This window comes from Gopherus evgoodei, chromosome 22 (genome assembly GCF_007399415.2).
Source record: "Gopherus evgoodei ecotype Sinaloan lineage chromosome 22, rGopEvg1_v1.p, whole genome shotgun sequence".
Classification (NCBI taxonomy): Eukaryota; Metazoa; Chordata; order Testudines; family Testudinidae; genus Gopherus; species Gopherus evgoodei.
In genome coordinates this window covers 3,146,736-3,215,306 of record NC_044343.1, presented here as the reverse complement: position 1 = coordinate 3,215,306, position 68,571 = coordinate 3,146,736, and the positions used below count along the sequence as shown (strand labels likewise).

General features: G+C 52.5%; 5 protein-coding genes across 9 annotated transcripts in view; 4 read left to right on the top strand and 1 right to left on the bottom strand.

Annotated features, from left to right (window-relative positions):
- Positions 1-3,542, top strand: part of BABAM1 (BRISC and BRCA1 A complex member 1) — a 7,428-nt gene extending 3,886 nt beyond the window's left edge. Inside the window, exons 6-10 of one of the 3 annotated variants that reach the window (XR_003997496.1) lie at positions 167-191; positions 868-997; positions 1,614-1,700; positions 2,421-2,576; positions 2,694-2,784. Coding sequence is in view for 2 of the 3 variants with exons in the window: in XM_030540537.1 (XP_030396397.1) it covers positions 167-191; positions 868-997; positions 1,614-1,700; positions 1,946-2,038; positions 2,694-2,894 (536 nt within the window). In the remaining variant the exon portion in view is untranslated. Of the gene's footprint in view, positions 1-166; positions 192-867; positions 998-1,613; positions 1,701-1,945; positions 2,039-2,420; positions 2,577-2,693 lie in introns of all 3 variants that reach the window. The other 2 variants (XM_030540537.1, XM_030540538.1) reach the window with 2 other exon arrangements.
- A 4,943-nt stretch (positions 3,543-8,485) lies between these two features.
- Positions 8,486-23,951, top strand: ANKLE1 (ankyrin repeat and LEM domain containing 1). Its single transcript, XM_030540570.1, has 9 exons — positions 8,486-8,550; positions 11,879-12,031; positions 13,641-13,746; positions 14,802-14,922; positions 15,894-19,175; positions 20,722-20,884; positions 21,348-21,507; positions 22,222-22,351; positions 23,074-23,951. The coding sequence occupies exons 1-9, from the start codon at positions 8,492-8,494 to the stop codon at positions 23,244-23,246; spliced, it is 4,347 nt and encodes a 1,448-aa protein (XP_030396430.1). The 5' UTR covers positions 8,486-8,491; the 3' UTR covers positions 23,247-23,951.
- Positions 23,952-24,414: 463 nt separating this feature from the next.
- On the bottom strand, positions 24,415-49,758 carry ABHD8 (abhydrolase domain containing 8). Its single transcript, XM_030540571.1, has 5 exons — positions 49,432-49,758; positions 32,439-33,186; positions 30,599-30,769; positions 29,844-30,060; positions 24,415-28,777 (listed from the first exon to the last, which is right to left on the bottom strand). Exons 2-5 carry the CDS (start codon positions 33,176-33,178, stop codon positions 28,625-28,627), a joined length of 1,281 nt encoding a protein of 426 aa, XP_030396431.1. The 5' UTR covers positions 33,179-33,186; positions 49,432-49,758; the 3' UTR covers positions 24,415-28,624.
- Positions 49,759-54,121: 4,363 nt separating this feature from the next.
- On the top strand, positions 54,122-57,443 carry MRPL34 (mitochondrial ribosomal protein L34). Its single transcript, XM_030540135.1, has 2 exons — positions 54,122-54,234; positions 56,800-57,443. Exons 1-2 carry the CDS (start codon positions 54,179-54,181, stop codon positions 57,110-57,112), a joined length of 369 nt encoding a protein of 122 aa, XP_030395995.1. The 5' UTR covers positions 54,122-54,178; the 3' UTR covers positions 57,113-57,443.
- A 3,901-nt stretch (positions 57,444-61,344) lies between these two features.
- The window catches only part of DDA1 (DET1 and DDB1 associated 1), a 15,650-nt gene continuing 8,423 nt past the window's right edge, over positions 61,345-68,571 (top strand). The window contains exons 1-4 of one of the 3 annotated variants that reach the window (XM_030540139.1): positions 61,345-61,525; positions 66,544-66,624; positions 67,103-67,154; positions 67,512-67,573. In XM_030540139.1, the coding sequence (XP_030395999.1) occupies positions 61,523-61,525; positions 66,544-66,624; positions 67,103-67,154; positions 67,512-67,573 (198 nt within the window). In that variant the 5' untranslated portion in view covers positions 61,345-61,522. The remainder of the gene's footprint in view (positions 61,526-66,543; positions 66,625-67,102; positions 67,155-67,511; positions 67,574-68,571) is intronic. The other 2 variants (XM_030540138.1, XM_030540136.1) reach the window with 2 other exon arrangements.

Here is a 68,571-nt window from a genome sequence, read left to right as displayed (position 1 = left end):
TCACAGTAGCTCCCAGAGGTCCCCCCAGCTCGGGCCCCATGCTGTGGGGTGCTGCACAAACCAAGTGCCACGCCAAGTGACCCCAACGAGCTCACCAGCTAAAAACACCTAATAGCAGGAAGGGCCGCATGTGTGTGAGGACCAGTCCTTATCTCTCGGACCCTAGATCTCGAAGGCCTCTTCAATCTCATGTAAGTTTGCTGCTCCGTGGAAGGCAGAGATTGCAAATATTGCTTTGATAGTTGCATTGCCCCTTTGGTCTGAGCGGTTTAGCCAATGTCCAAGGCCTTGTTTCCATTAGGATGAGAAATCAGTTATACAAATCAGGTCTCGTTCTTTGTGTTTTCTTGCTGATTTAAAAAAAAAAAGTCCTGTTTCCATGAACACAGTAGAAACAAACAGCAGCAGGCAGCTTCTTTGCTGAGAGATCCCAGGGTCTGCCACTCCAGCAAGCTCTGTGCCCAAGAATCTCTCTGCTTCCTCTCTCTGTCCTGCTCAGAACTCCTCCTGCTGGGCTTCTCCAGAACACACAGGCTGCAACGGATGTCCTAACCCTTGTATCTGCAACCAGGGAAACCCCTCAGACCATGGAGCTTAGCTCGGATTTGCTATGCGGCCCCATTATCTGCAGCTGTTTTTAGTGCATGTGGTTTGTTCTTCCTGTAGAACTGAAAGCAGGTGCTTGGCCCATTGGCTTTAACAGAGTCTGTGGTCATCTCTGGAGCCAAGATTCGCCTGCTGGCAGCCACTGGCCCCTTCCAGCATAACCGTAGCTGTGTAGGTGCTTATTTAGCAACCCAACCCAGCGGCTTCATGAGCGCATGTGCTGGTATTTCTGAACCACGTTCTTTCTCTTTAATGGCACAGACAGCAGAAGATTGACCTGCCGGTGACGGAGAACATCCAGACAATCCCACCTCCATATGTGGTCAGGACCATCCTGGTGTATAGCCGGCCGACCTGTCAGCCTCAGTTCTCCATGACAGAGCAGATGAAGGTAGGTGCTTCCTGGTTTTCCTACTCATTGGCCAGAAAGCAGCGTTCCAGTGCTGCTGGATTACTGTCCAGTGGAGGCTGGCTGTCAGCGGTGCTGGGCACCCGCAGTGGAATCAAGAACCTTTGTGAATCAGGCCAGAAACCCCTGCAGTTCTCAAGATCCAATGGTGCCTGCTGGGGCCTGACCCCAAAGCCAAGTCTTCTCACGTGCTTGCTATGGGGGGAGATGGGTGGGGCTGGATGGCTCAGGCCAGATAACAGGGAGTAGTTTGCATCCAGCCCAGGTCAGCAGTGATGGCCATACGACGGGCTGTTTGAACTGGCAATCGTGGCACACAAGGCACCGCTGCAGCCAGCACCAATCGGCCACGGAACCAAGGATTTAAGTGGACCAGGGACACCAGTCTTGTCCTGAGAGATGAAGGGGGTCTCATCAAGAGGGTGGGTGAGGCACAGGGCAGGTGCACTGCTCCTTGCTATACTGAAGGATCTCAAGCACCGCATAGGTCAGATTGGTACCTTTCCCCCCAGCTGTTTACCCTGGCATCCTGCTTTGCCATGGAACCTGCTAATCAGACTCTTGAGAAGGAATGTTCTTTTTTCCCCCTTCTCTACAGAAAATGCTTCAGTGCCCTTATTTCTTTTTTGACGTGGTTTATATCCACAATGGTGCAGAGGAGAAAGAGGACGAGACAAGCTGGAAGGTGAGAGCCCCGTGGGATCTGTAGCATGACCCACCCTCTCTTATCTGAATCCTCCCCACTCCATGAGACATCGCTTCAGGCACGAATGAGGCTCTGCTATCCCCGTCTGTCCTGGGCCGTTCCTCGCACGTCCTCTCAGCAGTTAAGATCCATCGATTTTTTTTTTATCCCCCCCCCCCCCCCCTCGCTGAGAGCTGGTTGATGGAGATGTTCTTTCAGTCGGCCCCTTTTGCGTGTTCCTCCAGCTGCCCAATGGCGATGCCTGTCATGGCAGACATGCTGGCTCCATTCTGAGCATGTGGCCCAGCGATCCCCAGAAAAGATGGCAAACATTCGAGGTAAAAGCTTAGGACATCAGCTGAGGACAGAGCCAGTATTTGGGTGTGTGTCTGGATCCACTCTCTATTTTAATAATTTCTAGGACTAGGACTGCAGCAGTTGAACAGTGTCTCAAGTCCAATGCTTATTATTAACCCCTCAACTGCTGCTGGGGCCCTGGTATTGCAATGGTCTAGGCCCGTGCACTGTTGCATATTTGTGCTGTAATATCTAGGCCCAGCGGGGTTCCATGTGCGGTTTAACCCTTTGTGCTCACTCTGATATTGACCTGTGGGATTGGTATTTCACTGGTAAACGGTCAGTTCAAATCCAGCCTCGGTTACTGCCATTCTTACTGAGCAAGTGTTTGCATCAGCTCGTGATCAGATTGTACATTTCTAGTGCCGTCTGCCTGAGGATCACATCCAGGTGCTAATGAGCTAATGCTAATGAATTAAACTCCATGGCATGCCAGAGGTCAGCCAGCATTAACGCCCATTTAACTGATAAAGCAACCAAGACCTGGCACAGAGTGACTTGCTTGGAGTCCCACAGCAGGTCAGTGGCAGAGCTGGGAATAAAACCCACGTCTCCTGACCCCAGCAGTGTGCTTTAGCCAGACCTCATCTTGTGCTCAATGCCTGATAGTAACTGAGCTGCTCTGTTCTTTGCCAGGAGATGTACACTTTTTTCAGCAACCTGGACACCAAAGGCACCAATTACAAATATGAAGTGTCTGTGACAGGCCCTGCCGTGGAGCTGCACAACTGCATGGCTAAGCTCCTAGCCCATCCCCTCCAGAGGCCCTTCCAGACCCACGCCTCCTACAGCCTGCTCGAGGAAGAAGAGCCAGCAGAAATCGAAGCCACGGTGTAATAAATGATCCCTCAAGTGCCCAGTTCTACCTACCAGTGTCACATAATTCAGGAGGCCTCTTCTCGCTGCAAGGTGTCTTGTGCACTGGGTACTGATGAGCCAAAGTCTTGTAACAGTTTTTTTAGTTTAACTGCCCATTGAATTGCTGCCTCTGTCTCTGGAAGGCAGATCTCTAGGAAAACTGTTCATCCAATGAACTCTTCATAAAGCTGCCTGTATGAATTGCCTTTAATATTTTGTTGTTGCCAGTTAAAAGATCGGATCTTTGCACCACAAGATAAAGCTTGTGACAGTGGCTTTAACTGGCTGGACGACTTTCTGCCTCTCGTGTCCAAGGGTTTCACTGTCCAGACGTATTGTGTTTGAAATAGTTGCAAGGAACACAAATGGGATTTTCTGTGTTACAGGTGTGTGTTTACTGGGTTGGCAAGTTCTCGCCTATGTTAATTTCCACACCTTGGCACGGCCTGAGCTTTTGATTGGCTGCCCCTATCAGGACCAAGGGCCAGGCTGGTGGTTTTATTGGGCATCCTAAGGGGTGGGCCGGTCAAGGGAACTGATGGTTTAAACAAAAAACTTTGCAAAAATCTGCTTTGAAGCCAAATCAGGTGAATAAAAGGCTGGAAGGAAACTTTCAGTGCCAGGGTTTCTGGCTCGTTGTCTTGTTTTGAGCCCAGGTCTCCCCCGTCCCCTGCTGCAGCCTAGGGCTTAGAACAGCTCATCCCTGGGAACCCCCCAGCAGCGCGCGTGAGCCCCGGTCCCCCCCATCCCCTGCTGCAGCCCAGGGCTTAGAACAGCTCATCACTGGGAATCCCCCAGCAGCGCGCGCGAGCCCCAGTCCCCCCCATCCCCTGCTGCAGCCCAGGGCTTAGAACAGCTCATCCCTGGGATCCCCCCAGCAGTGCACGTGAGCCCAGGTCCCCTGCTGCAGCCCAGGGCTTAGAACAGTTCATCCCTGGGAACCCCCCAGCAGCGCACGCGAGCCCCGGGCACAGCTCATCCCTGGGAACCCCCCAGCAGCGCGCACGAGCCCCGGGCTTAGAACAGTTCATCCCTGGGAACCCCCCAGCAGTGCACGCGAGCCCCGGGCACAGCTCATCCCTGGGAACCCCCCAGCAGCGCGCGCGAGCCCCAGGCTCAGAACAGCTCATCCCTGGGAACCCCCCAGCAGCGCGCGCGAGCCCCAGGCACAGCTCATCCCTGGGAACCCCCTAGCAGCGCGCGCGAGCCCCGGGCTTAGAACAGTTCATCCCTGGGAACCCCCCAGCAGTGCACGCGAGCCCCGGGCACAGCTCATCCCTGGGAACCCCCCAGCAGCGCGTGCGAGCCCCGGGCACCGCTCATCCCTGGGAACACCCCAGCAGCGCGCGCGCGAGACCCGGGCACAGCTCATCCCTGGGAACCCCCCAGCAGCGCGCGCGAGACCCGGGCTTAGAACAGCTCATCCCTGGGAACCCCCCAGCAGCGCGCGTGAGCCCCGGGCACAGCTCATCCCTGGGAACCCCCCAGCAGCGCGCGCGAGCAAGCCCCGGGCACAGCTCATCCCTGGGAACCCCCCCAGCAGTGCACGCGAGCCCCGGGCTTAGAACAGCTCATCCCTGGGAACCCCCCAGCAGCGCGCGCGAGCCCCGGGCACAGCTCATCCCTGGGAACCCCCCAGCAGCGCGCGCGAGCCCCGGGCTTAGAACAGCTCATCCCTGGGAACCCCCCACCAGCGCGCGCGAGCCCCGGGCACAGCTCATCCCTGGGAACCCCCCAGCAGCGCGCGCGAGCCCCGGGCTTAGAACAGCTCATCCCTGGGAACCCCCCCAGCAGCGCGCGAGCCCCGGGCACAGCTCATCCCTGGGAACCCCCCAGCAGCGCGCGCGAGCCCCGGGCACAGCTCATCCCTGGGAACCCCCCAGCAGCGCGGGCGAGCCCCGGGCACAGCTCATCCCTGGGAACCCCCCAGCAGCGCGCGCGAGCCCCGGGCTTAGAACAGCTCATCCCTGGGAACCCCCCAGCAGCGCGCGCGAGCCCCGGGCTTAGAACAGCTCATCCCTGGGAACCCCCCCAGCAGTGCATGCGAGCCCCGGGCACAGCTCATCCCTGGGAACCCCCCCAGCAGCGCGTGCGAGCCCCGGGCACTGCTCATCCCTGGGAACCCCCCAGCAGCGCGCGCGAGCCCCGGGCACAGCTCATCCCTGGGAACCCCCCAGCAGCGCGCGCGAGCCCCGGGCACAGCTCATCCCTGGGAACCCCCCAGCAGCGCGCGCGAGCCCCGGGCTTAGAACAGCTCATCCCTGGGAACCCCCCAGCAGCGCGAGCAAGCCCCGGGCACAGCTCATCCCTGGGAACCCCCCAGCAGCGCGCGCGAGCCCCGGGCTTAGAACAGCTCATCCCTGGGAACCCCCCCAGCAGTGCACGCGAGCCCCGGGCACAGCTCATCCCTGGGAACCCCCCCCCAGCAGCGCGCGCGAGCCCCGGGCACTGCTCATCCCTGGGAACCCCCCAGCAGCGCGCAGGAGCCCCAGTCCCCCCCATCCCCTGCTGCAGCCCAGGGCTTAGAACAGCTCATCCCTGGGATCCCCCCAGCAGTGCACGTGAGCCCAGGTCCCCTGCTGCAGCCCAGGGCTTAGAACAGTTCATCCCTGGGAACCCCCCCAGCAGCGCACGCGAGCCCCGGGCACAGCTCATCCCTGGGAACCCCCCAGCAGCGCGCACGAGCCCCGGGCTTAGAACAGTTCATCTCTGGGAACCCCCCAGCAGCGCGCGCGAGCCCCGGGCACAGCTCATCCCTGGGAACCCCCCAGCAGCGCGCAGGAGCCCCAGTCCCCCCCATCCCCTGCTGCAGCCCAGGGCTTAGAACAGCTCATCCCTGGGATCCCCCCAGCAGCGCGCGAGCCCCGGGTTTAGAATAGCTCATCCCTGGGAACCCCCCCAGCAGTGCACGCGAGCCCTGGGCACAGCTCATCCCTGGGAACCCCCCCCAGCAGCGCGCGCGAGCCCCGGGCACTGCTCATCCCTGGGAACCCCCCAGCAGCGCGCAGGAGCCCCAGTCCCCCCCATCCCCTGCTGCAGCCCAGGGCTTAGAACAGTTCATCCCTGGGAACCCCCCAGCAGCGCACGCGAGCCCCGGGCACAGCTCATCCTTGGGAACCCCCCAGCAGCGCGCACGAGCCCCGGGCTTAGAACAGTTCATCCCTGGGAACCCCCCAGCAGCGCGCGCGAGCCCCGGGCACAGCTCATCCCTGGGAACCCCCCCAGCAGTGCACGCGAGCCCCGGGCTTAGAACAGCTCATCCCTGGGAACCCCCCAGCAGCGCGCGCGAGCCCCGGGCACAGCTCATCCCTGGGAACCCCCCAGCAGCGCGCGTGAGCCCCGGGCTTAGAACAGCTCATCCCTGGGAACCCCCCAGCAGCGCGCGCGAGCCCCGGGCACAGCTCATCCCTGGGAACCCCCCAGCAGCGCGCGCGAGCCCCGGGCTTAGAACAGCTCATCCCTGGGAACCCCCCCAGCAGCGCGCGAGCCCCGGGCACAGCTCATCCCTGGGAACCCCCCAGCAGCGCGCGCGAGCCCCGGGCACAGCTCATCCCTGGGAACCCCCCAGCAGCGCGGGCGAGCCCCGGGCACAGCTCATCCCTGGGAACCCCCCAGCAGCGCGCGCGAGCCCCGGGCTTAGAACAGCTCATCCCTGGGAACCCCCCAGCAGCGCGCGCGAGCCCCGGGCTTAGAACAGCTCATCCCTGGGAACCCCCCCAGCAGTGCATGCGAGCCCCGGGCACAGCTCATCCCTGGGAACCCCCCCAGCAGCGCGTGCGAGCCCCGGGCACTGCTCATCCCTGGGAACCCCCCAGCAGCGCGCGCGAGCCCCGGGCACAGCTCATCCCTGGGAACCCCCCAGCAGCGCGCGCGAGCCCCGGGCACAGCTCATCCCTGGGAACCCCCCAGCAGCGCGCGCGAGCCCCGGGCTTAGAACAGCTCATCCCTGGGAACCCCCCAGCAGCGCGAGCAAGCCCCGGGCACAGCTCATCCCTGGGAACCCCCCAGCAGCGCGCGCGAGCCCCGGGCTTAGAACAGCTCATCCCTGGGAACCCCCCCAGCAGTGCACGCGAGCCCCGGGCACAGCTCATCCCTGGGAACCCCCCCCCAGCAGCGCGCGCGAGCCCCGGGCACTGCTCATCCCTGGGAACCCCCCAGCAGCGCGCAGGAGCCCCAGTCCCCCCCATCCCCTGCTGCAGCCCAGGGCTTAGAACAGCTCATCCCTGGGATCCCCCCAGCAGTGCACGTGAGCCCAGGTCCCCTGCTGCAGCCCAGGGCTTAGAACAGTTCATCCCTGGGAACCCCCCCAGCAGCGCACGCGAGCCCCGGGCACAGCTCATCCCTGGGAACCCCCCAGCAGCGCGCACGAGCCCCGGGCTTAGAACAGTTCATCTCTGGGAACCCCCCAGCAGCGCGCGCGAGCCCCGGGCACAGCTCATCCCTGGGAACCCCCCAGCAGCGCGCAGGAGCCCCAGTCCCCCCCATCCCCTGCTGCAGCCCAGGGCTTAGAACAGCTCATCCCTGGGATCCCCCCAGCAGCGCGCGAGCCCCGGGTTTAGAATAGCTCATCCCTGGGAACCCCCCCAGCAGTGCACGCGAGCCCTGGGCACAGCTCATCCCTGGGAACCCCCCCCAGCAGCGCGCGCGAGCCCCGGGCACTGCTCATCCCTGGGAACCCCCCAGCAGCGCGCAGGAGCCCCAGTCCCCCCCATCCCCTGCTGCAGCCCAGGGCTTAGAACAGTTCATCCCTGGGAACCCCCCAGCAGCGCACGCGAGCCCCGGGCACAGCTCATCCTTGGGAACCCCCCAGCAGCGCGCACGAGCCCCGGGCTTAGAACAGTTCATCCCTGGGAACCCCCCAGCAGCGCGCGCGAGCCCCGGGCACAGCTCATCCCTGGGAACCCCCCAGCAGCGCGCAGGAGCCCCAGTCCCCCCCATCCCCTGCTGCAGCCCAGGGCTTAGAACAGCTCATCCCTGGGATCCCCCCAGCAGTGCGCAGGAGCCCCAGTCCCCCCCATCCCCTGCTGCAGCCCAGGGCTTAGAACAGCTCATCCCTGGGAACCCCCCAGCAGCGCGCGTGAGCCCCGGGCACAGCTCATCCCTGGGAACCCCCCAGCAGTGCGCACGAGCCCCGGGCTTAGAACAGCTCATCCCTGGGAACCCCCCAGCAGTGCACGCGAGCCCCGGGCAAGCTCATCCCTGGGAACCCCCCAGCAGTGCACGCGAGCCCCGGGCACAGCTCATCCCTGGGAACCCCCCAGCAGCGCGCGCGAGCCCCGGGCGCGCTCTGGCCGCGCCTCCGCCCATTGGCTGGCAGGGAAGAGCCGGGGCGACCAATGAGGAGCGGGCGCGCACGCGCAGTCGGGGCGGGAGGGCGATTCGAAGCGGGCGGCCGGACGCTGCCCGGGGCTGAGGCGAGATGGCGCCGCCGTGAGCGGGAGGCTCCCGGGGCGGCTCCGGACCCTGCCTGCGGGCGGAGGAGCGGCGGCGGCTCCGCCCTCCGCGAGATGGGAGGGGGCGGGGATCGGCCCTGTGCGCGCATGCGCTGAGGGGAGCGGGTCCCCCACGGAGCCGGCATGAGCCGCGCGGGACTGGCCGCCCGCCTGTGCGAGGCGCTGCGCGGCGAGGAGGCGCCGTAAGCGGGGGAGGGGCGCGCTGCGGGGGAGGGGCGTCACTGCACGCATTGCACGGGGGGGTGACACTGCTCGGGGGGGGTCACACTGCTCGGGGGGGTCAATCTATAGGTAGCAGTGGGGGTGTCACTGCATTCATTGCGTGGGGGGGTGACACTGCTCTGGGGGGGTCACTGCATTCATTGCGCGGGGGGGTGACACTGCTCTGGGGGGTCACTGCATTCATTGCGCGGGGGGGTGACACTGCTCTGGGGGTCAATCTATAGGTAGCAGTGGGGGTGTCACTGCATTCATTGCGCGGGGGGTGACACTGCTCTGGGGGTCACTGCATTCATTGCGTGGGGGGGTGACACTGCTCTGGGGGTCAATCTATAGGTAGCAGTGGGGGTGTCACTGTATTCATTGCGTGGGGGGGTGACACTGCTCTGGGGGGTCACTGCATTCATTGCGCGGGGGGGTGACACTGCTCTGGGGGGTCACTGCATTCATTGCGCGGGGGGTGACACTGCTCTGGGGGGTCACTGCATTCATTGCGCGGGGGCGTGACACTGCTCTGGGGGGGTCACTGCATTCATTGCACGGGCGGTGACACTGCTCTGGGGGGGTCAGTCTATAGGTAGCAGTGGGGATGTCACTGCATTCATTGCGTGGGGGGTAACACTGCTCTGGGGGGGTCAATCTATAGGTAGCAGTGGGGATGTCTGCACACATTGCACTTGGGGAGGGGTGTTAATCCATAGGTAGCAGTGGGGGTGTCACTGCATTCATTGCGTGGGGGGGTGACACTGCTCTGGGGGGTCACTGCATTCATTGCGCGGGGGGAGTAACACTGCTCTGGGGGGTCAATCTATAGGTAGCAGTGGGGATGTCTGCACACATTGCACTCGAGGAGGGGTGTTAATCCATAGGCAGCAGTGGGGGTGTCACTGCATTCATTGCACTGGGGGGGTCAATCCATAGATAGCACTGGGGGTCACTGCACACACTGCACTCGGGGAGGGGTGTTAATCCATAGGTAGTGGGGGTTTCACTGCACTGGGGGGGTCAATCTATAGGTAGCAGTGGTGGTCACTGCATGCACTGGGGGAGTTAATCTATAGGTAGCAGTTGGGGTGTCACTACACTGCATTTAGAATGGGTCAGCAGACAGGCTTAGTGTGCAGTGGGGGTTGCTGCACTGGGGGGAGGGCATCTTGCTGCTATGGGGCTACTGGGGACACACTGCACTGGTGACAGGAGTTATCTCTGTGCACTGGAGGAATGGCTGCTCACCATGCACATTGCATTGCTGGGAGACTCCTCCCACTGGGGGAAGGGAAAGGGATGTGCAGCACTGGGGAGGGAAGGGCTCCCTGTACTAACTACCTAGCAAGTTTGTCCCCTGCTGCTGACTCTAATGCTGTTACTCCCTGGTTTCTACTCAACCCCTATGGAGACACAGCCAAATAATACGGGCCTATGGTGCTTGTGTGGGTGTGCGTCTGCCAGCTGCTCTGCCCATCCTTCTGTCACAAAGCAGCACTAATAAAACATGGTGGAGCAGTAGCCAGGCATTGAGGAGCCTTCACTGCTTGGTGGCTTGCTTCTGGTCACATTGCCTGAGCTTGTGTCATCTGGGTAGACTAACCTTCTTGGGCAGAGCCTGTGTCTTTGTATGTTTCCAAGTACCTAAGATGCTTCAGAGGGTATATAAATAAGCAGTAGTAACCTTGCACTCATTGCAGCTCTGAGCCTCCCTGCTGGTATGAGCCAAAGCATACAATAGAGTGTAGCCGAATGCTCTTTACATGATACTTTGCTTGAACATGTGCAAAAATATCTGATACCTTTTTGCAAATTATACCTAATAGTCATTGCAATTCCAGTGTAAAGCAATTAATTATACTTGTATTATGCTTATCAAGAAAGGAACAGGTTGTATCGTGGTAATTCGTGGTTATTTCGCACCTTGGTGTGTTTTAAGAGGTGGTGGTAATGCTTTTCATCAGTAGATCACAAAGCAGATCTGTATCATTATTTCCATTTTATAGATGGAGAAACTGAGGCACAGAGAGAGGAAGTTGTTCTTGCCTAGGGGGATTAAGTCTCTCTAAAGTGTGGGGAGCAAAAGACTGCTCTGATGATTGTATGGTAGAAATGAGAGGATTCAAAAGCCCCTGTATCTTGCTGAAAACAACCAGCTAGCTAATCTCAGAATGCAAGAAAATATGTCTGCACTTGTTAGTAGAAGCCTGAGGTTTGTCTGACTATAACAAGGGGCGGAGCCTTTGCCTTCTCACTGAAAATAGGGCCTCCGGGTTAAACAAGTAATCAGGAGAAACGGAAGCATAAGTCTACAATGCAGAGGAAAGCTATCCGAAGGGGGGCACACCTCACCAGGTCTGCCTCTGGAAAGTCAGCAGCCAGAGGCAACAGGAAGCTTGTGACAAGTGAAGGCTACTGATAATGTAGTAGAAGTTCCTTGTGCCCATTGTTTTGAGAGTCAGGAGTTTGTTGCAAAACTTGCAACAATCTTGAATTACTTGTGAATTACAAGTATATTTTTCCCCACTCGAAGAGTGAGAAGAGAAGGTGTGCATCGGCAGGCGTTTTAGTGACAAACAAATTATTGTTATAAACTGCTGCCAAAACCTTCCTCTTCAAAAAGTGCATTTTACTGTAAGAATCACTTTCTACCCCTCTCCTCAAGGAAAAAACAATCCAAGGGAGAAAAACCTGACCCAAATCAATTAAAGAAAAACAAACAAGTAAATTTAATACAATTTAAAGTATGTTTAACGTGGTTCCGATGCAGAGTTTATCCTGAAATGGGAAATATGCATGAGATTCAATGAAGTCCAGTAGGGACTTTGCAATTGCTAACAGATTTTATGTGGCAGGTGCTCGGATACCATGGCTAGGGGCAGAAACCCAAAAAACCCTAAAAGAGATTTAAAAAAGTAAAAGATTGTTACAAAAATGACATTTGTCAGGTGATTACATCTTCTAGGGAACACCAGTCCCTAACCAGCATGTCTGTAGATTATTGGGAATAAGGAGAGATTCTTGCCAGCAGTGTAACCTCAGTTGAAAGATGCATCTTTCGACATTGAAGTTATGTATCTTCTGGCACACCCACTCACATCAGATGATAGACTTCCAATCAATTACAGGTCTACAGTATTGTTATCTGATACTCACATAGTGGAATGACTGTTGTAGAAACTTTAAAAGGATATTGTCCCTGCCCCGAAGAGCTGAGTCTCATGTTGAATGGTCCCTGACTAGTCATGCTGTGTGACTGTCTCACGTGGGTAGCGTGTAACTTGGTGTCCTGTTGTACATCTGAAGGGTTGTGGAAGCACTGCTGAAGCAGGGTGCAGATCCTAACCTGGTTCTGCCAGAGGGAATTGCAGCGATCCACCTGGCTGCTGGCAAAGAAAGGGAAAGCGGGGTTCGTTGTCTGAAGCTGATTCTCCAGTATGGTGGAAACCCAAATGCCAGGTAATCGGGAAGCTTTTTGATTTGGGGAGAAGGGGGGTGGGTTTTAGTTAGCCGATGAAGCCCATTTAATACTTTGTGCATTTCAGACATTAATGAATTATCCTTCTCCCTTTCCAGTGCAAAGCAACATCTTTGTTGTTCAGATAGAAAAACTGAGAGATGAAGTAACTTGCCCAGGGTCCCACACTAAACTATTGGCAAAGCTGAGGATAGAACCCAGGAGTCCTGACCCCTACTTTTGTGCTGTAATCGTTGGGAAATCTCCCCCAAACTGTGATCTGGAATAAGTTAACATCTGCCTTTCCTTGTGTATGCCTGAAAAAAACTTGGAAGCACAAAATGAAAGACTTTCTGTTTGGTGGATTATCACAGTGTGCTGATGTAGGAGAGACTCTTGCTCAAGGGTCTCTCTGGGAGTGTTGAAACTGACAAACTGGACACAGATGTGTTTAGTGTGAACTGTGTGGCTTTTTTTCTCACCTGCTGAAAAGGCAGGACAATCAGGGAGGTACGTAGTCTCTGCTCCAGCCCAGTGTGGAAAATGAGATCCAAGCATGCTGTGTCCTGTTGAATCACACTTGAACTGAAAGATGCTGGAATGACTTTTTGCCTTTTTTGCACAGCTGAAAAGATGAGATGCATGTGAAGTTTGATCAGAGAAGAATAGCTGTAAATTGTAAACTTGTGAGAAGTGTTACTATTTCAGCCAGGGGATTGTGAGCCAATGTTCAGAATTGCATTCAGTATGATAACATGTCTCCAGGATTTGCCTGCCACAGAATTGCCATTTAAATCACCCTCTTAAATTTTAAACGTTTGTCACTCTTTTAGAAGTTGCATATGCAAAGACAGACAAAATATGAAACTTGGGTCTCTTATAAAACAGTAATAAACTTCCCCTGAATTATGTGTTTCTTAGAAAGCTTGCAATAATACAAACTGCCACAAACCTTTTTATGGTCTATATCATGACAGGTTGTGCAAGTAGTATGTGTAACCCTTCTGCAAGATGGAATCAGCAGTAACAAAGTGCCAGGTTCAATATCCCGGGGCCCCTCTTAACAATATAACACAGAACCGGCTTGAGCCCCCACCTAGTAATCAGTGCTTTCTAACCCAACACCGACCAAAATTGATCACTTTGGCAATACAGCTCTGTCTGCTGGATACCTAGGCAGAGTAGGGGTGTTCATGTAAATACCATCTGGTCCTGAAGCCTTTTCCCCCTACCAGCTCATCACTAGCTGGCAGCAGAGAGCTCATTCAGACGTTGTTTACATATAAAAAGAAAAACATTTGTGTGTCTTGTCATGTTGACATACCAATATTGAGCGTGGTTGCAGTCCATCCCTCCACTAGAATCAATCATACATTTGACAAGACAGTACTAAATGAAATGTCTCTTCCTTTGTCAAATAAGATTGGAAGTAGTTGCAAAATGGTATGTACCAAAATATACACCAATCAGTGGGTGTTCCTCACTATACTGTATCATCATCTCCTGTTTCCTTTGTTGCGTTTTAATAGACACGCAATGGCATTTAAAGATTTTTTTTCCTTAAGGCACATAAAGGTATTGGAATGTAAACCTGGGTACTGTGTATTTCAGGTCAGTAGAGGAACTCACGCCATTGCATGTAGCAGCTTCTTGGGGATGTTACAAATGCTTGAAGCTCCTACTGCGGAATGGAGGGGACCCAAATCTCGAAGACCAGGTTCGTATAATTATGATTTCAGTGTTGTCATCCCCAAGGTCTTGCTAACTAACTTAGGGACAGGCATTTCTTAGGGGTATGATGGATTCTCTCATTTTATCCAGTCTTCTAGACTGGCTCTTTCTAACTGATACACTTTAGCTCAACTTAAACTTGTGGGCTTGATGCAAGACTTGCTGGGTGATGTTCTGTGGCCTGGGTTATGTCAGAGGTCAGACTGGATAATCATAGTGGTCCCTTCTAGCCTTAAGATCTATGAATCTCTAACCAGTGAGGGACCTTGAATGGACAGCCATGTCTCCTTATACTCCTGAGCAGAGATTACTGCCTGTGCTGAACTGACTGGTGATTTTATGATGTTGGTGAATGTCTTTAAGGGATTAGAGGCCGCTAGATTTGTTCCATTTGTCACTTTGAGCAAGAGCGGAAATATTAAAGTATTAAATTGTCCGTGGCCCTGAGCACTTGTCATTAACGCTTATAATTAACTGCCAGTTCAGTACAAGGCACAAATAAAGGCATGGTCCCTGCCCTGAGGAGTTGACCTCTCATGGCTGTGTTCGCAACAGGAGGACTCACCTATATTCATTCACCCCATGGTGAGCCTTTTGCTTCACCTGGGTACAGTATTCTTCTACACCTCCATTCCTGTTGTGTTGCTATGCACTGTTAAACAGCTGCCACGTTCCACCTCAGAGGTGGCTGCATTTCAGTAATGAATGAAGAGATTCCTCCATTAGTAAAGTGCTTTGGCGTGATCAGCACTATTTAAATACAGCTTCTCCTTATTCCACTAGAACCCTTTGCTGTTTAGCTTGAGACCCTTTGTCTCTGGAAACTACGTACATCACCTGCATAATTGTAATCTTCTTCCAGCCTAAGGTTGGCGGACCTCCAAATGTGGCTTTCCAGCTGAGTAGTGCAGCATGGTCCCACCTTTATACTTGGGTAGTTCCCAGCAGAGTGTTTCCCCTTGAGAAGCAGAGCATGATAAGGTGGTTTGTGTTTAATACATTTAATAGTAAATGTGGGGGGGTTGTGCCTTTGCTCTTCAGGATGGAAACAGAGCAATCGACTTAGCCTTGGAACAGGGAAACAAGATGTGTGTGCAAATCCTGCAGGGCTTCCAGTATGCCTGGCTCCCAGAGAAGGCCGATGGAGCACATAAGCACACATGTAAGTGCAGTAAGCGTTTCTGAATGAGTGCTGGGCCAGTGCTTCTGAACTGTGAATGCCCTCATTTGTAAGGGCTTCCGCTGCCATGGGAGAATCACCCATCTGTTTGCAAACTTCTTCCCACACGCCGTCTGTCTCAGCCCTGACCTGGAGGGACCATCTCCATGGCGCTGGGAGGGTACTGTAAGTCTGTGGCCCTTCAGTCTTTGGTCTCTCTACAGACCTAGCAAGGTACTGAACAACGAACAGCAAGAGTCCTCATCTATTAGTTGCCTGATATGACCTAGAAATGAAGGGCTCTGGATCTCTCTATCCCCTGACCCAATCCCATAAACTGCTCTCAAGCATTTTCACTTATCTGCAGTCTAGAAAAGGCAAAGCAAACTGGATTAATGCTCCGTATTGCTACGATAATAACAATACCCAGCTCATATGTAACACTCTTCATCCGTCGATCTCAAAGTGCTTTACAAAGGAGAGCAGCAGTAGTATCCCCATCTTACAGATGGGGAAACTGAGACACAGGGAGGAGAAATTACTTGACCAAGATCATCTAGCAGGCCAGTGGCTGGGAACAGAACCCAAGCTTCCTAAGCCCTGATTCTGTGCGCTGTCCACTAGGCCACACTGCCTCCTTTTGATTTGTACTTTGCTTTTATTTGATCTCAAAGCACTTTAAAAACGAAGCCTGACAGCATGCTGTGAGGTGCTCCCCACGTTACACGCGAGTGAACTGAGACAGACAGGTGAAGTGACTCTTTCAAGGTCACACATGGAGTCAGTGATAGAGCAGGGAATAGTTTCTAGGAATGCTGGTGCCCGACTGTCTGCCTTGCCAGCAAGGTGGTACTGCAGATGAACTGCTGTGTGTGTTTCCTTAGCATGGTTTGTAAGACACAACGATACATTGCTGTTTGCTGTTTTAATATAATAAACACTGAATAGTGAGTGTGTCACTCTGTCTTGTACAGTCTGCCACGAAGGCTTGAGAAATGCTGAGAGCTTCCTTTCCGTTCTGACTGACGACTGCACGGAAACTGGTATCATCTCAAGACTTTCTGAAGCGTGGGATGATCCTGGACCGCTTAGCAGCACCCAAAAGTGTCTGCCGGACGGGAGTCCCAGTAATGCAGGGCTGGGTATCACGGTTAACAACGCAGCAGGTGCTGATGCAAGTGGCCAACTGAGTTGTATCCCAGGGAATCTCCAGGACAATCCGTGCTGTTCAGTGCCTCCATCCACGTTGGCCTTTTGTGCCTATTCGCACCCGGGGCGTTCCCAGGGACCTGCCACTTTGTCTGACAATGGTCCATGCAGCCGTCGTGGCCTACCTCAGCCAGTGCTGTCCAGCACTTGGCTTTCAGCCAGTAATGAGCCTCGAGAACTAACTTCAAGTCTGACTATAACACCGGGCTTTCCTGGGGATGAAACTTCTGCTTCTCCTTCCTCAGAGACAGACGATAGTTTGACACCACCTGGCCCTGGCTATGAAGACACAACAGATAGTGGTCACGGTCTATCTTCCCAGCCAGTGCCTTGCCAGGATGAATCCATTTCAAAGGAGTCTGTGATCTCTCAGTCACAGCGTTGCAGCATGAGCCATGCAGCGCAGGCACGGAGAAGTGTCAGTTTCTGTGAGTCCCCTAAAATTTTCCCCCTCCATAACAATGGGAACTGGAAGGAAAGGCCTTCTGGGCCACGCTGCAACCCCAGAGTTAGTGCTGCCAATGGGACTCTGGGCCTGTCCCGGCTCAGTGACTTCCTCGATCTCGAAATGTTAGGGAAGGTGAATGGCCAGGAAGGATTGGACGTCACATCCCCAGACCACGTGTACTTGTTCTGTCGGGCCAACTCCACAGCCGTTTGTGACTTGGAAAAGACAGTGATGGATCCAACGTTCCTGGCCAGAACACACGAAAATTCAGACTCTCCCTTCGCTACTGGACAGGTGCTTAGCAGAAGCTCTGAGAGCGGCTGCAGCCAATATAGCAGCTGTGACAGCGACTGTTACGTTAGCGCTGCAGATGCTTCTGACCACAGTGAGCCGAAGAAATGCTTGGAAGGGAACGAGGGCTGTACCGGTGGAGATACACAATGCAGCAGCTCTTTGTGTGCCGGAGACGCAAGTGCTGATTCCAACAGCGCTGGCAGCAAAGATGGGAGTTCGCGAGTGCACTTAGGCAAAGGGTTGATGGCCAGCACTGCAGGGCAGAGCTGCGAGAAGCTGGTAGAAATGCCATCTGCAGTGGAAGCAGTTATGCAGCACGTGCCGCCCTCCGGGTCACAGAACACAGAGATGGCAGGAAGAAGGCATTTATATGCTAGTTCTGAAGCATCCCATATTAGCAGGGATGGTTCTGGTTTGACCTCCGCTGGGAAGCCAGCTTCAGAGCTGTATATCTGCGGCACTGCACATAAATCTCTCAAAGACACGGGGGTATCAAGCCCTTCCCAAGAGTTACAGGCTGAATGTGTCTCTCACAAGCAGAATGACAGAGACTCAAGCATCTTGTCGACTCAGGAACCACATCAGTTGACCTCCGCTGATGATGTGGTTGAGGAAGCTGGTCCTCAGGAAGCTTCCGCCTCTGTGAACTACAGGCAAATTATTGCAGACTGGAAATTGCAGGGTAAATTGAAGAGGATGCTGCTTTCCACGGACAACAGTCTCTCTGCAAGGACAAGACTGACCAGTAGCCAGTGGGTAGCAAGAAAAGCCGATATTCAGGAATGGGATCCCTCTGCAAATGGATCTGACCCAGAGATGCCAGACACAGTGCTGCTAGGTGGGGCCTCGAGCGGGACGCCGGACATAGGGATGCCAAGTGGGGACATGGAAGAGAATAACACAGAGGAAGAAATAAATGGCAACCCATTCAGAGGGAGATCGGTAAAGCCTCCCAGTCTGAGCAGTGAAGCTGACACCTTAGTGATCCAGCACATTGACAGTCCCGCTGACGGTTCTGGAGAAGACGAGTTCACTCACTTGAACAAGAAACAGATGTTTCCCACATATTCAGATGTTTCCCCACTGCTTCAGATGCGCCCCAAGCCCTGCCACGTCACCCCCAGAACAAAGAGCCGCTTGGCCTCTGCGGCGCGTGACAGCAGCTCCTCCTCATCACTCTTTGAGGAGACACTGGAGATGCCAAGGCGGCCCAGGAGAATTAGGAGTCCTCCAGGGATGCACTGGATGCCAGTTGGCCCTGCTGCCTGTCTGGAAGGTAATACTGCGAGGGCGAGCTGGGTTGCTCAGGGGGGTGAAAATGCATCTTGTTGGGAAGCAGAAGAGACTAATGACCTGGATGATACTGAAATAATCACAAAAGCCACCAGCCACTCGGGGTCCTCTGCTGGTCATAGCAGCTACCCAGATGCCAGCCCCACAGTGCTGCTAGACTCTGACAAGGGCACTGATGAGCAGTCCTTTTCCAGTAACAAGGGGAAAGCCGAGCCAGGTGCTGCCTGCCACCCTGGCCCTCCCTGCCTCCCAAGCTTCGATACAGACAACCCCCCGTCAGACAGCATGTGGCTGACGGAGGATGGGGAGAGTGACTGCACAGACCCAACACGACGGGTTGCTCTCACCAGGCCCCTTGATGCAATAGCCTTCTCCGAGGCTGAGTCAGATGCTGCGAATGAGGAATATGGGAGTGTGTTGCCCAGCGCGTGCCCACAAGAGGAGCACCGTCAGCCTCAGCTGGATGCCAAGAGGCAGCCTGGTGGCTCCAGGGTTAGTTTCAGTCGGCTGTCCTCCAGGAGGCCTTCTTGGGCAACGTCTGCCACCGACCACCCTTCGGGGAGGCTGAGCCCCGTGCTGGACTCGTGCAGCCAGGACTTTCCCCTCTCGCCCGGCGGCCGGCCTATGAACCTCAGCACCCATGAGCCAGTGGAATATCTCTACATGGACGAGGAGGAAGGGTACGCGCTGATCGAGCGTCATGTCCCGTGCATGGACAACGCATCTGTACTCATAGACACTACGAGCTCTGATGACACTATTGTTTATGACTGGAGAGCCTACCAGAGCAAACTGGCGGAGCAGGAGAACAAGGAGAACCAGCCCCTGCAGTGCAAGTCACCAATGGCAACCTCCAAGTTACATCTCCTCTCTGATGAAGCCCTCATTAGGAAGCTGAGAAACCTGGGCACAAACCCAGGGCCCATTACAAGTCGAACGAGGAAGTTCTACTTGCAGCTGCTCGACAAACTGCTGAAAGACCCGAACACCCAGGCCAGGAAGAGGTCTGTAGGTAAGCAGTTTCTTTCAGGGAACAGGTGGGTGTGGAGCTTCTCACTAAGCTGTTCTGTCAGAGACAGAGCATTTAGGCCAAGTCAGCATGGAAAAGCTGCATCTGTTTAAATTGATTTAGTTAAACTCATGCAAAGTTCTGCTCCAATTTAAACTGAGTGTATTTGGTTTAGCTAAAGAGGATTAGGAACCTGAAAAAAGCCCCTCGCCAACTGAAATCAGTGTCAACACAGGGGTTTGCACTGATTTTACTAAATCAGTTTTAAAAAGTGCAGATTTCCTGTGCGGACAAGTTCTGCAGCATTAACATTTTAACAGATTTTTTCTGTTCCTGCTTTTCCAGTTCTGGGGCCTGATCTTGTCTACACACAAACTTGCACTGGGTTTGTTAAACCAGTTCAGACCACAGTGTGGATGGTATAATCTTGGTTTAGTTTAAATCTGTTCCTAATAGACTTAGGGCTTGTTTACGCTTGAAATGCTACAGTGGAAGTATAGTGCTTCCGTGTAGATGCTACCTGTGCTGACGGAGGGCACAGCTAATCCTCCTCCCTGAGAGGCTGGAGCTAGATCGATGGAAGAATTCCTAGCGCTGTCTTCACGGGGCACAGCTCAGTGTAACTACGTCACTCGGGGGGGGGGGTTGATTTTTCACACCCCTGAGCAGCATGGCTGGGTCAGCCAAACTTTATAGTGTAGACCAGGCCTCAGTCTGCTTTACCCTGAAGTAAAGTCCCAAGTGACCTTTGTCACCAGTTTAACAAAATCAGTTTAAACTTTCACCTCAAATGAAACCAGTGCAGCTCCCGTGTACAGAGGTTTCTTTAAAGGTGCATTTGCCCCCAAAGAAAGCAACCACTTACATGACCCCTTTCCTCCCCTCCACCATGCCAACCCCCTGGGTTTGGTCCATGTGCTCTCTTCCGTTCAAAGCATCACTGCTAGAGGAATCATTCCTCGGCAGCATCAGAAGCACTTGCTCCCCCCTCCTCCGTGGGTCCCTTCCAGGTGTTGCGTTGTTCTGTTACCAAGCCTGGGCTCTACTCTGAGGCCCTAAACACTCCCAGTTCACTGTAGTGACCTGCCTGCAGCACCTAGTCGGATACTCAGAGTCAGGGAATTAAGTGGCATAAAACCCAGTCGGAGCTGACTGCTGCTGAGGCAGTTTGGAATGGCCGGATTCCTTTGTAGCCTTCCCCCCGCTGTGATGTGGTGACGTTCACTGAAAGGCCTAGTAAAGGCTGGTGATCCAAAGGCCGAGAGGTCGGTAATGGGTGTAAGGAAACACAAACCCGAGAGCCCAGATCCGGAGTGTACGAACCTGGTAACCTACAGCCCAGAGTGCTGCAGTCACTAGATTTCTGCTGTGGCGGTGTCTCTTGGGAAGAGGTGATAGCTGCGTGCTCTCTGGCACGTGCACATTACTCCACGTTGCCTAGCCATCTCTGGCTTGCCTTGCCCTGTCTAACTAGCTGTATGTTCTCTCTCTCCCCCTCCCCCCTTTCTGGGGGGTGGAGGGAAACGGGCTGCTTCTTGCACTGGCACAGGACACAGCCCTGAGCTGGCCTCTGTACTAGAGACCTTTCAGATCCCGGACTGCAAGGATGACGAAATGGCTCTCTCCAGGCAGTTTGACCAGCCCGACAAGAACAGGAAGTGGAGGGAGGGCTTGCTCAAGTCCAGCTTTAACTATCTGCTGTTGGACCCCAGGTATGGCCTCTCTCCCTGCACCGTGTCCTCACAGGGCGGCTTTTGCCATCTCTCTGAACTCTTCCCCCTTAGGGACAAGGTTTGCAGGTCCCGCATCTGACCTGCTTTAAAGCTGCCATCTCCTGGGGAAAGCCCACCAGGAGAACTTTCTCTTCTACCCTCCTGCTCCAATGGCAAGAGTGACTCTGCTCTCCTGTTCCCGCAGGGCCTGTGCAGGGCGGTGGTGGGTGAGTGGGTTATGCTGTGTTTGCACCACTGGCCAAGCTTTTCAGGAGTGACTGGTGATTTTTGGGTGCGCAACTTGAGAAACCTTAAAGAGCCTGAGCTAATAACAACACCTACAGACTAGCCAGGGCCCCAGCGGAGCGGAGCGCTGCGCTGCTGAGCCGGAAACTTGGGGCGTGTGGAAGGAACGGCAGATGAGACCAAAGCCTTCCACGCTCAGCACTGCCTCCTCCTGCAGGGTGACTCAGAACTTACCTTTCCGCTGCCACCGCCTGAGCCAGGCTGACTGCTTTAGGACGTTCATCAGTGCCGTCTTCTACGTGGGCAAAGGGAAACGCTCCCGACCCTACAGCCACCTCTACCAGGCCTTAACTCACTACAGAGGTGGAAAGAAGCAGGTAACTGGGCAGGGGAGTCCTAAAACAAACTGCCACTAGGTGGCGATAAGCCCTAAGCGAGACTTTTCTGCTCTGCCCGAGGTTTAAAACCACCTTAACACAAGCTCTGTCCAGATCATGAGATCAGCGGGAAGCTGGAGCTCGCTGATTTACACCGGCCCAAAGCTGTTTAGTCCCCTGTGGAAAGGGGTGTGGGGTTGCATGCCTCAGGAGAGCCCTTTAACTTCAAAGTTTGCCACTTTGACTCCTGCGCCGCCTGGGAGTGACAGGAAGCTGGTACCAGCTGATGGCTGGGTGCCGGAGCAGGCCTGCTTTGTGGATGGACAGGGCTTCGGGCCTAAGGGCTGTTACCCGGCCCCGTTCACATTTGCACCACTGAGGGCCTGGGGAGATGCCATCCCTGGGAGAACGACCAGGAACCTGCCAGGGGACAGTGAACTGGCTGCTCCAGATCTGGCCGAGAACCAGTTGGAAGAATAAAATTGCTTGGGTTTAAATATCTCTGGGAACAGCCCACACCCAGTGTGTCTGTCGGGATAACTCGCCTGCCCCCACCAGTGGTTTTCAACTTGTGGTCTGCAGATCTCTGGGGGTCCGCAGCCAAAGGGGGCTGCACCTCCATTCAAAATTGTTTTTAGGGGTCCACAGATGAATGAAATTTGAAAACCACCATGTTAGGAGGTTTGTAGTCACCATCGACTGTATGTCCCGCAGGTGTGCCCCAAAGTGCAGCACATCCTGGACATCTGGGCAGGCGGCCAGGGCGTGATCTCCGTGCACTGCTTCCAGAACGTCATCCCGGTGGAAGCTTACACGCGGGAGGCCTGCTTGGTGGATGCGATTGGTACGGCAGCAGCAAGTGCCATGATGGTTTTGTCCTCAGTTTACACGAGCTTCCTCCCTCCCCCCCAAGAGAGCCTTCAAAGATGTCCCTGATCTGGCCATTCCCTCCATAGCCCCCCGGGGATGTGGTTCAGAAGGGGAGGGGCTGGGCTCTGAGCCCATGAGTGGGAGCCCAACTCTGAAACCGAATTTCTCCTCCCCCCCCCCAATGAGTTTGGGGAAGTTTTCCCAGCTCTGTGCCTCAGTTTCCCCATCTGAAAAGGCAGAATGGCGATGATGACTTGCTTCCTACTAGGGCGAGCAGGGTTGGTTTGTTTTTAAAGCACTTTGAAGATGAAATATTTTTTCTTGGTTTCATGTGAACCTCTATCTATTCCTGAGCTTCTAGCTATCCCATCCTCTGAGGTCCGGGTCTTGGGGGGCTAGCTTGAATGTTCCCTGCCCTATTCATGGTGGAAAGGTGGGGATGGGGCTGTCACTGAGTTGAACTCACTCCTGATCCAAGCAGCTGTGACTCTGTTGCCCTCTATGGAAACACACCTCCTTTAGCAGCCTTCCCATGGGGGCAGCCAGAGCGAAGTTTCCCGTGGCTGGCACAAGAGGAGGGTGATTCTGCTGAGGGATTGCGGGGGGGGATCAAGCTGTGTGCTCCCCTGCTAGTGGAACCCTCTGACCACCCCCGCTCACTGCAGATGGCTCTAGTGAGCATGCTTCCTCTTCCAGGGTTAAAGATGCTCACCAATCAGAAGAAGGGGAATTACTACGGCGTGGTGGCGAGCTGGGCCATGAAACGTCGCCGGTGCCTGGGGATTCACATGCTGCACAGGGCCATGCAGATCTTCCTGGCGGAAGGGGAACGGCAGCTGCGTCCGGCAGACATCCAGATTGGGCAGTGAGGTTGCTCCTGCCAACCATCCTCTCGCCTGGCTGGCGGCTGCAGCTCTAATTAGATGGCTGCGTATGGTGAGCCAGGGCGGTGTACGGCTCGCAGGGGGCGCTGGGATAATGGAGCCCTTAGCTAGATGGGGGCTTGGAGTCATTCACCAGCAGCAGCAGGGCTGAAACTTGCCGCTCAAGGAAAGGGCGGATCCAAGCTGCTGCGGAACTGAAGCCTGCTCCTCTCCCTAGAGAAGGGGAAGCATTAAATTGCTCTTAACTAACTGGTCGTGGAAGGTGCCTCCTGCCTGCCGGAGGCAGGATTTTTAATCACCAAACCGTGAATTAAATTTGTCTTTTATCTCACTGCTCTGAGGTTTGGCAGGAGGCTCAAGAGAAGTCAGGCACAGAGAACACCTGGGGGTTTTACAGTGTTTGTAGCAAACAGACTCGTTCCCTAATGTCACGTGCTGACCGGCCTGCAAGGGGCAGGGGAGTTTTAAACAGACCTGTTAATGGCTGCTCATGTTCTTGATTCTGTCTGTGGAATTGGGCATGGAGAAAGCGCTGCTGGAGAGGGCACGTGGGGAGCACGACCTTTTACACACTGCTAGTTTCTGTGCTGCTTTAAGGTTTGTATTTTTTTATTAGTCTTTCCAAAAGAGGAAAGAGGGTTTTTTAAAAAAAATAAATCACTGTGGATGGCTCTTAGCACAGAAGTAGCAGCTTTTCAGCCTGTCTGTCTGCAGGAATCTGAACTGTCTCTCGTCTCGGTCCATCCCCTAGCCTCTGTTCTGCCTTGTGAAGCAAAGAGTGCAGGATCATTCCTCCCCTCCTGAAGCAGGGAGAGGTGTTGGGCTTCCCTGTTCCTTCTCTCCCACATTTTAATCTCTTTGGTCCATTGTGCTGTAGCAATCTTCAGGCTAAGAGCTGGTTTTCTCCCACCCCTCTGAACCGCTCTGGGCTGTTCTCAGCCCTAGCTCTAACAGGCTCCTTGGAGAGCAATAAGACTCCTGCCTGGCCTGTAAGACACTCTGCTCCCTTGCTCATGCTTTAAAACCCAGTGGGACTCTCCTTGTGACCAGCAGTGACAGAGCGGCAGTGACAGACTCTGGCCTATGTCTGAGCACAGAGCAGACTCTGCCCCAGGGCTGCAGGAGCCCATCACTGTGTCAGTAAAGTCAGGGGTGCTGAGAATAGAATCGCTCTTTACTGTATGAAATGGCACGCTCACAGGTTAGGGTTTCATCTTTACAGGGTGGATTACAGTGCACAACTTCCCTTTTGCTTCAGCACAAGCAGGGTCAGGTACAAGCGGCACAGACTGCGGAATTCATGGCAACAGACACTTAAAAGAAGCGGCAAGGTCAACCCTGTGTTTCCAAGTACAAATCAGGAGGCCGGGGGAAGCCTCTCTTGGGGCCCAGCTGTAGGGAGGGACTGTTCATGGTCAAATCAGCCAGCCTGGCAGACCAGTGCCAGCAGCAGGCTTCCGTCTGCAGGGCCACAGCCTGCCTGGTGCTGGTGGTTAGAGACAGTTCTCTGGGAAGCTCACCCTTGCACCTAGCGGAGAGAACCTAAACCAAAGCATTGGCCTTTTCTCCCTCCCTCCTCACTGGAGAACAGCTTCCCGCCCTCCATCAGTGGGGCTAGTTGAACACACCCTGCTCTAATGGTGAGGGGAACGGGGGGGACAGGGCTGCACCCAGGTGACTCACATCCTCTTCACCCCACACCTGGGGCAGCCCTTAACCCCAGTGCTAAGGTGGTGCTGTTTGGAGTGGGTAGCATTTTATACCCACTGGTGTCAGGGAGGAGGAATTGGGTGCAGGGCTGTTTGCTTTGCCATGGTCAATAGCTGCCCACTGCTGCCTGTGTTGGGGGGTGGGAAGGAGACACATCTGTCTACTGCAGTAAGCAGGGGTTTCTTTGAGCTACAGGGACTGTTCTCCTTTGCCTGGCTGGTGCTGCAGCCATCGCCCAGGCTGCACTCAGCACAGGGTCCAGTGCAAACCCACTCCTGGCAATGGGATTGTTACTGCACATTCCTTATTCCAGGGTATGTCTGACAGATCCCTTGGTGTTAGCGTTTCCGGACCCCATGAGAACTATGAACTAGAGCCAGGAGCCAGTCTGCCATTTAGTCCTTCCTCCTTGGAAGCTGCTGTGTCATTTTCTTGCTGCTCGGGCCCAGGGCTGGCTGAGTTGCTGCTTCTCTCCGAGATGCCCATGCAAATCCCCTGCAAAGAGAATCCGTTTGTAGCGTCCAGTGAGCCAGGGCTGTCTGACCCACAGCGGGATAAGTTCACTGCCCACCGAAATGCAGCAGCTGTTTTATAGCATGCAGCAAAAGGCTGCGCAACAGTTTCAACTGGAAATGGCAGAGTTAATTTTAAGCAGGCACGAAGTAATTACCCAGAGTGGGACTGGACTAGAGCACAGGTTACCATCCCCCTGCGCTGTCCTAAGGGGCTGGGGGATCTGTCCTGACCAGTTCTACGTTTCATTCAAAAGCAAAGTGCCTCCGAGCCCCAGAGCAATAACTGCCGAGGATTCAGTTTCCAAAGGGAAGGTTATGACAGCTCTCTGCACATTTGTGCAGCTGGTCTGAAAGAAAACATGAGAAGGCTGAAGTCCTAGGTAGCGGCCACTAAGAATTAAGGACACAAAGGATAATAGAGATGCTGTAACCTGGGGGTCGTCCAGGCATGTCACTGCTGATGAGGGTGTCTAGATGGCATTAGTCTAGAAATTCCTGCCTCCCCAGGTTAATAGCAGCCACTTGGTCACACAATTCACTGGAGGCAAAATCTACTGTGTAAATGGACCTGTAAAGTCGTTAAAATTCTCATTATGAGACAAGCCAGTATGGAGAGCAGAGCCCTGGGCAGGCGCCAGTTCACCACGGCTGCATGGGTCAGGAGCACCTGGGCGTGACGCCCTTCAGTCAGTGATCAAAACCCGCTGGTTCCCGGGGAGCCGCGGGCAGGAAGTCGGGTTGCTCTCGCGTATGGTGGGTTGCCACACTCAGGCTTCGTCCCCACTAGAAGCTGCTGTCTCAGGAGATGAGTTATGTTCTGGATGGGCCATCGCTAGGCTTTCGGCGGTTACCGTTGTCGTGTTAGAGGCCCTGGGGCTGTGCTCCCTGGGGACGAGCCAAGCTCAGCAGTGGCTTTTGTCTTGGCCCACGGCCACTGCAGTCTGTGGCAGGGCCAAGCGTGCCTGGAGCAGCAGTGCTGTCACACAGGTGGGCGCAGAAGCCCCTCTCATGGCCTGGCACTTTGGAAGCACCTCAGCCCTGGCTGTGCAGCAGAGCAGGGGGCTAGTGGCACTCAAGAGGCCCCCCAAGGTCCTTCCAGCAACTCGATCTGGCTCCAGTGGAGGATCAGCTCAAGCTCTGTTCTCGGGGCGAAGATCTGCCCCGCCCCACCCCATTCTATTCTCTGCAGAGTGCAGGAGCTCATTTGTATCTCTTTGGTTTCAATGACAGCAGGGAAGGGAGATCCCTGAGCCCGGCGTGGGCTCTGATGGCCCAGGCGATGTCGCACAGGGTTGGCTGTGCAGCTGTACGCCCACGAAGCGCTGTTCCTCCTTCCCCACGCTGGATTATTGCCAGCTGACAGCCCATAAAGGGAGCCGACGGGAGGCCTGCACGGCTGTCCCAGCCAGGCCTTTGGCACATAGCAGCCCCCACCCATCCCCTCACTCCTAGTCGCTGAAAATGAGGGGTGGGGGGAGACTCTGGGTCAGTCTGGCTTGCAGCTGGACACTGTTAAACGGGCCTCAGCTCCTGTGCACCCCATGGTGGAATGGATGAAATGGTTGCTGCTGTCAAAGTGGAGGAAGGCCTCAGAACTCAACTTTCAACTCTTCATAGCCCCTGTTCTGCAGCAGACTCAGCCCCTCCCAGACAGTGCCTGCCCACTGCTGGATTTGCCAGGCTTGAGGAAAAGCCACGTGGACCAGGTCCAAGGGTTGTTTTTCCGTAGTACTTGCAGCTACAGGAACGTGACTGATTTTCTTCCATTACTTGCAGCATTCCCCTCCCCACCCTAACCCTGGGCTAGATTACTCGACACCCACCAGGTTTTGATGCAAAAGGCAACACTAACGGGGCAGGACGGAGTGTGTTAATGGCTAGAAGATGACATGTCATGGCTCTCTCTCCACTTCACATGCGGACGTGCTCAGCTTCCGGCAGGGCTATCAAACTGTGTGCTCAGGAGCCGCTCAGCAGGCGAGGAAAATGCTCCGAGGCAGGGCCTGGCCACAGTGAAGGGAGCAGTTTGGAGTCGCAGTGCATCCGGATGCAGTGTCATTGACCTCCGGTCTGACTGATCAGGGGGCAGCTTCAAAATCAGTTCCCAAGACCCTCCTCCGGCCCCATCGGTTCACTGAAGGTTGTGTGGGGAAACGGTCGTAGTGTGGATGAAGCCAGGGGAAAGGTACCTAAAGCTCTGGTGGTTCTGGAGGTGGAAGGTGTGCCTGGGGAATGCTGCGAAATAACAGGAGAGCCTGCTGCTGGACAGCTCGTCCTTTGCTGAGCTGCCCTCTCCTGTCAAGCAGATCTAGGGGCCCCGCCCCAAGGCAGAGCAGCTAGCGGTTGGCAGGAGCCGCCCCTCTGTGCCAGAGCCAGGCACTAGGGCTGCTCTTCAGAGTCTGGCCCCACCAGTCACTATCCTGCCGTGCTCTGCTACCAGCCAGACATGCGGTGACCAGTGCTCACTTCTCTGCCTCTTCTCGCCGGGACAAAAGCCGCACACCCTTCAGGTTGTGAGCTCCTTGGGGCAGCTCCTGTGTCAGGCAGGGTCAAGCCCACCACTGGCCCTCCGGCAAGCGGCTCCAGCTGCCCAGAGCTGGCACACGTTCAGCTGAAGCAAAGGGGGGAATCTAGTTGCTAAGAGCTCCTGGGAAGATGCTGCCCCTTGTGGCTTTGTCTAGGGGGCAGAGCCATCCTCATCTCTTGGCTTCCCCCTTAAAGCCCCCCTTTGGTGACTGGGGGGTAGGATGCTCCGGGGAGCAGAGGAACCGGTTTGAGCTCCTCCCCACAGTCTCGCTTCTCTACCCCCTGCCCCAAATGGGGCCATTGCGTGAGAGAAATTATATTACAAGGAAACAGGATGAAGATGCTCCAGCAGCAGCCATGGCCTCCCAGGGAGTGCGCCCCTACTCCTGCCGCCAGTCTGCACACGCCAGCCCCTTGAAGCCATTGTGCTTAGCCGCCAGCCAGCCCAGCTTCCAATCCAGCTGTATCTAGGGAAGGAAACAGCTCCATATGTGGGGGGGGGGCTTTCCACCACACCCCCTCTGTGTCGGCACTCAGACCCCATCTCTCTCCACGGAAAAAGTCCCTCCTGCCAAAGCAGCACCGCAGCCGGGTCACCACTTGCTGCCTGGCTTATTTCTTCTCCACTTCTCGCCCTTCCCTGGCGGGCGTCTCGGGCTCCCACAGGAGGAACTCGTGGAGCAGGGTGTTCACCGTCTCCGGACACTCCATCATCACCATGTGACTGCCCTCATCAATCACCTTCAGGAACGCGAGCAGCAGGATCTGGGAATAGAGGATATGGCCCAGGACGGCCATCAGGGCTTATGGAAACTGGTACAGTCGGGCTCCTAGCCAGCAGCTCCCCCTCCCACACAGCTGGACACTATGGGGGTGAGGAGGGCAGATACCAGGTCTGAACCCCTGATGGTGCAAGGAGGAAGGCTGGAATGGTCAGACTCAAGGGCAGAACCCTGGGGCTAAGGTCAGGCTCAGCGGGCATGGACTGATTCCCTCCCCAGCTTTAGTCCTGGCACCCAGCTCTGGGCTTATCTCATTGAGACGCAAGCTGCTGCAAGAGCCGCCCTGCCCCTGCCAGCAACACGTTCCATGCTGCTTGTCCCCGGAGGAAGAGGAGATAACACCAGGCAAGGGCAGCTGAAGGGCTCTGCCTGTCTGTTCACGCGCTGGCAGGCGTCAGCCATCGCTCATGCTCCAGCTAACCTCGGGGAGCAGGGTGACCTCCAGGGAGGTGACTGCTGGCCTGGGCCGCTGGCTGGCAGCACAGGAGCCAGAGAGGAGATGTGCCCTGAGCCATCGTGCCCTCTCTGATTGGGGCAAGGAAGGGGGGCAGACAGTGGGTGGGAGTCCATGGCCAAGTTAATCAGCATGTGTTGCACATGACTGTCCACATGGGGTGGCTCTGCCCCAAGGATTGCATTCAGCTAGACCCCTACTCTGCCCCTTTGCCATGGCAGCCAGAGGAGTTCAAGGAAAGGATGTTGTATTTGCATATGCAAATCAGAACCACATTTCATCCAATGGCTGCAACAGCTAGATTGGCCTAATGAGTGCTGGTGCGGTCAGGGGACATTGCACCTGCGGGATGTGTTGCTTCCAGCCCACTCCGGGTCCCAGCCTGAGTCAGTACAGCAGGAAGAGGGCTCGCTGGGGGCAGCAGGGGAGAGGCAGAGAAAACCAGTCGATACAACCCCACCGGTCTGGTCCAGCACTGCAAGATGGGGGATGCTGACTACACAGACCAATGACCTGATGCCACGTAGCAAATCCCATCACTTCTAACTCACGCTGTGCTCCTCAGCCCATGCAGGTCTGGCTGCCGGTACCGTACCTCGGCCATCCGCTGATCCTCCTCCACTGGCACAAACTTGTCATGCATGCCATGCACCAGCAGCACTGGCACGGTGAGCTCGGCGTGATAGACCTCGTCGCCCTCTGGCCAGTACTGGCCGCTCATCATGGCCCGCAGGACGAAGGAGGAGACGTTGAAGGCGTTGCCTTCCTTGAGCAGCTGTTTCTCTTTGGCACCCTGGCGAGCGAAGCCAGCCCTACCGGGCACATGACAGAGAGCGGGGCAGAGTTAACAGCATGGCCCAGGTCAGGGGGATCCCAGCTGGGTCTGCAATAGTACAGAGAGCTGGTGCAGGGAGTGAGCCCAGGCCATGGGCTGGGGAGGGAGAGCTGCCGTTTGCCTGCTGGGCAGACAGACTGCCTGTGTCTGGGTAATGGCAGAGCCCAGAGGATCTCCCCCTGCACGTCTCTGTTCAGCTGGAGCCGGGCCCTTCTTGGGGCTGCAAGAGGCCGGGCGGGCCCCTGTCATGGGTACATACTAGCCCCTTCAGATGCCATGCTCAGCAGGACAATAGGTGAAGCTGGGAAGGGGGGGTGAGCAGATGTGGGGAGCTGCTACCAGATGTGGCTGCCCCTGCCCTTGTCCTGGCACCTCCCCAGTGCTGCCTCTGTCCTTGCCAGTAGGCCCATCCTACCAAGTGGAGGTGGGGGCAGCTTTTCATACCCCTCTGCAAACCTCTCCCTTCCCAGGGTTAATTTGCTCCAGCAACAGCTGTAGAAGAGTTGGCAACTCACTTGAGGAAGCTCCAGGACAGGCAGGGGGACAGGCAGTGAAGGATGCAGGTTGGCATGTTGAAAATGGAGCACAGGCTGGGCTCCAGCGCAGTGGGGCCGCCCCCGTTGATCATGATCACCTTGTGGACCAGGTCCGGGTACTCGTGGGCTAGGAAGGTGCAGAAGGAAACCCTGCAAGGAGATGGGACATTTAGCTGACGGCTCCCCAGACACCGCTCTGCCGCTCGCCCTTAGTCCTCCCCTGCTAATCCAGTCCTACTGGAAACGTGGGCTGACCCAGAGCCGAGGAACCCCAATATCTTTGCTCCAGCTTGTACCATTTCCTTTGCCTGGGACACATTCTGAGTCCCAGGGCGGGAGGGAGCTGATCGGTTTAGTCCCACACCTGAACTCAGCCTTCCCTGGGGAGCTGCTTGGCCGTCTCTGCTTGGGGTCTGAATCACAGTGACGCTCCAGAGCTGGGCCAGGGCTGGCCTCTAATGAGTGCCTGATCCTTGCTGCACTGCACATCAATCATCAGACAGCACGGATGAGAGTGTCCACGCCACAAGGACCCGGGTGGCAGCGAGGGGTGGGAGTGTTTCACCTCTCATCTAGTTCAGAGCCAAGATCCCTTCATGTTCTGCAGCTGCCTTTCAAACCTAATCCCCTTTCACTCCCCAGCTCAGAGCCAGGCTCTGTCTCCTCTAGTCCTGCCAACGCCATTAAATACCTCGGGGGGCTGCAGCAAGGGCCTGCTCCCGCCCTGCTCTTTGCACTGCTTAACTGCTGCCTAATTGACTTTCTTAGACTTACTGCTATTTATTTATTTATTTGTCCCTGGCAGGACAGGTCATCGGCGCTGCTTGTGTGCAGTCACTACCCCTGCGGCAGCCTCCCCGGAGGTCACAGATGGGGGTCTTTGTGCTGCCTGGCTTCCAGCATTAGAGAGCGGAGAGGAGGGGAGATAGACTCATAGATTCTAGGGTCAGAAGGGACCAATGTGATGATCTAGTCCGACCCCCTGCACAAAGCAGGCCACAGAACCCTACCCATCCACTTCTATAACAAACCCCTAACCTATGTCCGAGTTATTGAAGTCTTCAAATTGTGGTTTGAAGACCTCAAGCTGCAGAGAATCCACCAGCAAGTGACCCATGGCCCCACGCTGCAGAGGAAGGCGAAAAACCTCCAGGGCCTCTGCCAATCTGCCCTGGAGGAAAATTCCTTCCCGACCCCAAATATGGCTATCAGCTAAACCCTGAGCCTGTGAGCAAGACTCACCTGCCAGCACCCAGGAAAGAATTCTCTGCAGTAACTCAGATCCCATCCCATCCAACATCCCATCACCAACCACTGGGCATACTTACCTGCTGATAATCAAAGATCAATTTCCAAAATTAGGCTATCCCTTCATACCATCCCTTCCATAAACTTAACAAGCTTAGTCTGGGCTTTGCTGCAGCTGCTGCTGGGTTTGCAGGGTTTCCTCTCAGATATAAGAACCAAATAAAAATAATAATCAAGGGAGCAGGAAGGAGGCTGACCCAGCCACCCCGCACAGGGACACAGACAAGGGGCCAGCTGCATGGGGGGCTTCCAAAGGGCCAGTCCAGGAGTGGCCCAGTGGTGTGATCCAGCTTGATGGGTGGGTGGGCCATGAGACCGGATGGACCAATCTGGAACTGAAAGACCTCTACTCCTATCATCTTTCTTTCAGCGGTGAGTCCTGACCCACCCGGTGTGTTGAGACCCCCATTCCCTAGGGAAGACTGTGCTGGGGTGGGGAGTTACCTGCCCCAGTCTCTCCTCTCCTGGGCACCCGCTGTGCCAGCCTCTCTGCCGCCCGCCGGTGCCTTACCCATACGAGTGGCCTATCAGGATGTTCCTCTTCTTTGCATAGCGCTTGAAGACGGCCCTCATGTCCTCGGCCAGGGCGTAGAAGGTGTAGGCGGCCGCGATCTGCGGGGCGGAGCTAGAGCCATGTCCGGCCAGGTCCGGGGCCACCACCTCGTAGCCCAGCTTGCTGAAAAAGTCCAGCTGCTCCTTCCAGATGTCCAGGGAGCCGCCCACGCCGTGGATGAAGAACAGCACCACGTCGCTCTGCGTCCCCTTGCAGCTGCTGATCTGCTTCTTGCAGTCGATGTTGACGACCTTCTTGGGCTTGCGTTTCCGCCGCCTGCGGGGCGCTGGAGCCTGCTGGGCGCCGGAGCCTGGGTTGGCAGCAGTGCCCTGGGTGGAGGCATTGCCGGCAACGTCCGAGAGCTCCAGTTCCATGGTGCTCTGGGGCTCCACAGGGCCGTTCTGGCAGTGCAGGAGCTCGGAGCGGATCGCATCGCCCAGGTTCTCGATCACCAGCTGCCCGTTGCGGTAGAGGGTGATCTTGCGCTTACAGTGCACCACGCCCCGCTCGGGCCCCTCCTCGGGCCCCTCCTCGGGCCGGCGGGTGGGCAGGGTGTGTTTCACCCGCAGGACTCTCCCAGGCTTCACCTCCAGGAAGCTGTAGCCGTCGCTGGACTCAACGCTGTCCACGGGCCCCACTGCGTTGGTTGTCTTGCCCATCAGGCAACACATGATTCCATCGGTGATACTGGTCAGCATGATGCTTCCTGGGAAGGGGCGAAAGACAGGCCAGAAGGAGAGCTGTTAGCAAGGAGACTGACTCCCACTGAATCCATCCACGCCCCCGGGGCTCCGTCCCAGGCCAGAGCCGCAGCGGGGTGTGAATCGGCACTGCTCCGCTGACAGCAGCTGTGGGTCTGGCCTGTCTCCGGGCAGGGAGAGCCAAGCAGCCCAGTGGGAGCAGGACACGACTGAGTCCGGTTCTTCTCTGCCCTGCACCGTGTGTCCTCGCCGTGCAGAGGGAGTGGGACATGCTGCCATTGGGCTCTGTAGCACTTCACAGCCCCCCAAGTGCAAGCAGCGGGGAATCAGGCCACTGCAGCCAGAGCTCTGTGTCACCCTCGCCCGAAATCAGAAGAGAGAAATCCCCAATGTGGCCCCAGGGGGCCTGATTCTGCTCTTACTTACACTGGTGTGAATCAGCAGCAAGTGGAGCCAGCGGCGTCGCCCCAGGGAAATGAGCTCAGCATGGGGCCCGCTGGCTCTGGGCAATGTGCTCTGGAGATGTTAAGTGCAGAGTGTTAGTACAGATGCCCCCTGACAGAGACACTGCAAATGCCCAGATGGGGCACTGGCGACGAGACGCAGCCCGAGTCTCTCCTCGTGCTACTGGAGCACCAGCAAAGTCACCTCAGTGAAAGTCAGAGGAGATTCAAGTCCCGTGAACAGTGTCAAAAACAGAACCCCGGTGTCCTGACGCACAAAGCACAGTAACAGTCCCCCCTTCACTGCTGCAGCCTTCCTGCTGCCCAGGTCACCAGACACGCTTTACAGGCGACTGAGAAATACACTTGGATGTATCTAATCCCCTTTCGTCAGGACTCCTGGGCCTGACTTGCTGAGTGGCTGTGGATAAGTTCCTTCTATTGCTAGCAACTGTGATTAAGCAAGTCGGGTGTGACGCACAGCCAGCCTGGCCGGAGAGAAACTCAAGTGGCACTAAACCCGCGTCTGGACAGCAACAATCCCTGGCATCTCGCAGCCACCCACACTGGCAGACAGGCCCCAGAGGAGATATGCATCTAGGACACCACACACACACACACACGCTAATACTACTCTTCTGCTCTTTCCTAGCACCCACACACCCCAAAACACTTTACAGACACACTCATTAATCAGAACTTACAACAAACATGAGAGCAGAGGAAGATTATTACGGTCACTGGCACGGAGAAGGGACTTACCTGAGACCACAAACCAGTCTGTGCCCAGCTGGCAGTTTAAACCTGAAACATCCCCACCCTCTGAGGAGGGGCCGATTCTGCTGAGAAAGGTTTAAGTGGGTTCTGGACAGAAAGAAAGAGAGCGAGGATCTAGGGTGTGGGCTGAGCAGGCCTGAGGGAGGAACAACAGGTGTAGCCAAGCCTGAAGGGAAGGCCTGAGCTGGAATTTAGGTTACTGCTAAAGCCAAATCCCAGGAAGGGATGAGTTTGGAATGCAGGCTGGGAAAGGAACCTGCTCGCAGAGCCAGACAGCAAGGGGAATGTAAATGGTTTTTGTGACACACAATTCCATTGCTGCTTCTGACGAATCACCCTCCCATCCCTCCACAGACACCCCTTCTCCCCCACCCTGGTAACACACACACCTTTGCTATCCCCACTCAGCTCTGAATCAGCTCACACTGTCAGGGAATCATTTAAATCAGATTCTTTGACTTTTGCCAACAGAGAAACTCCCAAAGAAGAGCACATTAAAAAAAATCTACATCTGAATTCTGGCCCCGGGTTAGCCGCTCAGGAAAGGCAGCTACCACCACCACGTCTAGATTTGAATGGTCTGAATAACGCATCTCCAGTCAAAACCACCAGTACAAATATTGGGAGCTTGAAATTACAGGGAATGGAGTACTCATAGACTTTAAGGTCAGAAGGGACCATTATGATCATCTAGTCTGACCTCCTGCACAACACAGGCCACAGAATCTCACCCACCCACTCCTGTAACAAACCCCTGACCTATGTCTGAGTTACTGAAGTCCTCAAACTGTGGTTGGAGGGTTTAATTACAGTCGTTCCATAAACCAAGTCTGAAAACCATGTGGAAGGGGAGTTTGCGGGAGCTGTAATTATGGCTCCTCTTCCTCAGGGGGCGGGTGGCATTCTTATTGGCATCCCAGCCTCACCCCAAGGACCAGACCTTAGGACTTGAAGGCCCAGCTAAGGATATAGATTAGTGAGAGACCATCCTAGTCCCCAGTAAGAGGGGACTAGGATGACCAGTAAGACTAGTCCCCAGCAAGACCATCCCCAGTAAGAGGACCCAGGCCAAGCTACGATGTCTGCCTTCACCATCCCAAACCAGCGATGGGATGGGGCCTGTCTTAGCCTGTGACCTCTCTGGAGCAGGGGCCCTTGGGGCATTGCTGGTGTGTGACAGGGCAACCTGCCAGCCCTTTTCAGTCAGCCCCAGCCTGCTACACCTGCCTGGGCTGTGGGACTGAAAAGGAGGAAAGCCCAGCTGAGAGCTGGTTGGAGAGGAGGGTTCCTGCAACCTTGAGACTCCAAGTGGGAAGCCCGAGTCACTGCTCCCCAGAGAGGCTTCTGCAGGGAAGAGACTGCGGCCAGGTGGGGCTGGGAGTGGATTGACGAAGATCCCAAGTGGGGTGCAAGAACTCTTGTTTGGGTGGACTCTTGCTGGACTTTTGTTGCTATGGGATGGGGGGGGGCATTTTGGCACCAGTAAGAAGAATATACGGGAAAGTTGCTCCTATCTGCTGCGACACTGGGATGCTAGATTGTGCACTGGGGGGGAAATTCACGCCATTGCAGGGAGACAGCAAAGTTAGTTTCCCATCTAAGTCACCCTGGACTGAAGAGGAACAGAGGAGGCCTTATGGGTTTGAAGTGATCCCTGGCCCTTCTGCACAGGGCTGAATTTCATCCCATATGCTTGGAGATCTGAAATTAGTGCAATGAGCTCATACTAGCCATGCTCTCAAGTCCCACAACCTGCCGCCCCAGGAGGTGAGCCAGGGTCATTATCCCTGTTATTGATGGGGAAACAGGTCCAGAGGGGTGGTAGGAACTTGCCCAAGGGGCAAAGCAGGGATCAGAAGCTGGGAGTTCCTGACACCCCCTCTAATGCTTAGCTCTCCAGAGAAAACAGTAGGTCAAAGGATCATCACCACTGTTGGAAGGAGGACCAGGGGGCTGGTGTCATACAGTGGGATGGCCCTTTGAGGGGGCTTGGCTTGCACCCCACCTGTGACTAATTAGCTGCCTCCCAGGTGAATAGCCTGAGGATCAGGTGATAAGATTCAGGTCAGCTGGTCCTTGGCTAACAAGCAGCCAGCGGGGAGAGAGCCAGGCCAGGCCAGGCCAGGCCAGCCCCTGTGGAGAACAGGACAGGGTTTAGCTGTTGGATTTATGTCAAACTGTTGGATTTGGAGAAGCAAAACCCAACGCTGAAGGCCAGGGGCTGAACTGCTGCTGCTGGATGCACTGGCTTACGGGTGAGTGTTCGGTGCGTGTGGAGGGAGGCTGGTCCATGCACATGGCAACACGTGGCGGAAGCCCAGAGGGCAAGATGAAGAGCTCGTCTATTACCCAAGTTCATCTGTAATCTGAATGCCAAGAGCAGTTCCAGAGGGGATCCTGGGAACGTAACCTGGGTCAGCACAGAGACCCACCATCCCCGCAGAGAGAGGCCCCAGGGCCCAGGTGAACAGAGCAGATGCCATCAAAGGATCCACACCCAGTATCTGTGTCAGGTCCTGTCCCCCTCCCTGCAGGAGCCGAACTAGTCCAGGGTCAGGCAGCCTGTAGGACGCAGTCTTTGCAGGGGGGCTGGGGAGATTCCCCCTCCCACTGGGCAGGTTGAAGTGCATTTCTTCTTTAGCAAGCCCAAGCTGGTGCAGTGAATTATTGATGCTGATGGGCTGTTAGGGCAGGAGAGCACAGCTGGATCCATTTCTGTGCAGAGGGGGCTGGCTTGTTGAGAGAGCTCCCTCCGCCAGGAACTAATGCCTGCACTTACTGCCAGCCCGCCAGCAAATCCCTGCAGAATGGAGGGAGGGAAGCGTATGCTTCCAGCAGGGAATTAAGCGTATAAATTTCAGCCAGGCTGTCAGGAGCTGGCCACTTCACTCCCCAACGCACTTCAAACCCACCCGCCGGCAGGATGACAAGAGCTTTGTTCACAGACAGCAGGAGAAGGAATTAGTGCAGTCAAAATAAATCCTGGGGGACAGGTGGTCTCGCGGTTGGACCTGGGGGTTGAAGTCAGGACTCCTGAGTTCTGTTCTCAGCTTTGGGTGAGGAACGGGAGCTGGAGGGCAAAGCAAGGGACTCTGCCTCAAGACTCTTGGGTTCTAGACCCATCTGCAGTCTCCCGCAGCCAGTTTAACCAAGCTGAAGATAACGACCCAGCCCTGCCTCCCAGCAGGGACTGGTCAGGCTACACCGGTTCATCTTTGTAAGGCACTGGGAGGCCTTTGACTGGAAGGGAGGACAGGACAGGGGGTGACTATCAGCTCAGGGGAAGGGATCCAAAACTTTTTTACATGTTGGATCCTGTGCTCTGCTGCCCGTAATGGCCTTGGCATTGCATTATAGACCACCCCAGCACCCTGCCCGCCATCCAGACTGTATCAGCCATCTCCCACGCCACAGGGGCTCCGACAAAGAACATCCAAATGCACTTGCTGGAGAATAAAACTTTCATCCATCAGAAGTAACCTTCCCCCCTCACAGTGCCAGTCCAGAAGCTCTGAGCGGAACAGACTAGATGTGCCAGATGCCAGCTCAGTATCGGCAGCTAGTCCCAGTAAGTGGTTTTGCCCAGCACAAGTGACCAGTCCTGGGGATTTCTCACCACAAGGGCAGCCTGTTTCCTTCACGCAGCCCATCTGAGCACCAGTTCCCTTAGCAAAGTCAGAGGGTTTATGCAAGGAGAGTTTCCTGTCAATTCCCTTCTTCCTTTTGGGATAAGTAGCTACAATTCACTTCTCTCCAAGTTCTGAAATCAAGGCTCAGAAAGTGGAAACCCCACACACATGCCATGTAACAATCTGGACAGTGAAATGTACCAATAGGACTTGACATGTGGTCTCACCACAACTTCCTCCTGAATAGCTGGCATCATGCCATTAGCCTGGATTGTGAAGTCCCCATTGGTCAGGGACTGACTTACTGGTTGTCACAGAGTCCCCGGGCGATGCTCTGGAACTGCTCCCCACCAAGCCAGGCAGGACTTTGGGGAGCCTCCTCTCCCTTGGAGCAGACTTGTTCAGGGCAAGAAGCTCACACAGCTTCACCTCCTGGGTCTCTCCTTGGAGCATTCAGCATCCTCTGCCCCTCCGTGCGCTTCCCACAGCGAGCCCGCCCCAGTGGGGTCCTGGGGAAGCCACAGGGTCCTGCACCCCCACTTTGCAGTCAGACGTGACTCTCAGCCAGCCAGTAAAACAGAGGTTTATTCGATGACAGGAACAGGGTCTAAAACAGAGCTTGCAGATACAGCGAACCGGACCCCTCAGCCGGGTCCATTCTGGGGGGCAGTGAGACAGACCCTCAGGTCTGCCCTCCACTCCTCGACCCCAGCCAGCTCCAGACTAACAACCCCTCCAGCCCCTCCTCTCTCCTCAGCCCCTTTCCCGGGCCAGGAGGTCACCTGATCCCTTTGTCTCCAACACCTTCAGCTGGCATCTTTGCAGAGCAGGGGCCCAGGCCATCAGTTGCTAGGAGACAGAGTGCCAGGCATTTAGGTGCACTGGCCCTTTGCTCTGCAGCAATCACACACCCTGATCCCATCACCTAGGTACTTAAGAACTGCATAGGGGACATTGAGGCACCAACACAGTATTCAGAGGAAACATCAAGAACATTCCCAGTTCGTCACACTGGTACCATGCCCAACACAACGGAGCCCAGACACTGGCTGAAACACACACACCCCGCCCCCGGCAGGACCACAATCCAAATAATAAAACCATGGGGCCGCAGATAGAGTTTTACTATATTTTAGCTTGTGCCTGATACAAACACACATGTGCACGCCATATGCCAAGATCCATAATACATTGCACAAGTGTGTACGTGTTCCTTAATTTCCTGAATTATATCCTGCAAAGATCATCCGAGGCATAATGTGCCTGATTCAATGGCACTTGTGTCACCCGTGCAAAGCAGGTGAATCCTGCTACCCGATTGGAATGCACTCACTTTGCACGGGGATCACTGACAGTGCAAGGTAGAGGAGAATCAGGTCCCACGTCTAAACCTGCCACGTCCCTTTGCTATCATGTCCGTGTTAGCAGAACCCATGCTTCCCAAGGGGACACATTAAAACCTGCCTGCTGTCAGGGTGACACGGTATATAAAGATCCAGCTGCTGGACCCACGGGCTCTGCTCTGTGCACTGAATACAGCAGCACCTCCAATGGCTCCTGGCCCTCAGAGTCATAGAAGTGGCTCACTGGACCCTAAGGAATCCAGGTTAGTTCACATCTCTGCCCCAGGGAGGAAGAAGACACCAGTGGAGGCATTAGAGAACTTACCCTGAAAGCAGCCAGCGAGTCTCTCTTCCCATCACACGGTGGAGCAGCAGATCCCTGTGCTACTCAACCCGCACACAGGCCAGGCAATGTCAAGCCAGTGCCCTTGTGCTGTGATTTCTGGACCCAGCTGAGTTCACATCTGGGCATCCTCTCCTCACCAGCACAGACATGCCCCATGGGCACCCATGCAGGATGCAGCACAATCCCTAGAATGCCAAGGTATTTCTGGCAACTTCCTAATCCCTGTAACTGTTAATAGCTGCACTAAACCAGCTTGTGACATCCACCCCAGTTCTTTTTGCTCTTAAAGGGACAGCCCCTTCCCCGGCTGACACAGCAAACGGCAGTCAAAGCAGGAGACCTCCCATCATATGAAAAGAGGGTTCAGTGGGGTAAGACATGGGAATAACTTGGGGAAATTTTGGGGGTGCCAGCAGCATAAATTTGTTCTGCTGACCCCGATTTTCAAACCGTTGGTAGATGGGTCCCCATCAGGATCCTGAGTTGTAGTCTCAGCTCTGCCATTGATCTGATGTGTGACCACGGGGGCGGATCATGTCTGCTCTCTATGCCTCAGTTTCCTCATCTGTAGTAGCCTTGCAAAGTGCTTTGAGATCTATGGATGAAAAAAGTCACGGCAAGAGCTAAGCTGTATTATTAAGGATCAGATTTAAAGGGAATTTTCTCCAGCTGTTTTACGGGCCCCTGCCACAGTCGGTGTCTTGTGACCAGCAGGGGGTCAGTTCTGTTCCCACACTAGGTCAAATACCTTTGGCGGGAGTTGGGAAAACCTCTTCTGTTTTGATTAAATGCATGTCAGGATCCTTACAAACATGGGAACAGCGACCACAAATTGACCAAAAACAAGCTGAGAAACACCTATATCCTATAGAAATACATTAACCAACACCAGCAGTCAGCCAGCACTGCCCGGTGCCTTCGGCACTCGTCACACCCGGGGCCAAGCAGGTTTAACAGCTTACTACACAGAGATGGTCGCTTGCTGCACTCAGCTGCAGGACGATGAGGAATCGGACCCTCTTTCCTTCCCTGACCAAAAGCAAAGGGAGGTGCATATACACCTTCGCTTGTTGGGAAAGGACACACCTTGCCATGACATGGCACTTACTGCCTTTATGATGAGCAGGAGACACTTTGCTCCGCAGTGCTGCAGAAAGTATTGGCCTGCTTTGGAAGACAGGCAAGTTGGTGCCAGATTTGGGCTGGTGATCAAGGCCCCATTAGAAGAGTTAAACTGACAATTTGCACCAAATGTCTCATCTGGCACAGGCCTGAGGCCCTGTCAGAGCAGAGGACAGCGTCTGAGCTTCTGAGCAGTGGAGGCAGCGGTGAGGTATTGTCTGAGCGCTTGCTCCAGGGCACGATGGGATTGCAATGTCCACCCTCACCCCTGCAACAGCGCTGCAAGGAAGCTGGTACAGGACAATGTGGGCATGGGGGAAACTAGACTACCCCAGGGGGCCGGGAAGGACTGGCCACAGCTCCAAATCTGGGCTTTGTTATGGAAATGAAATGGCAACAAGCCCCTTGGCCAGGAGTCAAGGGCTGAATGGGGCCTGAACTCCCCACCTACCTCAGAAAGGGGCTGCCAGGGCAGGGCTGGGCAGGACAGAGAAGCTAACTCTGCCACTGCCCATGCTGACCCTGCTCTGAGGGTAGACAGGCTGTGGTCACCAGGCAGCACGGAGCCCAAAGGGTTCAAACCCTGTTCTCATGCGCCTCTGGGTCTGTTGGTTTGTTCTGAATACAGACAATAATTAGCTTATCTGCCTTTCAATTAAAGGAGCCCTCTGAATGAGCACAGCAGATCCCACAGACTGGCCTCTCTTTCCCCTGGCACAGCGGAGACCGACTGCCTCTTTCTGCCTTTGGCTCCCAGCACGAGTGGGGCTTCCAGCCCAGCCCTCACTTGGCTAAATCCTCACTCACTCCTTTGGTTCAGCGGGCTTAGTAGCCTGGATGGGAGACAGAAGAGGCCCATCAGTACCAGAGTCACTTTGAGGAGAGTTTGCCTAGGCTGCTCAGGGGGTCACTGGGGAAACACAGATTTCTGGACTGCCCCTATAGAACATATACCTCCCCCTGACCCCAAATAAATCCCTCTCATTCTGCCCTTTCCTCTTCTCCCTGTGAGGCTCTCAAAGCCATTTACACACTTGAAATTTCACAACCTCCCTGTAAGTAGGTATTATCACCCCAGTATTACAGACAGGGAAACTGAGGCATGGGATGGGGAAGTGACTTACCCCACAGGTCACATGGTGATTCAGCAGCAGAGCCAGGACTATAACCCCGAAGTCCTGACTCCAAGCCTGCCGCTCTAACTGCTACAAGAGCTCCTGCCACCCTCAGTCTGGCTGTCGATTTCCCCACTTCCTGCCCCCTCTCCCCTATCCCTCTTTGCAGTGCCCGTATGTTATTCATCTCTCAGTGATCCTCTTTTCCTTCCTCTCAAGCCCAAATGCCATCAGAAGGAAGTTAATAAGGCCTTTGATCTGCCAGCACAGGACTGCGGCCCTCAGCAAATACTAATGAAGAGGCTGCAGCAGGAGCGGAGCGGCTAAACGAATACAGCATCTCCTTCCCGCCTGCGTTTGCTGCGGCTGAAGAAACCCGCTTTTCACAGGCTGAGCTGATTTCTTAAACGCTTTTGCAAGGCTGCTCCTCCACTGCTGCATGGATCTCACCGCTTAGTCACACACACACATTTGCTGCCCTCATGCTGACACTGTCTTCCCCACGGCCAAGATGGTGTCCGCAGCTCCTCCACGGGGAGCAAGGGGGGAAGGAACCATCTGGACCATTTTAACTGCCCAGGAAGATGGATCAGGAAAGCTGGGGAGGTCTCCCTTGCCCACTAAAAAACTTAACTCTCCCAGGCAAGCAGATTTTTGCAAAGTTGCACACGTGTGTACAAGCCAACCACCACTCTCTTCAGTTCCCCTGCAAAGCAAGGAGAAGCTGTGACCCAGACTTCCTCAAGAGGAAAGGAGCGCTGATCCTTGTCTCTGACTTGCTCCCAATGCACAGAGGGCAGTGCTCAGCCCATCCCGCCCTTCAACAGGTCTCTGCACCACCCTGGCTCACCTGATCCAGGCCCCCAGGATGCCAGATTCCCTACGGCTGTTATTGGGTTACAGACAGAAATCCTCCCTTCCCAGTGCTCCCAACCCCTGCTGAATCTGATCTCCTGGAAGCTGTGATCGGCTCCAGAAGAATCATGCTGTTGCTTCTCTAGTTCCTTTCATACGTGGATCTCAGAGCACTTTGCAGACATTCATGAATGCAACTTTACTTACCTGCCACCTCCGAAGAGGTCTGTACTATCCCATAGTACAGCTAGGGAAACTGAGGCACAGAATTTAGATAGTGAGTCAGGAAGAAAAGTGAGACCAGATCACAAGAATCTTGCCTGCCAGCTCACTGCTCTAACCACGGGTGACACATGCTGAACAAATAACTTGGCTATTACATCAGCTGCAGAGAAGAAATAAATACAAGGGGTGGTAGAAATGGGAGTTTTCAGCAGTTCACTCCAGGGACATTGCTCATTCCCATGGGGCTCAGCAGATTTGGGGGTAGGGCACTCAGTCCTGCCCGCCTTCTCCCAATATTGCCAGTGGGGCTCTAATCACGACTGAGAGGGACCCCTACTGAAAACCCCAGGAACCAAATCATCCAAAGGCTTCCAAATCCCTCCCCACACATCAGAGTGAAAACAGGATGCCAGAAACCAAGGCAGGACTTGTCTATTTCACAACCTGCTGAGACAGCCCTTGGAAGATTTTCTCCCTAATTCTTCCCATTGTGCTGGGTGCCTGATTCCCACCTGGCAATGCTCAGCGTGGGACAGCGGTCAGCCATCAGCCCTGACAACCGGCAAATTAGCACAGCTGCAAAGCCAAGAGTCAGCTAAACTCAGCCTCTAATGAGGCTGGACTGCGATATGAAAAGGCAGAACAGAAGGAAGCCGGGTGCAGCGCAGAGAATAGTGGTCTGGAAGGAGACCCCCTCGGCTTTCTCTGCACTAGACTCTTTCCTAGATTCTCTCCCTCTTGCACTGCACATACCCTACTGAAATGGTGGGAAGATCAGTTTAGCCAGAGGTGGGCTACACGATACAGTGCTTATAACACCAGCAGGAGCGTTCCTATGAGGGTTCCCAATGTTGCTGGTGCCAGGGGGGCTGAAGCAGTGGTAACCACGGTGTGCAATCTTTGCTTAGATTTCCCTAATAGAGCCAGGGCCCATGAGCGATGGAGTGAGTCTCAGATATCTCCCTGGAAGATGACTCCACCATCCTTTCCCCTTTGCAGAATCTTCCATTTGCATGCTTTAAGTTGCATGCTTAAGTTGCACATCACCCTTGTAAGCAAGGCATCATCCCCCATTTCACAAATGGGGAAACTGAGGTGCAGAGATGTGACTTGTCGAAGGTCACAGAGGGAGTCAGTGGCAGAGCCAGGAATAGAATCCAGGAGTCCTGACAGCCAGTCCTCTGGGCTCCTAGTAGCCTAGGAGTTAACGCTCACCTCATACCTCACTAGAAAGGTCATTTTCTCAGGATATGCCCTCAATAACACAAGGTATTAATGATCTCCATATGGGTAATAGGCTAGTGAACTTAATAGGATTTCTGGCTGATCTGCTAGAATTTGATTCATTTACCAGGATAAACTCAATTAGCCCATCTCGCTCATTTCCAGACCTGATTTCCTTGGAAACTTTCCATCACCATGTCTCAGCCAGCGACTCTGCTCAGGGCTGCCCAGAGGATTCAGGGAGGCTGGGGCAAAGCAATTTCGGGGGCCCCTTTCATAAAAAAAAGTTGCAATATTATAGAATACTATATTCTCGTGGGGGCCCCTATGGGGCCCAGGGCCTGGAGCAAATTGCACCCCCCTCTGGGCAGCCCTGACTCTGCTAGCTGGAGAGAGATTCACTGGAGAAGCAAATTCTCCTGCCTCTTCTCACCTCTTGACTACAGACACACACAGCAGCTCTCCAGCCTTCTCACAGTTGCTACATGTTCCCAGGTGGCTCATGGGCCTTCTTGGTGGTGCTAGCCCAAATCATGCAGCAGGAAAGCTGCTTGCGCTGCAGATTAGAAGCCAGATATCACCATTGGCAGCAATGACACTGCTTAAGTACCTGAGGCCAGCAGAACTAGAGGCCTGATCCAGAGCTGAAGTCAGTGGGAAGGATCAGAACCTAGGTCCTTAAGGATAAGGGAAGCTGATAAATGCTTCTTTGGCTTAGGCCACGGATTGATTCTCAATCCTCTGCTCCCCATTTAACTCCTCCCTGCCCCCCTCCCTGCACTAGGCACAGATCAGGGGTGTTTGTTGACCAGGCAGAGAGAGGCTGAAGGAGAAAAATATAGATCAGGCAAAAACAGATGTACAGAATGATGAAGCACAGAGCCCAAGCAATCACATGTCGGTATTGGGACGTTCTTTCCACACTGTGAACTTTGAACAATGCCGCAGCATAGAAGGAACCCTCCCCACACCCCAGCCTGTGACTGACCTACCCTATTGACAGCGTCTTAGAGCCATTATCCCACCGCACACCACCCCTTTTAGGAGGAAACACTGCTTGGGGGGAGAAAGAGTTAACTGCACAATCAACCATAGAACTGGAGGATCAGGATATTTCAGAAGGGAGGCAGGCCCCCTCTGAACAATACAGGGCTGTTTCCTCTGAAGCTTCTTCAGCTGGGACACCTCTGCTCTTATATACCCAGCAGGGAAGATTAGCAGGAGCCCAGCAAGCTGCCTCCAGCGCCGGCCTGCTGCTCAAACCAACACCCTCCTCTGCCCTCCCACAGGACAGGGCAGGGGATTCCTTCCAAATCCCTTCCTGATGATTAGCCTGGTGCTCACATTTCAAGGGGTGACAGCCCTTGCTCAGTAAAGGAATTTATGGAAGCTGAGGAAAAGCCACCCAGCAAGTGTGGCAGATAAATACGGCATTTATATGAGCCGTTCAGCTGCAGATCTCAGAGCACTCCACTCGGGTGGGGAAAATCACCCAGCGAGTCAGTGGCAGGGCTGGGAACTGTCCCCAAGTCTCCCACCTCCCACTCCCCTGCTCCAACCACCAGAGAACTCTGCCTTCCTCAAGGGCAGCCAAAAATCCAGGCCTCTTCTCTGCAGAGGATGAAAAGATTGAAAACGAAACCATATGGACTGTACAGAACTTTGTAAAGATGCTGGTAACCATGGCAACAAGCCCTGGGTACATTCATCTGCCATCCCCAGCACAAAGAATTGAGCACTAGTTACATAATGCCAGTCACAACAGTAAGTCAGGCGCAAAGAGCGTTACATAAACCCCCTTTTCTCTGCATCTCTGCCCCCTGCATAACCCGCCTGGGACAGGCTCAGGTGAAACATCACAGAGAAGGGATGGAGCCGAGCTGGAATCCTCTGCTTCAAACCACTGCAGGGGCCTCTGGATTCCTCTCACTGACACCCTTTTCCTTAAGACTCTCGACAGAAATGTTACCACACGACCTCCAGAAGTCAAGACGGTATCAATTCAGCACTCACAGTCCACTAAGGGCTCGTGCAGATTGCAGAAGCAACAGTCTTGGGGATGGGGTTACCGCATGGTAGCCCCCAGACGGTGTTGTTACAGCGTTTGATCTCGCTTGTATAGATGAGACAAAAACATTGTTACAAGCATCTTCCCTGCCAGCACCACAGCTTCCCCTGGGAAAATGAGCCTTGATTCTGCAGTAGAGAGATGCCCCGGACCACCATAATGCTGATGGCTAGTCCTGCGACAGAAACAGACAGTCTTGTCTGCTCTCCAAGCCCAGGCTTGGTCTCCGAGCTCAGCTCTTGGGCCTTCTGCATTTGAATCACTGCAGAGCCCCCTGACTTCTCTTCTCCCTGTCTTCCTCCCCCACTTCCAGGATGTTCGTGCCTGGCTTAACAGGCAGGCCGAGGAAAAACAACTTACTGACCTACTTGGAGCTGAAAAGCCTTGGATTTTATATAACGTGATGGCAAAACATCACAGTCAGAGAAAAAGAGGGCCAAGATGCAAAGGGCGGGCTGGAGGGCAAGAAAAATGGATCCAGTTAACACATGCGTGCAAGGCTCACAGTACATGGGGTCGGTATGTCGCAGCAACACTTATACCATACCCACCCCCGGAGAGGTGCTAGGCTAACAACCAACATCAACACCTACTATGCAGGATACAAAAACCAACTGAAGACCAAGGACCAAACCATCCCCTATGTGGGCTGCTCCAGGCCAGGATCGCAAGGTTCCTGACTGATCATTCCATCAGGGACCTGGGTTTGCCTGCTCACAGCAAAGGAGGGGATCCCCAGAACTGCCTCCTGGCTACTCTGGACAGCCACCGCAGCACTGCCCCCTACAACCGTGACTGCCCATCCTGCCTCTTTGGAAGGCTTGCTCCCAGCAGTGGGGGAACTAGTATAAATGAGAATGCCAGCAGGTCAGCTTTCATATCCAGCTAGCATTGCTGCTGATGGAAAGTGTTTTCCCCTGTCCTGTCCCCAGTGCAGAATCCACAGGCCAAAGAGTGGGAGGGGGTTGGAAATGTCCTTTCACAGCCCCTCTGCATCCTTAGCTTTTGGCTCATCTTTGCTCATGGAAGTCAAGAGGAGCGTTTGACCCCAACAGATGAATCAAGAGTATTATTCACTAGGGAGCATGTCTAATGGTTAGAGCAGGAACCTGGAAGCCAGGAGATCTGGGTTCTTCTCCTGGTTTTGCCACTGACCTGCTGCGTGACCTTGGGGAAACTCAAATCCCTTCTTGGTGCTTTAGTTTCCCACACTGGGAGTAATATTTGCAGGGGAGTTGGGGGACTTAATATTTGTAAAGTGTCCTGGAAATGGAGAACGACATTAGATGTGCCAAAGCTGGGATTCTAATTGCAACAATAATTTGCTCATCTCTCGTCCCTTCCATCCAAGAATCACAAATAGGAATGGCGCTAAACAATACCCGAAGGAATACACAAATATTGTTATTCTCCCTCCCGTCACACCCTCTTCCTGCCCCCCCCGTTGAAAAAACCGAGGTACAGAGAAAACATTCAAATGTAATGACAATTAAACCGGGATCTCTAATGAGCACACAGGAGCTAATCGTTTGCACCACTAATTTTTAGTGAGCCATCTCAGTGCCTTTTAGGCAATGTTCCCACTGGGGAGGGAGCAAACATTTTGTATCGGGGAGGCTATCATCTGTGTTTTTTTACATTCTGCCTGGCTTCTTGTATACTAGTGGTTCTCAAACTTTTGTTCTGGTGACCCCTTTCACATAGCAAGCCTCTGAGTGTGATCTCCGTAATAAATTAAAAACATTTTAAAATATATTTCACACCATCATAAATGCTGGAGGCAAAGTGGGGTTTGGGGTGGAGGCTGACAGCTCGCAACTCCTCAGATAATAACCTTGCGACACCCTGAGAGGTCCTGACCCCCAGTTTGAGAACCCCTGTTGTATGCCGATTGCATCACTAGCTGGTTTATTAGGATCCTGGGAAGTATTTGGGAGGATTTTGCAAGCAACAGAAATGGGATCCCAAGAGATTCAGATCAGCTTGCAGTTCTCATCAAGCCCTGAAAGGTGAAATTCTCAGCATACACAGGGACATAGGTCCTGGAACTAGGGGGGCTGCTGCACCCCCTGGCTTGAAGTGGATTCCATTATATACAGGGTTTACAGTTTGATTCAATGGCTCTTAGCAACCCCACTATACAAATTGTTCCAGCCTTCTTGCACAGGGATGCAATTAAAATATGCGGCATCCTTGTAAGAAGTGGAGGGGGGGGAGTTCCATGGCCAGTGGCAGGACTTTGCTTTGGACCCCACAGAATGACAATGCAGATAAATTATGTTCAGAAGAGAAATGGCATCACACAAAAATAAAAATCTCTGTAACGTGCCAGGCAGGGTGGGAGCCATGGCTAGCTAGCTGCCACACAAGTCTCTCTCCCTAGGAAGTCAGACCTTGAGAAACACAGAAGATCATGCAATGCACAAGGAAACAACCAGTATCTGACCCTTCCTGGATTTAGTGGTCAGTTCACCCCCTCATCCCTTCCAGAGATATCCTGATGTTTCACCCTTTCCTCTTGGTCTCCCCCCACCACACACACACAAAATGCACAGCCGCAAAATAACCCAGCTGCAATTCCTGAAGCAGCAAATGCCACAGCCCTGAACGACAGAAAGTAGCGAACCAGTTGGAGGAGGAAGGATAAAAAAACCCCACACAAGTCCAAATCAATACATTAAGATGCCCTCTCTGCCTCTTTCCCAAACCAAAAATCCAAATAGATCTGCAACGCACAGCAACAGTGGTGCCTTGCTCAGAGCCAACGATAATTTACTGCAATTGCATCACAACCGGAGATGCATGCACCGAAGTTTTGCTGGCGGGTAGCCTTTTCCCCTGCCTAAGCATGCACGGATAATACAGCTATTTATGGGCAAACAACCTGGCGTCACTCGGACAGCTACTGCCTTCCCCTATTTCCCCGCCATCCGATTTAACGCCTCTCAAATCCCCTTTGATCTTAAGCTTTCGAGTGGGGCTTTTGGCCATTTTGCTCCCCGTGCAGAATACCTCCCTCCCCCTTTCCCCTGTGCCTGACCCAAATTCCAGCTGTACGTGCAGGCCCCTGGACACACAGAGAGAGACGGAACACCAGGCTCACCTCATTTATTGACAAGAATTGTCAGCGGCTGAGATTGCAAATAAAAGGCTTAATCCTGAAGAAAGCAAAAAGGGGGGAAGGAGAAAAGCCGCAGTCAGCAGCCGCCTGGGCAAGGAGCGAGCGCTGGCAGGATGCTCAGCTTTTGAGCTGCTCTGGTGACATGGTTGGCTGGTTGCATGGGCAGTAAGAAGGATGGAGCCTTCCCTTCCGCTCAGATCATCTGCTTTAAGATGGAATCTCTCCTCCCACCTTCTTTCCGCGAGCCAGTGGAGAGGAAAACACCATAGCCGGGCTCTGGGGGACTTGGGGGAGCGATTTGCCCTTGTATTCTGTAGCCAGAGGAAGCCCCCTAAATCCCTCCCACCGAGGAGCACTTTCACGATGACAGATCGGAAATCTTACCAATTGAAGCAACCAAGCCCCCAATTTACAGCCTATGGAGAACTTGGGGGAGAAGAAGGGGCAAGGCCTGGCACGGGGGTGGAAAGTGCACCAGTCCTGAAGCTGGGAGGCAGGACCTTTTTTGCAATTGCACGAGGGCAGCGGCTCTTGACACAACTCTAGGGAATCTGGCTCTTTGTGACAATTTGGCCGTTAATCTCCTGAAAACCCATTACTGCCAAGACTGTTCCAATTCATTCATATGGTTTTATGAGTGTTGCCAACACTCACGATTTCATCGCAAATATTTGGTGCTTTTTGTAAAGCGGTAGCTCTTGGATTCACGTGATTACGTGAGAATCTCAGCTTTCATGTCAAAACAAAAGTACATTTCTGGCCCTGGTGCAGAAAAGTTTGAAAACATGACCCCCTGAAGAATATGACACTAAAAGCAAATAAAAAGACCCTACAATTATTTTTTTAAATCTTATGAGTTTGGGGGATGGAGAGGGGCTGACTCATTTGTTTTGAATGCCTGAGGTTGGCAATACACAAAATGCAAACTCTTCTGACAAGCCAGCTATCTTTGCCTTCACCAATGGAAAGGAATGTTCTGAAAACAAAGCTTTTTCTTTAAGAGTTAGACCAGGCAACCGGGAGCCAGGATTCCTGGGTTCTACTCCTGACTGCTGCCGACTCATTGTGTGACCTTGGATGAGTCACTTAGCCTTTTCGTGCCTCAGTTTTCCTGCTCTGTAAAATTAGGATAATTATATTCACCTATACAGGAATGATTGGAGAATTAATTCTGTTTATAAGGTGCCGTGAGAACATTGTTTATAAAGTATTATTATTTAAAGGGAATGTCTGGATTAGATTTTGGGGAGTGGGGGGGAAGATGCTGGCCCCTTTATATCTGCTAGCTGGTTCCCCCACCAGTTTGTACTACACTTAGTATATTATCATGGTGTCCACTATGACTATAGAAACGTTTTTCTTATATGGACATGATATTTAAGGCATCCAAAATCAAAGAGCAATAATGAATAATCAATTACCTGTGATATAAAGTAACTGAAAGTGTGGAACTGATTATTTTTCCATCCAGTAATCAGTAGCATGGAAACAATTTCTGCTGCACCTATGGATCCACGGCTTGCCATGAATTACATTTTCTAAAGGAAGTTAATGATTTATTTTGTCTCAAGGACTTCAGATCAAATGTGCTCAGTTTACAAGTAAAACAATGCTTTTTCTAACTACCACTGCTGCCAACCTAGTAATTCTGATCCAGATAAAGTGCATCATAGGTGTTGGTAACACGTTGCTAATATCAGCAGATATGACTGTTACACACAGGAGATAGATTTGTGAAGCAAGTAGATGCAATTCTGAAATTGTCATTTTTCTGACCTCTCCATGTTATTATTAAATTACCCCCTTTCCTGGGCAGCCAGAGCTAAATTGGAACAGGGCCTGATCCTTTCCCCACTGACCTGAATAGTGTAGGATCAAGTCCAGCGAGAGAGAGAGCTCTAACAACTCTGCTGCTGGTTCCCATTAACTTGAAGGAAGAGCCATGAAAACGGGGAGTCTTTCAAATAATCCCTTTTTTGTTACTAAAAATTGCAGTTACTAAGTGAAAGTAAAAACCAGTGTATACGACATACTCCAAATCAGCATACAGTGTACCTACATTGGAAAATCTGCTGTAGTTTTAATTCCTGCAATAATTCACCAAATAGTTTCATCTGGGGAAATCACGAGTCAGAAAACCTGTTGGATAGAGTAACTGGCCCAAGAACAGCTGCTTTACAAACATCCAACCTCCTAACTCCCCTGGGGAAGTTGTGGTATCATTCCAGGCACAGAGCTTTTTTAAGTGACTTAGCTAATATCATAGAGCAGCTCTGCAATGGAGGCAGGAATAGAATCCAAGAGTCCTGACTCCCATTCCCTCCTCTAAGTACAAGACAATATTCATCTCCAATTCTCTTTGTTCTTTGGACAGCTCCAGTTATTTCAATAACAGGATCAGGGAATGAAAGCACTATTCCAGGCATATATATAGTGAGTGCACAATTAAATGATAACCCTAAGAGGCCTAGCAATGAGGAAAAGGGCAAAGCATCTCCTGCAGCCATAACGAGCACCAAGCCTGTGCACTTTTGTGTCACTTCCACTGCACAGCCCTGTGCCTCTCAAATTGGTGCTTCAATCCTAGAGCTAACAGAAGCAAAGAAACAGCCCAGAACTGTTGCCAGCAAAATAATTTTGACAGAAAATGTATTAAGAGTTTTTTAATAATCCATCATGGCAAAGAGCCCACAGCCCTGTGTGTTGTGGTGACGTTGGATACACTAGGGTGCCAGACGGCCAGGGAACTGCAGGACAGTTCCTTGTTTATGAACATCAGTTCTGTGCTTCTATCTCCGTTTCTGAGGGATGAGGAACAGGGACAGAGAGAGACGTGATAAGAACAATGGAAGGGATCATATAAATGCAAATTATGATTTAAAGTCAGTTGGATCTAGTAGTTAGAACAGAGAAGGCTGGGAGTTAGGACTCCTAAGTTCTACTATTCCTTGCTGTAGGTGCTTCTGTGGTCCAGGGGTTAAAGTAGGGGAATGGCATCTTTTCTCAGCTCTGCCATTGACTGCACAGCCTTAGGTAAATCTCCTCTCTGTGCTTCAATCCCCCTGTCTGAAAAAGGGAGACACACCTACCTGACAGGAGGGAACGGGGATTGGAACGCTCAATTCATTGTTTGCAACCTGCTTTGGTAAGATGTGTAAGTGCATCAGGCACCCCACCACTATTGAAATTAAATGGGAGATGGGTGCCTAACTCCCATAGGCTTTTTTAGAAAACTTCACCCTTCAGTGCCACTGCACGAAGGCATCATACATGGATAAGGGATTCTATGAAATATTATTATTGCACAGTGTGTTCTATGACAGATGCGGAGCTCCTTACCCGATTGGGTAGAGGGGAACATCTCACGCTGTGGTTAAGGCATCACATACAGAAGCTTTGCTTAGCTGATGCTTAATTTAGATCCTTTCCAGGCACCAAACTCTTGTGTTATTACACAAAACATCAACCACTTCGTTTTCACTCACTGCCTTCACCCTGTGCAATAAACAACTTTGAATGAGATCTGGCTTCTCAAAGGTGACTTACTAACAATAACCTTCATCTTTGTTTATGTGAGACCACTGGCCTGATTTTTCAGAGATTCTGAGCATCCTCATATTGAGATCAATGAAGGCAGAAGGATCAGGCCCATTGATATCTCATGACTTAAACCTCTGGCAGGTCTAAACTCAGGGCTCCAGAGGTGAACAGCAAATTGCAGTAATTCACTTCACCACACAGGGCCAAATCCAGCACTTCTGTAAGCTGATCAACCCCACTGAACCCAATGACTATCTGATCAGAGGGGTGCTGTTAACCAGGCTTAAATCTGGCCTTTAGTGCACCATTTAAAGGCCAGATTGGGATTTCTGTAGCTGCACCTTGCACCACTGGTTCATACTGGGCCTTTGGCTCCATAAAAGATTGTGTCCCCTCCTGTTGCCGTGTGCCCCAGGTGCAAATGAAATTTCATACAGGATTCTCTGGCAGGAACGGGAGAGATGCTTTGAGGTGGTTGTTCCTGCCCTCTCCAGGTAACTCCCACTTTAACCAGACTAAGGGCACTGTGTTGCAAGTCATTCTGCGCGGACAGCCTCTTGTACCTGCGCGGAGCTTGTGGCAATTCCTAGCCTCCCGCAGCTCGAACTATTACAGGGGAGAACCCAAGAGTACTGAGTCCTCTGCTCTAACCCACTAGACCCCACAGCCAGGGGGAGAGCCCAGGAGTCCTGGCTCCCAGCCCTCCACTCTAACCACTAGACCCCACTCCCCCGTAGCTGGGACAGAAACCAGGAGTCCGGGCTTCCAGTCCCTCCACTCTAACCACTAGACCCCACTCCCCCATTGCTGGGACAGAACCCAGGAGTCCGGGCTCCCAGTCCCTCCACTCTAACCACTAGACCCCACTCCCCCATAGCTGGGATAGAACCCAGGAGTCCGGGCTCCTAGGCTTTGACCCACAGCCCACCCTCTTTCAGGGCAGGGGGCGGGGCCCGTTTCCATGGCGACCCCCGGCCGGTGTGGGGTCTGGCGGGAACACCGGGCCAGCCGGCCAGGGCCTGGGGCTCAGCGCACCCCACAGTGCCTCGGCTTGGCACGGAGAACTACAGACCCCACAAGCCCTTGCGGCCTTGGCGTCACCCGAGAACTACAGGTCCCAGAAGCCCTTGCGGCGCCCCAGCCCCACGTGGCGGCGGAGCCAAAGGCCCGGGCGTGGTTGGGGCTCAGGATGGCTTTGTTCACCGGCCGCCTGGGCCGCCTCTGGCCTCTGCCTCCCGGGGGCAGGTATCGCGCGGCTGCCGGAGACCCCCCCATTCCCCGGGGGGGCAGGCCGGGAGGGGAGGCGAGACTGACAAAGGGGGGCTGGGAATGGGGCAGGACAGGCGGGGGGGCAGGAGAACAGGGACTGGGAATGGGGCAGGACCGGCGGGGGGGCAGGAGAACAGGGATTGGGAATGGGGCAGGACCGGCGGGGGGGCAGGAGAACAGGGACTGGGAATGGGGCAGGACAGGCGGAGGGGCAGGAGAACAGGGACTGGAAATGGGGCAGGACAGGCGGGGGGGCAGGAGAACAGGGACTGGGAATGGGGCAGGACAGGCGGGGGGGGCAGGAGAACAGGGACTGGAAATGGGGCAGGACAGGCGGGGGGGCAGGAGAACAGGGATTGGGAATGGGGCAGGACCGGCGGGGGGGCAGGAGAACAGGGACTGGGAATGGGGCAGGACAGGCGGAGGGGCAGGAGAACAGGGACTGGAAATGGGGCAGGACAGGCGGAGGGGCAGGAGAACAGGGACTGGGAATGGGGCAGGACCGGCGGGGGGGGCAGGAGAACAGGGAATGGGGCAGGACAGGCGGAGGGGCAGGAGAACAGGGACTGGAAATGGGGCAGGAGAACAGGGACTGGAAATGGGGCAGGACAGGCGGGGGGGGCAGGAGAACAGGGACTGGGAATGGGGCAGGACAGGCGGGGGGGGCAGGAGAACAGGGACTGGGAATGGGGCAGGACAGGCGGAGGAGCAGGAGAACAGGGACTGGAAATGGGGCAGGAGAACAGGGACTGGAAATGGGGCAGGACAGGTGGGGGGGGCAGGAGAACAGGGACTGGAAATGGGGCAGGACAGGCGGGGGGGCAGGAGAACAGGGACTGGGAATGGGGCAGGACAGGCGGGGGGGGCAGGAGAACAGGGACTGGGAATGGGGCAGGACAGGCGGAGGGGCAGGAGAACAGGGACTGGAAATGGGGCAGGAGAACAGGGACTGGAAATGGGGCAGGAGAACAGGGACTGGAAATGGGGCAGGACAGGCGGGGGGGGCAGGAGAACAGGGACTGGGAATGGGGCAGGACAGGCGGGGGGGCAGGAGAACAGGGACTGGGAATGGGGCAGGACAGGCGGGGGGCAGGAGAACAGGGACTGGGAATGGGGCAGGACAGGCGGGAGGGCAGGAGAACAGGGACTGGAAATGGGGCAGGACAGGCGGGGGGGCAGGAGAACAGGGACTGGGAATGGGGCAGGACAGGCGGGGGGGCAGGAGAACAGGGACTGGGAATGGGGCAGGACCGGCGGGGGGCAGGAGAACAGGGACTGGGAATGGGGCAGGACAGGCGGGGGGGCAGGAGAACAGGGACTGGGAATGGGGCAGGACAGGCGGGGGGGGCAGGAGAACAGGGACTGGGAATGGGGCAGGACAGGCAGGGGGGGCAGGAGAACAGGGACTGGGAATGGGGCAGGACCGGCGGGGGGCAGGAGAACAGGGACTGGAAATGGAGCAGGACAGGCGGGGGGGCAGGAGAACAGGGACTGGAAATGGGGCAGGAGAACAGGGATTGGGAATGGGGCAGGACAGGCGGGGGGGGGGCAGGAGAACAGGGACTGGAAATGGGGCAGGACAGGCGGGGGGGCAGGAGAACAGGGACTGGAAATGGGACAGGACAGGCGGGGGGGTAGGAGAACAGGGACTGGAAATGGGGCAGGACAGGCTGGGGGCAGGAGAACAGAGACTGGAAATGGGGCAGGACAGGCGAGTGGGGCAGGAGAACGGACTGGGAATGGGGCGGGACAGGCGAGTGGGGCAGGAGAACAGGGACTGGGAATGGGGCAGGACAGGCGAGTGGGGCAGGAGAACAGGGACTGGAAATGGGGCAGGACAGGCGGGGGGGGCAGGAAAACAGGGACTGGAAATGGGGCATGACAGGCGGGGGGGCAGAAAAACAGGGACTGGAAATGGGGCAGGACAGGCAGGGGGGGCAGGAGAACAGGGACTGGAAATGGGGCAGGACAGGCAGGGGGGGCACGAGAACAGGGACTGGAAATGGGGTGAGGGACAGGAGGTGAGGGAGGCAGGCCAGAAAAAAGGGGACTCAGGAGAGGGGACAGGAGGTGAGGGGGAGGTCAGAGTGGAAGAAGGGGGACTAGAAATGGGGTGAGTGGAAGCTGAGGGCAGGAGAGAGGGGGTAAGCGTGGCTGGGAGGAAGCGGGGGCTGGCTCCAGGTGGGGAGGATGGGAGGTCAGAAGCAGTGATGAGTATCTGATCAGAGGGGTGCTGTTTGTCACTGCACTGGCAGAGCCAAGAGAGAGATGGATGGCCGCAGTGGGGGGCAGGAGAGTGTGGTACCCTTGGCAAAACTGTTTGCCGAAGCAGGGCCAGCATCTGTCTTCACTATGTTTGGCTCGAATGAATTATCAGAGGCCCTTATTTAACCCGTTATACCTCCAAAATTGCATTTTTAGAATGAAGTTCCAAACAGCCCACCATACTGTGTTTTACACATGGTGCTTAGATTCCAAACTCTGTAGGTCATTGTCTTACTTCCTGTTAACCTCTTTCTATTGTTTTTTCACTCTACCAAGATTCTTCCTGCTGCAGCACGTTCCAGCCTCTCCCTCGCAGCCCAGGGCAATTTCCATCCTCTCAGATGCTTTGGGGCAGCCTCCAAGCACCAGCCTGTCCTTCAGATCTGCAGGCATCTTCCAAAGCATCCCTAGACACCTGTCACCATGGAGTCTTCAACAAATACGCACCAAGGCACGCGGGAATGAATATCAGCCAAAGAACCTCAAGCGCAAGCGGACCCATGGCTGGATAAAGCGTATTAGAACTCCCAGTGGGATCGAGGTGATCCTCCGACGCGTGCTGAAAGGCAGGAAATCGCTGAGCCACTGAGTGTTGTAGCTGCAGGATCTGTTGAGCATGAAATGTTTCAGTCAAGCCTGAATAATCATCCGCAGCTCAGACCATTAGAGTGAACCAGCCTTCTTCTCTGTGTAACACGCATGGGCAACTGACTATTCTCATCATCTTATAACGTGTGGTGAAGAATTATTGAGTGCTACTTTGACAGATGTAGGATGCTGCTCTTCTTTTCCACTGGCTTCACTTGATGGCTAATTATTTTTAATGGCAAAATTATTACAACTGGTGGGAGTAGTTCTAAGGTAAAAACTGTGCATCCATGAGGCGTAATTACGAAATAATAAAAAAAAACATATCAAGCTTCCTGCGTTAAGTTTGTTAATGCAAAGCTATAGGGGGGGAAAAAACTGTTTTCTCTTTTTTTTTTTTCTTGTGGGAGTAGCAGGCATGCTTTCTTCTTGCTCTAGAAGCCTTAAGGGATGAGTTTTCAATCTGTGGATGTGCAATTAGCATTAACCACAAGACAAGGTCTGTGGCTACTCCCCAGTGTACCCAGCGAACAGTATGCTGTTGACTCCACTCCCCCCTGCCTGTGTTACTCACTAAGGACCCTATCATGCAATGTGCTGAGTGTCCTCAGAGCCATTTGAAGAAAATGAGCACCTTGCATGACTGGAGCCTAAAGCAAGCATGGGGTAGGGTTCTTTTTTCTGTCAGTTTCAGGCCAAATCTTGCAAAGGAATATGTGCCCATGAAGAGTTCCGTTGTAGAAAATCCAGGAAGCCACAGAATCTACTTGCGTAGACTTAATTGCAGGATCTGAACCTAGTGGTGAAGCTGCAGTCCTGTTATAAACTACAGCAGCAGTACATGTTGGTTTTGTTTTCCTATTGCTTTGTTAGGAAGAATTCCTTTTGTCATTGGGTAAAGATTCCAATGCTCAGCTTCTTAATGGCACCTGAAAAGCGCCCCAACACCTCACTTAGCACACTTTGGCTTAGTCTGCTGCTGTGTGGGGGTGAAATTCACATCTGTGCCCCAGAGCCCATGCAAGGCCCCTCTGCATTGCCTAAGTTTTCCACTTACTCCCTCAGTTTAACACTCCTTGGAGCATAGGCTTTGCAAAGACCTTCTGTACTGGGGTAAATTTCACACTGAATGTGAGGCTGTGAAAGCTTTTAAGAACAGAATCTACAGTCTATTTTCAGGATTCTCTTAAGTACGTGGATCAAAATGCAGGTTTTGTTCAATGAAAAAAAAATTGACATTGAATAGAAATGTCCCCATGGTATCTTAATTAAAACAATTTTTGATTTTTAAAAAACTATGTAAACATTCCTCTAAGCTGTTGCAGATGCAAGCATAAAACAGACTGTAAAGCTGACAAGTTTTAATTTCCCTCTCCAAGTTTAATGCAGTGTGACAAGTATGCATGGCTTACTTGAGGGGAAATTAGATGCAAAAACTACCACTAATGCGGCAGTAAAGGTGAGATTCATGTTCATGATATTCAGGAAATTCCAGAGATTTGAGATTTTGTACCACTAAGTGAATTTAGCCAGATTAACAATCAATACAGGAAGGCCTGGAGCCACGAAGTGCCCATTATAGGTTCCTTACTCATCAGGGACTGAGCATGAGACCTCTTGAGCTTATTTTATAAACCTTTCAAGATGACCGTTAAAAATGTTGGCCTTGATACTTGAAAGTGGAGAGGAGCCTGAACCTCTTTGGGACAGCATGTGGGGCAAGGAGTTGGGGCCTGTCTAACAAAGCTCTCATGCATGTCATCTTCCAGAAGAAGTTCAACAACATAACTTCCTTACCGAGACTCCCTAGTAGCTGGAGGAATCATGTAGAAGTCTCGAGGAGCACTAGTTATGGTCATTTCCAGAGCCCTCAATTTGAAAAATGGGATCCAATAGGAGGAAGGTGGTCAGTTGTGCTTGGGAATCAGCTGTAGGGGAACCTAAGAGCAGAACTAATAATTCAACACTCCAAACATCTGACAGCCCCTCTGCCTATGATAAACAATCAGTTTGGCATGATCCCTGAGAGGATTACTAGCTAGTACAATGGTTTTTGGAGTCTTGTGATGTGCAAAAATGCCTGCTAGGGCCCAATACTAATATTTTTGTGCAAGGATCTCAAAGTAGTGTGCTAATTATTTAAGCCTCACAGCCCCTAGTGGCAGAGAGAGATCATTCTCCCTATTTATCAGAAGAGGAAACTAAGGCACAGGCTGAATTTAAGAACAAGCAACCACAGCTTCCATTTACTGGGAGATTCAGGTCTGCAGCACTGCTGAAAAGTCACTTATCTAAGACCACAGCTGGAATCAGAACTCAGCAGCTCCTTGATCTCAGGACAGTGTGCAGACACCACAGTGCCTATCTTAAAAGGCCCTGGTGCACTTCCTTGAAATGAAGGGACTCCTACAGAGCGTAATTCCAGCTGTGTTTATAACCCATGTAATATTGACCTCCTGAGGTCCCTTCCAACCCTGGTATTCTATGATTCTATATGCAGAAAGCAAAGTCCAGTTGAAAGAAGTCGAGCAAAACGCCTGCCAACTCAGCCAGAGAAAGGATGGAAAAAGGCATTAATAAGAGGCAACACTGTTTTTATAAGATATCTTCTGTCTTTTTTTTTTTAATGGATCTTTTGCATGGAATGTGGAGAAATTAGAGGTGGAAGATACTAACGCTATCAGATCAGTGGCCAATGCAGGATTGTTTCCCACAGTTTATTTGCCTGGGGTTTGGCAAGTCCTAGTTTTAAATACCTCTGTTTAGGAAGCTTCCGCTCTTTCAGGAGTAATTTTCTCACAGCCTAATCGAATACTCATCCTTAGGAACTTTCCCCAATGTTCAGTCTAATGTCCCATTTAGCCTAAGCCAAAGTTTTATATGAGTGGGGTAGCAGCATCTGTTTTTCATATTCTGTTTTTCATCTGATGTCAAGCTGCTTTTTAGGAGTTTAGCTATCGTATCTTAAATTGATCTTTGCTGTCGCAACTCCTAGGATATGGGACAGGTTCTCAGGAGGTCTTTGTCTCAGTTCATTGCTCCTTATTTTCAAAACTAACCTGAAAATGCTGTTTACATTGGTGTTTTTCATGTTAGCCCCTTTGCAGGATGCTTCCTCATTTGTCAAATATGGGTTCCCCCAGCTAATGGCACCAGTTCCTGTGGAATGGTATGAAGATGTCCCCTTGGCCCACATGGAAGGTAGTGAGGGTGAATCACTTCCCTCAATGGCATTGTTAGTGGCAACAAATGTACACCAGGCCACCAGGAATTTAGCACTGGAGATTGACCAGATGATCCTGTCATCTGTAATTGCTACAGGGACTGGAGAACACCTATGAAATAGCTTATTTTTGATTACTGATTTAATACTGATTATTGACCTTAATAGTCTTGATTTAGGGTCAGATCTGACGATCGGATCAAGCAGCACTGAACTGTTGTATATCCCTCCCTCTGATGTACCTTGTGTCTTTTGTTAATCCTTTCTCTGTTCAGACTGCAAGGTCGTTGGTGCAGCGACCTGTCTTATTACATGTCGGTATTGCAATGTGTCCAACACATTTTGGTTGTTATCCAAATAACTCATATAGATTATTCAGAGAATTAATTTCTGACTCATTATAAAAGATTAAATATTCTAGACTTTTGCCCCAATGTTGCAAGCTGCTTCACCCAGGCAGACCTCTGCACCCCTTAATGGGACACTTTGTGGATACAGTGTTTGCCCAGGCACAGAAGCTTGCAAGATCAGAGCTTTATTAATAAATTGAGTTCTTAATTATGAGTGCTTGATAATCAATGACTTAATTTTAGTGATTTTTATTATGAAGTATTGGTCATTAATGTTTACTATTTGAAATCTATGGCTGTTTGATCAAATGGTGGTGGTTATAAGCCATTACTGATAGGTTAATTCATTATAATTAGTAACATATAATTGACTAATTATGACTTGAATACTGATACTTATTAATAATTGATTAACATGTGTTGTTGCATATACATTATTCATTATTATTAAATACTTGTTTGTTAAGAACGAACCATAAATTATTACTGTATTGATCCTGGCATCAGCCAATGGCTTCCTTCATGGGAAGTCAGGTGTTCGTTACTGGGACTACAGCTCCCATGAAGCAGCGGGGGCCTGCCCCACATCCGGGTCCTTTCCTCTTCCTCCCGCGAGCCTTAGGGGCCAGGGCGGGTATTTCCTGCCTCAACCTAAATGGCTATTTTCTTGGCAGCTTTGAGGGACAGGTCCGGTGGCCAATAGGCCTGAAGTCTTGGCCAGAACCACCCAATGGGAGCGTGCGGATCCGGGCTGAGGGGCGGTCCTGGCAAGGAGGCAAGTTAGGCTGAGGAGTGGGCTTTTAGAAGTCGCCGTGCGGCTGAGGCAGCGGCGGGGAAGATGGTAGGTGGCTTGTGCCCTCCCCGCCCCCGATACAAAATGGCGGGTGGGGGAGGCGGCAGCCTCAGTAGCCATGGGGACCCCCGGGGAGAGGGCCCCGCCCCCGCCTCCGCCTGAGTGGGGCGAGGCTCCCCTGGGGTGGGGCCGCCTCGGGCAGCCCCCCCGCCCGCCGGCTGGGCTGTGGGGCAGGCGCCCTGAGGGGCGGGGGTGTGAGGGGAGCCCCCCAGCAGCCATGGGCCTCGCCCCCCAGGGCCAGAACCTGGGGTGGGGGCAGCCAGGGGCCCCCGTCCATGGGATTTCCCTAGGGAGGGTTCAGTCCCCCCCCCCTTCCCCAAGCAGCAGTTTCTGGGCCTGCGTATTCAGGGGAGGGGGGTGACTGGGGGAGGGGCTGCAGTAGCCGTAGGCTTCCCCTGCTCGCCTTCCCTTGCAGCCGTATGACCCTTCCTAGGGACAGGGCTTCGGTGTTTCCTTCCTGGGCCTGGTTGGGGGGGGGGAGGGGGCCGAGGTAGCTGGGCTCGGGGGTGGGGCTCCTGCCTCTGCGGTTCTCTCCGCCCCCCACCCCCGGCTTCATCTTCAGCATCTCCACCCCCCAGGGGCCTGATGTGTCTGGGCGGGATTGCTGCGCTCCCTCCTTAGGGTGGAGGGACAGGGGCAGATGTGGCCTCTCCATCTCTCTGCTCCAGCCCTCATGGGATTTTTGGGCACATTCTCAGGAAACTGCTTGGAGGTGGGGTCTTGCTGACATGGGAGAGGCAGATACAGCCTTGTCTCTGCCTCCCTCCTCAAAGCAATAGCAGTGGGAAACTAGAGAGAGAATCTCTAGGCAGCAGCATAGTCATAATTGCATCTGCGGTTACTGCTGAGGCACCTTCCCCTAAAATAAATGGGGAAATGCCTCAAATTTGAGGATCTGCTTCATTTCTTGACTCCTCAGGAGATTCCTTAGCTCTTTTGGTTTGACCAGGGCATTTTCCCTCTTTGCCCTAAGGAGAAGAAAAAAGCAGAAAGCTAAAGTAGAGAAGTGCCCCTTTGAATGTGTCTGCGGTTTATTTAGAATCAATTTTGTTTCCTGCTAATATCTCAGTTATGGTGGTTGCCCAGTAAACATTTCCAGTGGTGTTGGAATTGAATCATTCAAATAACTTCTGCCCTGGGAAAAAATAGAGTGGTGGCTAGTAACTAGGGAAACTCCGGCTCTCACTTATTCCCATTAGACTGGAGCTAAGGTATCTTGGTGCTGCACGTAGTGTTAATTGACTAGCTAGGTTCCTGTTTGCAGGTGTGTAATTCTTTTGCCTGCACAAGTCTGGTGTCTGTCTTGCATTTGTCATTTTTAATTGGAGAAGCTGAACAATGAAACAAAATCTGCAGAAATTATTCCTTTAAAAAAGATCCTGCATGATTTTCATACTATTAATTTAATGGCTGTCATTTTGAGGCTTCATCCTATATTTGGACTCTCATGAGCCGAGATGCTTAAATGTGGGACAGCTGTACGTAATCTAGTAGGCACCTAGAAACACATTACCATGAAAGTAATTAACTAGGGTGCTTGCTACTCCCTCTTATTCTGAGGGTAAGGGGAGGGAAGAACTGCTTCTTTTGGATGTTTGATCAGTTTTTATTGCCCTCTGTCAAAATGGATTCCAACTGTGTTCTTTACAATAATTGATTCACTGTTTAAATGGCATTTGTACATTAGTAGGTCAAAACGTATAATGTGTGAATGGGGGCATTGCAGAATGATTGAAAACTAATGTTGCTTTAAGCTGTCTTGCAGCCTGTCCAAAGCAGTGCCAAGGAGTTTATTTCGCATCTTGTAGAAATATTTAGCTCTCATCTTTAAGTACTTATAATGGTTCTCAGTGAGGAAGCAACATTGCTTTTTAGTGGATGATACAATCCAATTTCAGGCCCAGTAGTCTCACTCTTTATGTAGATAGTCTTACTTTAGGATTCATCAGGAGCCAAGACCAGCTTTTCAGTTTTCTGCCACCATTTCCTGAATAAAATTACTAGTTCTAGTTCTGTTCTATATATTTTGTGTAAAGTCAAGGTGCTACAGAAATGTGATGATGTCTTGGGGTCCTAACAGTTGGCGTGCACAGCAGAATCTGAAAACAAGTTTAGGCTCTACTGGAATAGAAATAAAGACCAATTTAGATCATGCTTTCATTGTGCTAGTCATTGTACAGAGAAACAAGAGCCTGCCCTGAAGAGCTGGCAAGCGCTAGTTAGACAAGACAGATAAACAGTGGGAGAAAGGAAGTAGTATTGTCCCCATTTTACAGATGGGCAAAAGAGGTTCGTTATTTGCTCATGGTTGCGCAAAAAGTCTGTGGCAGAACTGGAAACTGAGACTCAACTGGTTGAGTCTAAGTCCAGTGCTGTAATCATAGGACTGTTTTTTCTCCTAAAATCAAGCTTGGGAGGGAATAAATTTGGAAACCTTAGTGTAATTAACTTTTCTTAAAACAAGATCAAAGTATAAATAGTGCTTTGGAGGCATCTTGACTAGAACCTATTGCTTTGAGTAAGCTGTAACAGTTACAAACAGAAAAGTAATTGTTCCCGTTTAAAAGAGATTTTTAACTCCTTCCACAACAGCAGCATTACCGGAGGACTCTGTCTTCTCCTTGTTGCATGCGACATGGGTTGAATAATTCTGCTCATTAGAATTATCTGCTTCTTTTCTAATCTTTAGAGTTGCTTCTAAAAAAGATAATATATTAAGCTTATATTGTAAGTTCTGGAGCAGGGTCTGTCTCTTTGTTACATGCATGTGTTGTGCCTAGCATAATGGGGCCATAATCTTTGACTGGGGCCTCTAGGCTTGACTCCAGTGCAGATATTAAATCTGCTTTTAGAGATAGGGATTTAGGCTAGTTATTTTCCTTCGTGGCCTTTCATACACTCATCTTCCTTAGTTATTTTAAGGACCCACAATTAGTGGATCAGGACCCCATGTTAATAAGCACTATACAAACACACAAAAAAAGACAATTCCTTCCCCAGAGAGTGTACTTAATCGCTTCTTGTGATATCTGTCCCCTTGCTTCCTGCTACTTAAAAGATGCAGCTGTTGTCAGGAGTCTTTCTTTTGTGACTGAAGAGGCTTCAGAGTGGTTCTGGATCTGGTATACTGCTGAGTTGATTACCATAATGCCCCCTTTATTGCTTTTAAGACAAACACCCCTCCATCCATATTGGTTTAGCTTGGTTAACTGGGGCCTGGTCTACACTGGGGGGGGAGTGTCGGTGTAAGATACGTCGACTTCAGCTACGGTATTCCAGTAGCTGAAGTTGCGTATCTTATTCCAACTTACCTCCCGTCCTCATGGCGTGGGATCGATGGCTGCGGCTCCCCCATTGACTCCGCTACCGCGCTTGCGCTGGTGGAGTTTCGGAGTCGACTGGGAGTGCGTTGGGGGATCAATATGCCATGTCTCGTCTAGACATGATATATTGATCCCCGATAAATTGATTGCTGATCGCCAATACGGCAGGTAGTCTGGACGTACCCTGGGGGTAAAGGGCCTCTTCAGGGCCACTGCTGCTGTTATGCTGGAATGCTTCTCATGAGGCAATGCTGCTGTTGGTCAAGTGTGTTACTCTGCTATGAAGACTGAACCAGACCTCATCAAGAACTTGAGATTCTTTGCATGGAAGTCACCACAGATTGTGGGCTGGATCCTGCACACAATTATCATTGACGCCACCAGGAGTTACCTCTGTGCAGGAGCTGCAGGATTAGGCCATTGAGGCTGTATAGTTCTTTTGCCTTCCTGAGACAGGCTCCTTTGTGTTTATGCAGCTCTAGTAACAGCTTTGGTTTGACTGTGCATCCTAGGCCTCTGTGCTGAGGATTTTATCTGCTGGTGTAGCTATACTGGAGCAGGCCCCTAGTGTGCAGATTGTGTCGTGAGTTGCACTGGTAAGTTTCATCAGACAGGTTTACGTATATACATATATTCTAGGGGGTTGCCTCAGTGTAGCTACCTCATTTGAGAACTCAGCTCATTTTAATGAGTAAACATCTTTTGTAGAATAATTATGATGTATTAGGTGGAAGGTTAATAGTTCCGCTGTCAGGTTCCCTCACTTTTCAGACCATAACAAATCCAGAGTGTTGGCATTAAGGATGTGTTTTGGCTGTTGAGATCTTTTAGATAGATGGCTGCTTGCTACAGGTTGGGCAAATTAATTCTTTCCTACTTGTTCTCTTTGCTTTACTGAGTACACAGTGATTCAGTATTTCATTGCGCAGTTACAGATCTCTCTCTAAGTAAAACTCAAAGACACGGTCAAGTCAGAATTGGCCCAGAACGTTAGCAAAGTGAAACCAAAATAAATGCTGCTGTGATTTTTTTTTTAATTTAATAAAACATTGCAACTCAAATGTAACAGCATTGTACTAGTGCATATGAGCCAAGAAATCAAAGCTGCTTGTATTTAAAAGTAAAAATATCGATCTATTTTCATTGTTCAAGCTGAGGTACAAAAGAGTGTGCAACATAAATAGCTCAAGTTTTGTTTTAATCTAACCTATTTAAGAGCACTAATTTTCTTTAAATGATTAACTTGACAGTTGCCCCCTTTTAAATCAGTCATTATGCCTCTTAAAAAGTGATTTCCCCAGTTTACCATCCTGGTCTTAAAATGAGACTTACTGCACATCTACATTTAACTAGTTTTATTGTTGGTTTAAAAAAAAAAAAGCCCTCTCCATCAAAATGGATGTAGCTACAACAGAGCCTTTCACTGGAGATTCGTACGTCACTTAGGTTGGGGAAATAGAGATGAGATGTACACATAGGACTGCCGGTTGTTTTAAGAAAACCAGTGTTCGTTCTGAATATTTGGTATTTGACCTCATAGCTGTCAACATACTTCCAAATGGTTTTTTTTTTTAAAAAGGAAGCATTATTGACATGTGCAACTCCCTTGAACTTTTTGCTCATCCACTAATTTTTTCTTTACTTGCTTCACTGTTTAACCAAAGCCGTCTTCTGTCATTTTAGGCAGATTTTTTGAAAGGATTACCAGTCTACAACAAAAGCAACTTCAGTAGATTTCATGCAGACTCTGTATGTAAAGCATCGGTGAGTATTATATCTAAATTCAATCTGTCAGAGGACACTGGTGCTTCGTATGGCCTCTAACTGGGGCTTGGGTCTCTTAAAATTTATTACTGGTATCATCCTGAGCTACAAAACTGCTCATCTGAGATTGGAATCGTAGGAGGGGAGATTTCCCAGACATGAAGTTAATGTACTTCAGAAAAATGCAATATCAGCAGAGCCAAAGCTATGTGGCATTCCCTCCCCACGTTTTTACATTCTTAGTTTAACATTGGGACTGGGGCGCATATATGATAAATGGACCCCTTTTTACATGTGAAAGAATGCAGCTGCATGGTTCAGAGAGACTGTGGTATACTGCATTGCCACAATTTTATAGCATTGCAGTTGAGATGAACTTGCTGTCAGGACTGAGATCGTTCAGCAGCCTCAGTTGTATGTGGAAAATTGTGTGTGTGTTTTTTTCCTCTGCACTGTAACGATTCTAATACTTCTACAGAACAGAAGACCGTCAGTATATCTTCCCACAAGGGAATATCCATCTGAACAAAGTAAGTATGCTCCTTCTGTGCTTGAAGCTTCAAGTGTACTAGAACTTTTATTTTGTGTTTAATGTTAAAAATCTGGCATGTGCTCAATCTCATTTGATAGCACAAAACAGAATTGTTTTTTAAATCTGTGTCAGATTTATGTGGCTCAGAAGAGTACGGATGCTTAACTTTTGTGTCCGCTTTTGCACATCTTTTTCTCTATCCTTGTTGAATGATTGTAAGGACAATTAAAATGACAATGATGCTGTCACTCCTTCTTAAAAGGTTCAGTACCCCTATGAAGTCTTGGTCACTGTAGTTTGTTTTAAATGTTATCTCTTAGAAATGCCTTCAGAGTGTGTTTTCTTTCTTCAACAGTCATAGTAACAGAAAAGACAAACATACTTTTGCGTTATCTACATCAGCAATGGGACAAAAAGGTATGACTATTTTTAAATTTAAAACTTCATATCTGGTTTTAAAGTGCAATTTGTTTTGGTTGCTTCTACTGTGTGACCACCAATGCCTGTAATTAGTCATGGAAAATACATAGATACTAAATTAAGTGGAAGACTGAGCCAACCCTGAATTTCTCAATTCTACCAGAAAGTGCTTGTGATAAATTTTCTATCCATGGTAGACTATGTTCTCACTCTTCATATTCTAGAAAGAGAAAAGATGGTCCAATGACTAAGGCGGTAGCTTAGAATTGGGAGGTCTCGGTTTGATTTTTGCCACAGACTTTCTGCATGACCTTGGGCAAGTCACTTAGCCTCTTTGTGCCTCAGTTCCCCTTGAGACCATAGTCTTTTATTAGACTGATAGGACAGGAGAGTGGAAGCCACAACTCCTGGGTTCTTTTTCTGGCTCTGCTGTTGGCACATTCAAAGGCACTCAGCGAATCATTTCCACGTACTGACCTGTAAAATCCTATATCTTGCTTACGTCACAGGGTCACATTAACAGTACATGCCAGGTGCACATGTGTTATAAAAAATTCCTAGCACACACCCTGCCCCGAGTTTGTGCTCTACAGACACAAATGGGTACAATACAAGACACATACCGTGAGGAATGGTCATAGCCACAAAGCTTCCAAGAGCAGATGTAACTTCAGAATGTGTGTGTTTGGGAGGATTACATGAAGGCTGTTTCAGAGGTACAGAGCAGCAAGAAAGCAGGTCGGAGACAGGGAGTGGGTGAAGGAGAGACAAGGAGCAACTGAGAGAAGTTTGGGCAAAGCATAGAGATGGAGGAGGAGTTGAAAGGGGAAACAGAGATGGGAGCAGAGTTGTTAGGAGTCTGAAGCTGATAATGAGGTGCTTCAGAGTGATGATGGAAGCCAGTTGGGAGGTTTGAGAAGTTCAGAGACTGGATCAGAGCAACAGGAGAAAAAGAGGGTCTTATTAAAGTTTATAAAGCACTTGAGCTCCTTGGA

What these genes read in the sequence shown, in the direction of transcription:
- ANKLE1 (XM_030540570.1), top strand. Translation starts at nt 8,492, where the DNA reads ATGAGCCGCGCGGGACTGGCCGCCCGCCTGTGCGAGGCGCTGCGCGGC. An exon ending in GGCCAGGAAGAGGTCTGTAG is followed by an intron (nt 19,176 to 20,721) that starts GTAAGCAGTTTC and finishes GCACTGGCACAG; the next exon opens with GACACAGCCCTGAGCTGGCC. An exon ending in TATCTGCTGTTGGACCCCAG is followed by an intron (nt 20,885 to 21,347) that starts GTATGGCCTCTC and finishes CTCCTCCTGCAG; the next exon opens with GGTGACTCAGAACTTACCTT.
- ABHD8 (XM_030540571.1), bottom strand. Translation starts at nt 33,178, where the DNA reads ATGCTGACCAGTATCACCGATGGAATCATGTGTTGCCTGATGGGCAAG. An exon ending in CTGATAGGCCACTCGTATGG is followed by an intron (nt 30,770 to 32,438) that starts GTAAGGCACCGG and finishes ATCTCCTTGCAG; the next exon opens with GGTTTCCTTCTGCACCTTCC. An exon ending in AGGATCAGCGGATGGCCGAG is followed by an intron (nt 28,778 to 29,843) that starts GTACGGTACCGG and finishes CTCTATTCCCAG; the next exon opens with ATCCTGCTGCTCGCGTTCCT.
- MRPL34 (XM_030540135.1), top strand. Translation starts at nt 54,179, where the DNA reads ATGGCTTTGTTCACCGGCCGCCTGGGCCGCCTCTGGCCTCTGCCTCCC. An exon ending in CCTCTGCCTCCCGGGGGCAG is followed by an intron (nt 54,235 to 56,799) that starts GTATCGCGCGGC and finishes CACTCTACCAAG; the next exon opens with ATTCTTCCTGCTGCAGCACG.